The sequence below is a fragment of the Hylobates moloch genome, unplaced genomic scaffold (genome assembly GCF_009828535.3).
Source record: "Hylobates moloch isolate HMO894 unplaced genomic scaffold, HMol_V3 SCAFFOLD_23, whole genome shotgun sequence".
NCBI lineage: Eukaryota > Metazoa > Chordata > Mammalia > Primates > Hylobatidae > Hylobates > Hylobates moloch.
This window is the reverse complement of record NW_026652298.1, coordinates 30,998,480-31,067,147: the sequence shown is the minus strand read 5'-3', so window position 1 is coordinate 31,067,147 and position 68,668 is coordinate 30,998,480. Positions and strand designations below refer to the sequence as shown.

The 68,668-nt window shown below is 51.0% G+C and overlaps 5 protein-coding genes, 1 non-coding gene and 1 pseudogene across 8 annotated transcripts; 1 reads left to right on the top strand and 6 right to left on the bottom strand.

Moving 5' to 3' along the window:
* Window positions 1-12,027: 12,027 nt before the first annotated feature.
* SOCS1 (suppressor of cytokine signaling 1) lies at window positions 12,028-13,807 on the bottom strand. Its single transcript, XM_058434056.1, has 2 exons — window positions 13,692-13,807; window positions 12,028-13,140 (listed from the first exon to the last, which is right to left on the bottom strand). The coding sequence occupies exon 2, from the start codon at window positions 13,088-13,090 to the stop codon at window positions 12,464-12,466; it is 627 nt and encodes a 208-aa protein (XP_058290039.1). The 5' UTR covers window positions 13,091-13,140; window positions 13,692-13,807; the 3' UTR covers window positions 12,028-12,463.
* Window positions 13,808-26,493: 12,686 nt separating this feature from the next.
* Window positions 26,494-28,064, bottom strand: TNP2 (transition protein 2). Of its 2 annotated transcripts, none has more exons than XR_009211800.1 (2): window positions 27,458-28,064; window positions 26,494-26,665 (listed from the first exon to the last, which is right to left on the bottom strand). XR_009211800.1 is itself a non-coding variant. In XM_032144702.2 (2 exons), exons 1-2 carry the CDS (start codon window positions 27,976-27,978, stop codon window positions 26,649-26,651), a joined length of 432 nt encoding a protein of 143 aa, XP_032000593.1. In that variant the 5' UTR covers window positions 27,979-28,064; the 3' UTR covers window positions 26,494-26,648. The 2 variants fall into 2 exon arrangements, 1 of the variants encoding a protein (XP_032000593.1); XM_032144702.2 differs by having other exon boundaries at window positions 27,564-28,064.
* A 3,856-nt stretch (window positions 28,065-31,920) lies between these two features.
* On the bottom strand, window positions 31,921-32,511 carry PRM3 (protamine 3). Its single transcript, XM_032144701.2, has one exon. It carries the CDS (start codon window positions 32,327-32,329, stop codon window positions 32,006-32,008), a length of 324 nt encoding a protein of 107 aa, XP_032000592.1. The 5' UTR covers window positions 32,330-32,511; the 3' UTR covers window positions 31,921-32,005.
* A 646-nt stretch (window positions 32,512-33,157) lies between these two features.
* LOC116462823 (small nucleolar RNA SNORA48) lies at window positions 33,158-33,284 on the bottom strand (annotated as a pseudogene).
* Window positions 33,285-34,645: 1,361 nt separating this feature from the next.
* On the bottom strand, window positions 34,646-35,487 carry PRM2 (protamine 2). Of its 2 annotated transcripts, none has more exons than XM_032144697.2 (2): window positions 35,107-35,487; window positions 34,646-34,944 (listed from the first exon to the last, which is right to left on the bottom strand). In XM_032144697.2, exons 1-2 carry the CDS (start codon window positions 35,375-35,377, stop codon window positions 34,907-34,909), a joined length of 309 nt encoding a protein of 102 aa, XP_032000588.1. In that variant the 5' UTR covers window positions 35,378-35,487; the 3' UTR covers window positions 34,646-34,906. The 2 variants fall into 2 exon arrangements, with proteins under 2 accessions (XP_032000588.1, XP_032000586.1); XM_032144695.2 differs by having other exon boundaries at window positions 34,837-34,988; window positions 35,107-35,475.
* A 4,337-nt stretch (window positions 35,488-39,824) lies between these two features.
* PRM1 (protamine 1) lies at window positions 39,825-40,328 on the bottom strand. The gene is made up of 2 exons (XM_032144694.2): window positions 40,105-40,328; window positions 39,825-40,019 (listed from the first exon to the last, which is right to left on the bottom strand). The coding sequence occupies exons 1-2, from the start codon at window positions 40,214-40,216 to the stop codon at window positions 39,976-39,978; spliced, it is 156 nt and encodes a 51-aa protein (XP_032000585.1). The 5' UTR covers window positions 40,217-40,328; the 3' UTR covers window positions 39,825-39,975.
* An 11,985-nt stretch (window positions 40,329-52,313) lies between these two features.
* On the top strand, window positions 52,314-52,417 carry LOC116462833 (small nucleolar RNA U13). Its single transcript, XR_004246484.1, has one exon. It is a non-coding gene; the product is annotated as a small nucleolar RNA U13 (small nucleolar RNA).
* Window positions 52,418-68,668: the final 16,251 nt, after the last annotated feature.

Here is a 68,668-nt window from a genome sequence, read left to right as displayed (position 1 = left end):
GACTGAAATGAGATCCCGCAAAGTGCTTAGCAGAGTGATTGCATATAATAGGTGCCCAATAAACAATAGGCCTTATGTTATAATACTTTTTCAAATAAAAATAGTATTTTTTTGTAGAGACAGGGGTCTCACTAGGTTGCCTAGGCTGGTCTTGAACTCCCAGGCTCAAGCGATCCTCCTGCCTTGGCCTCCCAAAGTGCTGGGATTACAGATGTGAGCCACTGCACCCAGCCATAATAGAGATCTTATATCTCTTATATCTGCTATCTGCACCCAGCCATAATAGAGATCTTATATCTCTTATATCTGCTATCTAATGATATGTCACCAGTAATAATAATGACAGCGCCCCTAATTCTTTCACCCATCCTCTCCTTGTCAAACCCACAGACGCTTCCACTTATTGAGCACACTGTGCACCCAGGACAGATATAAACGTTCTCCATTCAGTTTTCACCACTTACTGTCACCCACAAGCGTGAGCCTGTGCAGGCATGGTGTCAGAGCTCAGGATTCATGTACACACAGCATATAAGCCAGCGCAGTCTCATTCTGTGTCCCTTCTCATTCTGGCCGTCTCACTCCAGAGTGAGACCCAGTCTCTCCTCGTTCGGTCCATGCTTGCTGGGGATGGCCCTACTGCTACATTAACTTGTGCAAGCCACACGGTGCTCATGGTTAATCTTGAGTTTATATCCTACTATAGTGTTAAGATCAGAAGTCATCCTCGGCCAGGCATGGTGGCTCAAGCCTGTAATCCTAGCACTTTGGGAGGCCAAGACGGGCAGGTCATTTGTGGTCAGGAGTTCAAGACCAGCCTGACCAACATGGCGAAACCCCGTCTCTACTAAAAACACAAAAAATTAGCTGGGCTTGGTGTAATCCCAGTTACAGATTGAGGCACGAGAATCACTTGAACCTGGGAGGCAGAGGTTGCAGTGAGCCGAGACGGTGCCACTGTACTCCAGCCTGGGCAACAGAGCGAGACTCTGTCTCAAAAAAAAAAAGTCACCTTCTATTGGAGCAATTGATTTTTTTAAGCCAAATGTAGGACATTTATGTCTTCAATTTCATCTTTGTACCCACTCAGTGTCCCAGTCCAGGGTTTGTTTGGGATCTGGCTCTGTTGACGAGTGAATTCACCGTCCTTGCAATAAGCAGGTTGTCTGGCTTCTAATGAAGGAATCCAGGAAGAAGGAAGGAAGAGCATTAGCTGAGGCCAGAGCCCTGTGGCATACTACATAAGACCACTCAGCCAGCTGTCACATGTGTGTGCAAGCGTGTGGTGTGTGTGTAGTTAATAATTTACAGAGTTGGCCACCAGGGGCAGTGGCTCATGCCTATAATCCCCACTTTGGGACACTGATGCAGGATCGCTTGAGGCCAGGCGTTTGAGACCAGCCTAGGAAACATACACTCCGTCTCTACAAAAACAAAACAAAACAAAATTAGCCAGGTGTGGTAGCACAGTCTATATAATCCCAGCTACTTGGGAGGCTGAGGCTGGAGGACTGCTTGAGTCCAGGAGTGTAAGGCTGCAGTGAGTTAGGATCACGCCACTGCACTACAGTCTTGGCAACAGAGCAAGACCCTGACTTAAAAAAAAGAAGAAAAAAAAAAGTAAAACACATTTATAAAGTTTCCAACCTGGATATTAATGCCTCTGTCTGGCTTTAAACCTCACTGAAGGGCCGGGTGCAGTAGCTCACACCTGTAAGCCCAGCACTTTGGGAGGCCGACGCAGGTGGATCACGAGGTCAGGAGTTCAAGACCAGCCTGACCAACATGGTGAAAACCCGTCTCTACTAAAAATACAAAAATTAGCTGGGCGTGGTGGCACACGCCTGTAATCCCAGCTACTTAGGAGGCTGAGGCAGGAGAATCACTTGAACCCAGGAGGCGGAGGTTGCAGCAGTGAGCCGAGATCACGCCACTGCACTCCAGCTTGGGGACAAGACTGAAACTCTGTCTCAAAAAAAAAAACAACAAAAAAAACACAACTCACTGAAGGCTAATTTTGGCCTTGCTCCATGTTAGCTGTGTGACCTTGAGCAAGTTCTTTCACCTCTCCGGGCCTCAGTTTTCTCATCTGAGAAATGGAGATTGTAACAGTTTTACCCCTATGGGGTGGTAGGAAGGATGACTGAGACGGTGTACATGGCGCTCCCAGCAGTGCCTGGCGTGCCATCACTGTTTGAGCCAGAGCCATGGAGCATCTCTGCACCAGATGGATCCTGAAAAGTTGAACAACAGCACGTCTCCAGGGCCAGCAATTTGGCAGAGGCAGGAGGGAGGCAAGGCTGTCCCTCAGGAATGGAGTGCCATGCCTCCATGCAGGCTCCCTAGGAGGCCAGTCTCCCTCCTTTCACAACACAGCCTCAAAGCCTTTGTTGTGTCTAGTTTCACAGGGACTGACCAGCAGCCCCTTCCCACTTAGCCCAGGGCTTTGGGGCTCCCAGCCAGAGTGACTTCCCCAGTCTAAGCCTCAGTTTTCCCATCCATGAAAAGGGAAAAAACCCACAGTGGACGGTTAGGAGCACTTGGTGAAGTAAAGCACATCCCAAGGTCAACACTGGGTCCGTTCCCCATTCTGGCTGGGCCTGGGCTTCCTTACTGCCCAGATGGGGATGACAGCTCCTCCCTAGCTAGTCAATGACCTAGAAGGATGCTCATGAAATGCTAAGTGGAAAAAAAGTGTGTTGCGATCTGGGTCATAAGGAATGGTGTGTTTTCTTTTCTAAAGACAGAATAGGCTGGGTGCAATGGCTGACTCCTGTAATCCCTACAATTTGGGAGGCCAACGCAGGAAGATCACTTGAGGTCAGGAGTTCGAGACCAACCTGGGCAACATACTGAGACCTCTGTATCCACAAAAAAATTTTTAAAAATTAGCCAGATGTGGTGGCACGTGCCTGTAGTCATAGCTACTCTGAGACTGAGGTGGGAGGATCACTTGAACCCAAGGAATTTGAGGCTGCAGTGAACCGTGATCACAACACTGCACTTCAACCTGGGTGACAGGGCAAGACCTTGTCTCAAAAAGAGAAAGAAAAAACTATATATATGTGTGTATCTGCAGAAATCAGGTTAGAAATACACACATTACACACACACACACACGTGTGTGTGTGTGTATATATATAATTTATTTAATAGTAACGTTATTGGTAGGTTCTTTAAACATTTTTTGAAACAAATATAGAAATTAAAAAATAATGTGGGCTGGTGGGGAATGTTAATGAGGGGTAGGCTGTGCACGTGGGGGCAGGGAGAACATGGGAACACTATGCACTTTCCACTCCATTTTGATGTGAACCTAAAACTGCTCTAATAAATACTAAGTTGTTAAAAGCAACCATGAGGCCAGGAGCTAAGTTATTAAAAGCAACCATGAGGCCAGGCTTGGTGGCTGATGCCTATAATCCCAGCACTTTGGGAGGCCAAGGCAGGCGTATCACTTGAGGTCAGGAGTTCGAGACCATCCTGGCCAACATGGTGAAACTCCGTTTCTACAAAAAATACAAAAATTAGCTGGACGTGGTGGTACACGCCTGTAATCCCAGTTCCTCGGGAGGCTGAGGCAGGAGAGTCACTTGAAGCTGGGAGGCGCAGGTTGCAGTGAGCCAAGATTGCGCCACAGCTCTCCAGCCTGGGCGACAGTGGGACTTCATTTGAAAACTAACTAAATAAAGCAACGACAAACCAGGGGGTGTGAAAGCGTAGACGCCCTGTGTTCCATTTGCTCTCCCTCAAGCTTTCCTTGACCACAGACATCAGCAAGTGATGGGGGCCATTGTCAGCCCCAGCTCCTGGCAAATCTGGTCTTGGCTCTTTCACACTGGAAGATCATTGTGTCTCTTATTTACGTGGCTCCATTTCACTTCATTCCAGCCATACTTGACCTCTGACCCATGCTGTTCTCCAGACTACAGTTACCCAGGACTCTGGGTTGTAAGTGACAGAAACATAACTCAGGCAGCACAAGTGAAAAAGGAAATGTGGTGCATGGAACAAGGACATCAAGGTGGACTTCAGGCATGGCTGGATGCAGGCACTCACACAATGCATCAGGGCTCTGTCTCATGTCTTTCTCATCAACTCTCTTGATACAGTGGGCACATTGGCTAAATTAGGGCCTGTTGGCCCTAATTTAGAGGACTTTCTGTTAGTTTCAGCTGAAAAGGGAGGTGTCTGATTGGTCCAGCTTAGGTCATGTCCCTACCCTGAACTGGGGCATGGGGAACTCTGATTGGCCAGGTCTGGTCCGCACCCATCTCTGGCCAGGGCGCTGTGATTGACAGCTCCTTCAGGACCATAGAGCATGCGGGACGGACAGTTCCCTGAGAGCAAAGCTCTGGCTCACAGTACGCCACACATGATTTCTGCTTTCCAGCCCTCCAGCACCTTAGAATGGGAGACAGAGACCGTTGGCTCAGGTCTGTGTTCCTAGGGCTGGGACGCCTCATATAGCAGGAGGAGGGACTTTGGGCTCCAACAGACCCGGGTGTGAATCCAAGCACTGCAGGTCACTTTACCTCTCTGAGCCTTATTTTCACACCCAAACATGTCTCCCTACAGGATGGTGCCAAGGATTTAAGTTAGTCCCTAAGGGTAGAGTGGGAACCTGGGCCTTGGTCCGGACCTGACAGCCATCATGGGGATCGGGGCACCGCCTGTATGTCACGTGAGAAAAGTTTGGATCTCCACTCAGGCTGTGCAGTCTTGGGCAGATAACACTTCTCTAAACCTCAGTTTCTTCCCTTGCAAAAATTAGAGAAACATGCTGTCTTAGTCCGTTTTCTTTCTTTCTTTCTTTCTTTTTGACGGAGTCTCCCTCTGTCACCCAGGCTGGAGTTCAGTGGCACGATCATGGCTCATAGCAACCTCCGCCTCCTGGGTTCAAGCAACTTTCTCGCCTCAGCCTCTTCAGTAGCTGGGGTTACAGGTGTCTGCCACCATGCCCTGCTAATTTTTGTATTTTTGTAGAGATGGGGGTTTCACCGTGTTGGCCAGGCTGGTCTTGAACTCCCGACCTCAGGTGGTCTGCCTGCTTCAGCCTCCCAAAGTGCTGGGATTACAGGCGTGAGCCACCGTGCCTGGCCTCTCCTTCTTCTTCTTTTTTTCTTTTCTTTCTTTTTTTTTTTTTTTTTTTTGTGAGACAGTCTCACTCTGTCTCCCATGCTGGAGTGCAGTGGCAGTGATCTCGGCTCACTGCAACCTCCACCTCCAAGGTTCAAGTGATTCTCCTGCCTCAGCCTCCCGAGTAGCTGGGATTACAGGTGTGCGCCACCATGCCTGGCTAATTTTTGTATTTTTAGTAGAGACAGGGTTTCACCATGTTGGCCAGGCTCGTCTCAAACTCCTGACCTCAGGTGATCTGCCCGCCTCAGCCTCCCAAAGTGCTGGGATTACAGGCGCAAGCCACTGTGCCCGGCCTCCTTCTTTCTTTTTCTGTCTCTCAACCAAACATGGAGCAGACCTTTTGTTCAGCACACAGCAGTATCTAGCTAGAACTTACATTTTTTGGATTTCATTGCATTGCTTAAGGGTTACCTCTTTGTTGCGAGTGATTCTACCTTCCATCTATGGTAATAAAACGTTTCCCTTGAAATAAAATTTACTTAAGGAAATCATGTAACTTAATTTGCAGGAAATATTAATTAAATAACAGAACAGCTGGGGACTTGGACAGATCTCGCAAAAAAAAAAAACCATACAAGTGAAGCTCCAGTGACTGGTGTGACAGCCTCAGCTTAGAGATGAAAATGAAGGCATGGCTATAAAATTAGGCTGCCCGAGATTAGAATCCACTCCCCCACCAGGGCTCTGCTACCTACCTGCAGTGTGACCCAAGCCCGTTATTTAACCCTGTGCCCCAGTTTCCTCATCTGCAAAATGAAGGTAGTAATAGTTATACCTGATTCATACAGTTCTTGTGAGGATTAATTGGGATACTACGCATGAATTACTTAGAATCATGCCTAGCGTCTAGCGACATGGGTGAGCTGGCAGCCACCGCTGTTATTAGCAAGAAGCAACCTGAGAATGGGACCAGGTGGGTCTGACTTCATGGCTATGCTGATTCAAATCCTCTGCACAGCTGGTGTGATGCAAAATAATAATTACTATTATAGTTCTGGCTGGGTGCAGTGGCTCATGCCTGTAATCTCAGCCCTTTGGAAGGCCAAGGTGGGAGAATCACTGAGGCCGGGATTTCGAGACCAGCCTGGGCAACATAGCAGGACCACCGTCTCAAGTAAAAAATAAAAAATAGCCAGGTGTGGTGTTGCACGCCTGTAGTCCCACCTACTTGGGAGGCTGAGGCAGGAGGATTGCTTGAGCCCAGGATTTTGAGGCTGCAGTGAGCTGTGATTGTGTCATTGCACTCACCCTGGGCGACAGTGAGACTGTTTTTTGTTTGTTTGTTTTTTTGTTTTCAGGCGGGGTCTTGCTCTGTCACCCAGGCTGGAGTGCAGTGGTGCAATCTCGGCTCACTGCAACCTCCGCCTCCCAGGTTTAAGCGAGTCTCCTGCCTCAGCATCCCTAGTCGCTGGGACTACAGGTGCACGCCACCACGCCCGGCTAATTTTTGTATTTTTAGTAGAGACGGGGTTTCACCATGTTGGCCAGGCTGGTGTTGAACTCCTGGTCTCAAGTGATCCACCCACCTCGGCCTCCCAAAGTGCTGGGATGACAGGCGTGAGCCACTGCGCCCACTCAATGAGACAGTGTTTCAAACAACAAACAAACAAACAAACAAAAAAACAGCAGCAATGAAAGAATCAAGCAGAGAGGGCTGATTCCAATAACTGGGCACACATCACGTATTAAGCACTTTTCGGACATCCTTTAATTGAACTTCACCCATGGAATGGGTAGTTCTTAACCTCACTTCCCGGTAGGAAAAGAGGTTCAAGACCTAAGGTCTATGTGAGCTTGGGTAGGCAGGGGTTGCTGTGGACCGGAATGGGGTGGGAGAACACGTTGGTCTCTGAGGACTACAGGGCGTGGGAGAGGGCTCGCTATTGTGGCCTTGACCTGGCATATCCTTGGGACATGCCCTCCCCGGGCCTGGGGTCTTCCAAGAGCCCTGAGATCCCGGCAGGCAGGACGTACCACGAGAACTGGGAACCACGTGAAGGCCAGAAGGGCTGCGGAGCCAACAGTGCTTCTGAGAGGCCGAGAGGAAGCCGAAGGAAGCCGAGCGCGGCCGAGCCACGCCGAGTGGGCCTGGGGCAGCGGTTGGTGGGGAGAGCGGCGCAATGACGTCACTGGCGCGGCAAGTGGTGCCCTCTCGAGAGTGCAGGCGCCGTGGGGCCTTAGCTGGACAAAAGCTGACCCAGCTTCATTTATCTGCCTCGGCCCCGACCGCGGCTGGTAGACAGCACCCCTGATGCACGGGACGGGACGAGGGAGCAGCACGAGCAAAGGCCCCGAAACAGGAGGGAGCGCGGTGAGTGTCTTGCCCAGACCCCTGGGCCGTGGTGGGACGTGGGCCTTCTGTGCGCTGGCTGCGGGGAGCCATGCGGGGCTGCGGCGTGGGATGCCGGACTTGCCCTGGGTGTCGGGGGAGGGAGGGGATGGGGGAGGTTGTACTGGGGCCGTACAGTCATTGTAGAGCCAGGAACCTGTTTCCCCTGAGGGCTGTCTGTCAGGTCCCAGAGCCAGGACCACGGTTGGGACAATTTGAGCGCCCACCTGGGCACCGTTGTCCCTGTGCGAATGTGCTTTGGTGAAAACTGTGCCTCCTTCTCTTGGGGAAACTAGATACCCCCTACCCCCAAATCAGGCCAAGCCCACCGTGTTATTCCTGGTAAGCTCCCAGCCCTGGGGAGGCTCTGAGTGATGGCAGTGGGAGGCCAGGTGAGAGGTACAAAGCTAGCATCCAGGTGGAACTGGCCACACCCACCTTGGCCCAGCATCCATCAGGCAGGTCCTGTGGCCTTCCCTTGCCGTTCGTCTGATTGGCTGGAGCCAAAGGGCCTGGCCAAGAATGAACCGTTCCCTTGTAAATATACACCATGAGGCAGGAAGCCGAAGCCCATCTCAGCAGGCCCTCTGCTTAGATCATCTCCACCCAGCAGCCAGGCCAGATCAGGTTACCTCCACTTCCCCATCAATCTTGAAAGCCACACTTTCCACCAAGGTCTACAGGGCCCCACGTGCCCGGGCCCCTGCCCATCCCTCCGGCTTCTTCACCCCTCCCACTCCGCCAGCCTTCTTGAATGGGTCTAACTCCTTCCTAACTGAGCACCTTTGCACTCGCTCTTCCCTCTGCCTGGACTGCTCATCTCATCTCCTGGCTTTGCCTGGCTGGCGCCTTTCTGTCACTCCAGGCACAATAATTTCAGTGTCACCTGCTGACCTTTCTAAAAGAGCCCCATGCACTGTCCAACCACCCTGTCGCGTTTTCATCTGACCACTGTCACTATGTACTTGGAATGTTCCTTTATTTCATGTTTAGTTATTTACTGTCCAAGGCCCTGAATGTAAACTCTGTAAGCAGGGTTCAGACCCCTCTATTTTGTTCATTCCTGTATCCTTTCGGCTTAGATTAATGCCTGGCTGGGCGCAGTGGCTCACACCTATAGTCCCAGCATCTTGGGAGGCTGAGGTGAGAGGATCACTTGAGCCCAGGAGTTCGAGACTGGCCTAGACAACATAAGTAGACCCCATCTTGGCAAAAATAAATTAGCCAGGCATGGTGGTGCGTGCCTGTAGTCCCAGCTGCTCAGGAGGCTCAGGTGGGAGGATCGCTTGAGCCCAGGAGGTCAAGGCTACAGGAGCAGTGATCACACCACTCCACTCCAGCCTGGGTAACAGAGTGAGACCCCATCTCTTAAAAAAAAAAAAAAGAGGAGGAAAAGGATAATGCCTGTAACATAGGAGGTGCTCAGTCAGTGTTTGTTATATTAACCTCAACTATCATTATTGGCACCTCATCATTCAGAGATGTGTTTAGTACCTACTACATGCTAAGTTGTGCGCTAAGCACTTTCTACCTATTATGTATTATGTCATAGAAGAGGCTCAGTTCGCCACTTCCTGGGATAATGACGTACCTACTCATAAGGTTGGGAGGATCAAGTAGGCGGAGTGAGGCCTAGGAATATGCATTTTCACCAGATTCCTCCCTTATCCCATCCCCTCTCCCACTATTTAAGACACCCATCCTGCGCTGGGCACAGTGATTCATACCTGTAATCCCAACACTCTGGGAAGCTGAGGTGGGAGGATCGCTTGAGCCCAGGAGTTTGAGATCAGCCTGGGCAACATAGTGACGCCCCATCTCTACCAAAAACAAGAAAACTAGATGGGTGTGGCGGCTCACACCTGTAGTCCCAGCTACTCAGTCCCTGGGCTGAAGCGGGAGGATTGCTTGAACCCAGGAGTTTGATTCTGCAGTGACCTGTGATCTTGCCACTGCATTCCAGCCTAGGTGACAGAGCAAGATTCTGTCTTAAAAAAAAAAAAGAAGAAACCTGTCTTGTTGTTTAGAGTGGGATGGATTTGGTTCAGGTCCTGGCCATCACTTTTGAGCTGTGTGACCTTGAGTAGGTGGCTGCACTTGTCTGCGCCTCCATTTCCTCATCTGGAAAACGGGGGCCAGAGTTTTCAGCTCAAGGGTGGCTTGGAGGCTGGTCACAGGCTGTCCCCGCACCCACACACAGTCCCCATCATTACAAAGAGTACCTCCTTTCTCATGGTGCCCGCCCCACACTACCCTGGCTCACCCGCTCAGTGGGGAGGACACCTCCACTGCACCTGGGCCCCGCACTCAGTCTCTTGCACACACAAACCCTCCTCTCACTTTTCATTCTTGTAAATTGACGTCAGCGCTGCTGAATCATGAAGCTGAGGTTTGAGAGAGACAGAATCTGCACCACCCGGGAAGCCACATGGCGCTGATGCGTGCGCGCGCGCGCGCACACACACACACACAGCCTTTTCCCCCTTCAGTGGTGCCTGCACACACTTTGTCACACGGGACGTGGGGTGCAGCTCCCAGGGCTTTAGGTCACTGTACCTATGTTAGTATGGATTTAAGTGACTCATAAAGGGAGGAAGGGGCCAGCTCTGGGAAGTGTGATCAGATGGGGCCTTTACTCTTAGCTGTTCTGCATCCAAAGGGGAATGGGTCCGGATACCCAGCACTTGTGTAAGGAAAGTATGTTTTTTATACTTTTTTCAAAGGAGGGAAAAAAAACTAACATATTGCAAGCTACCTGCTAGTTGACCCCTCTTTTGAGGAGGACCTGTTTTCCTATCTGTAAAATGGGGATGTTCACAGTACCTACATCGGAAGGCTGGGTGTGAGTTCAATGCTTTACATAGGTGATGCGGGACCTGGGAGCGGTTCCTGCACAGTCAATGCTACATAGAAATACGAGCAGCTGCTGCTATTATTATTGCAATGGTTAGGTCCTCGGGTTGCCTAGTGGTACCCAGCCTCTGAAAAAGTCCTGAGTGGGTTTGCAAAATCTGGCTCCACCCCTTGTTGTGGTCCTGCTTTGCCTCTCTGAGCCTGTTTTCCCATCTGTAAAATGGGGCCAGCACAGCCAGTGAGTGGTCACTAAGGGTCTGTGAGTATCACTGGTATTACGACCCGATCTCCAAGCACTGCCGTCTTGGATTTCTGTTTCTCCAGACACTGCCCACAGCAGGCAACAGACAGGAAAGAACAAGGACAGGACTTAATTAATCCACAGCAGAGAAGGAAGGGCAGGGGCGTGGCAAAAAAAAAAAAGAAAAGAAAAGAAAAAGCGAGATTCTTTGGAGGTAGAGACAAGACATCACCTCCTTCCCTCCCACTTCACCTTATTAAGGGATGAAATTGCAAAGCTCTCTGACATCCTAAATCTCTTCTGGCCATCCTTAAAGTCCTGGAGCCTACTTAATCCGCAATACAGGCCTGGGCTGCTCTGGCTCTCTGACCATCAAGTTAATTTTATGCTCTCCTTTCAAGTCTGAAAGGTATTATTAAGCATTAGAACACTATTATATGTGTGTCCAAGGCTGAAGAGGGCCACTCTAGCCTCTAAAGATGAAGTGTGACGTGTCCAGCAGGCTGCTTAACCCTAAACCTGAAAATGACTCAGTTCACCATGTGTTGAGTACAACCCTCAAGTTACCAGCATGGCCCATGTGTCAGGCTGGCCAAAGACACAGAAGTTGCCAGAAACCCAGGTCCTGGGCACTTTCTGGTGCTGTGGGCCAGCCCCACAAACGTCCTGGAGCCACCCTTCTCTTTCCTGGCTCCTGAGAACATCAACCTCCTCTATGATGCGCAGAAAGTTGCCCTTAGAAAGGTGGAGGCCCAGGGAGGCAAGGGGAATTGCCCTAGCCGCCAGCAGCACCCTCCCACCACAGACCACACAGCCTCCTTCTGGCTCCAAGTCGTGTGTTCACCAAAAAGTACACAAGACAGAACAGCGTAAGGAGGAGGAAGCTAGACCCAGCTCTGTATCCCCCATCTCATCTCAAATGAGTATCCCTTGATGCTGGTTCAGTATGTGCCACTACACTGTCCAAAAACTCACTAAGCCCCCACCCCCACCCCCCTCCTGGAAGCTGTTGTCATAGAACCAAAAAAGTTTCCTCTCTGTTATCCATTTCAAGCAGATGCTTAGTGGACAGCCAAAAAAAGGCCCAAGTGTTGTCTTTGACAGGAGTGGCCACGGGCAGATTTACTGTTTTCCCTTCTGTAGAATGGAAATAAGAGCCCGTGCCTCACAGGGTTGTGCCTCTCTATATAGGATTAAGTAAATTTAAGCATGGCAAGCACAGAATTGGGGCTGGCACACACAAACTGCTCAAACGCGAGCTGATGTCTTACCAGACACACGCCAAAACTAGACCAACCGTTTCTCTCTCTGGAGAGTTGTGGGTGGAACCGTGAGGGATGCCCAACCAACACAGCAGGCCCCGTACACCACCTGCAGCCCAGCAGGTCAGCCTTAGGACGCTCTCTCCCCTGGGCCTGTTCAGAACCAAGTTAAACTTTTGGCCAAAGCACACTCTCTAGAAACCTTTTTTTTTTTTTTTTTAAACTTTCATAATAAAGTTTATTACCTAAACTGGCTTTAAAAAATATAAAATAGGATTCTGCACAGCAGAAAAATAAAGCCAGAGACCCTCCCCCAACCCCTGGTTTGTGCAAAGATACTGGGTATATGTAAACATGAAGAGGTAGGAGGTGCGAGTTCAGGTCCTGGCCCCAGATACAGTTAAGTTAAGCTGCTACAACAACCAGGGGGACCCAGAGGAAACACCAGGAGGGGGAGGACCCCCTCAAGAGGTGAGAAGGGGTCTGAGGCCTCGTCTGCAGCCGAGGGCGGGAGGTGCCTCGCCCCTACACCCACCCGCTCCCTCCAACCCAAGCGCGGGAGGGTACCCACATGGTTCCAGGCAAGTAATAACACGGCACCCCAGTTAATGCTGCGTGCATGGCGGGCGCTGCCGGTCAAATCTGGAAGGGGAAGGAGGTCAGGTAGTCGCGGAGAACGGGGTTGAGGGGGATGCGAGCCAGGTTCTCGCGGCCCACGGTGGCCACGATGCGCTGGCGGCACAGCTCCTGCAGCGGCCGCACGCGGCGCTGGCGCAGCGGGGCCCCCAGCATGCGGCGCGGCGCCGCCACGTAGTGCTCCAGCAGCTCGAAGAGGCAGTCGAAGCTCTCGCGGCTGCCGTCCAGGTGAAAGCGGCCGGCCTGAAAGTGCACGCGGATGCTCGTGGGGCCCGAGGCCATCTTCACGCTAAGGGCGAAGAAGCAGTTCCGCTGGCGGCTGTCGCGCACCAGGAAGGTGCCCACGGGCTCGGCGCGCAGCCGCTCGTGCGCCCCGTGCACGCTCAGGGGCCCCCAGTAGAATCCGCAGGCGTCCAGGAGCGCGCTGGCGCGCGTGATGCGCCGGTAATCGGCGTGCGAACGGAACGTGCGGAAGTGCGTGTCGCCGGGGGCCGGGGCCGGGACCGCGGGGCACGGCCGCGGGCGCGCGGGGCCCGCGGGCGAGGAGGAGGAAGGCTCTGGCCGCCGTCGGGGCTCTGCTGCTGTGGAGACTGCATTGTCGGCTGCCACCTGGTTGTGTGCTACCATCCTACAGGAGGGGCCAGCCGGAGGGGTGGGCCATAGCGTCCGGGGGTGCGCTGCGGGGGAGACAAGGCGGTGAGCTGGGGCGCTGCGGGGCCGGGCAGGTGAGCGCCCGCAGGACAAGTCCAGAGGGCGGCGCTCCTGGCGGACCCGGCCCTAGCGGGGGTGAGCGCGGAGCACCAAATCCGCGCGGATCCATTCAGCCTCAGTGGGCACAGCTAGAAAATGGGCTCTGTATTCCGCGGAGCTCTTCCCGGCGGGTGGGGGCTCGGTGGAGGCGGAGTCCGGCCTCCGGGCAGCACCGAGAGGGGGGCGTGGAGAGCAGCCGGCTCTGGCTCCAGCCGTCCGGCCCCGGCTCGCCGCCCCGCGTCCGCCGCCTGCTGGCCAAGCTGGGATCCGCGCCTGGTCCGGGCGATTTGGGCTAGGGCCGGAGAAAGGCTGTTTTGCGGGAGCCCCGCGCGCGGGGGGCGGCCTGGGTGGGGCCGGCGGGGGCCGGGGCATGGCGGCCGCGACCCCATCCTGCAGCCCCCGAGGCCCGCCCGACTCTCGGCTGCCCTGGACTGCCCTCCCTCCTCCCTCTCGCCTCCTCGCCCAGGGCCCGGCTCACCTGGCGGCGGGGCGCGGGGCGCCGCGGGCGGGGCGGCGGGGGGCTCCGGGGCGGCTCTCGCGCATGCTCCGGGACCAGGAGCCGTGCAGCTGCCACGGCCGCAGCTCGCTCTGCTCGGCGCCCGCCCCTGCGCCAGTCTTTTAAACCGGCTCGGAGGCGGGGCTAGCGACGGCGGGAGGCCCCGCCCCCTGCCGGCCCCGCCCCCAGATCCACTTTCGGTTTCTCTTTCCGCGGTGGCGTCCGGCGAGGACGGCTTCGGCCCTGTTGCCCTCTCCTCCGGACCCTCCCGCGGGGCCCTCTGCCCTCCTGTTCGCACCTGCCCCAGCAGCCGCCCCTCGAGGGGCTCTGGCCCCGACCCTGCGCCTTCCGGCCACTTCTCGGACGCCTCCTTCGGACTTGGCGACCCCGCTTTTGACCCGCCACCTCAGGTTCCACTTTCTGCCGCTAGGCCCTCTTGGGACGCGCCCTGACACACCCTCCTCCGCCCCATGTGTCTCCACACCCGCCGGGGGCAGAGCCCTGTCCTCTCCTCCCCTGCAGCCAGATTCCCTCCAGAAGGCCACAGAAGGTGTCCCCAACCCTGAGCCTGACCCCACCCCTAGACCCCCTCCTAGCCCCTCTGCTCCACCCGTCGTCGACTCCCTCAGTCGCCCGCCCTCCTGTTCCGAAGCCCCGGCCGGCCGCGGTCTCTGGTCTTGGCTCGGGCTTCCAGGGAAGCGGCGGCCTGACCACAGGCTTCAGAGGAACCCCTGGCGGCGCGGGCGCCTCCACCCGGGCCCAGTTCCTCGGAAACTGGGCGGGGCCGGGCAAGGTCCCTGGTGGCCCCGACTGCCCTCCCTGCGCTCCCACTACCCGGCTGCGGAAGAAACTGAGGCCAGGGAGGGGCTGGGAATGGCAATGGCTTGCAGTTTGGGAGCTCTGGACCTGGATCCCGCCTTCCCCGTCTTCATTTTGGGGAGAGGAGCAGCTGGACGACATCAAATTGGAGCCCATTGAAAAAATGGTGCATTCTCAGACGTGATGAATTCCCAAACCTGGTTTCCTAGCCCTCCTCTCCCCGGACCCCTTCCTTATAGATTTCCCCCTCCTACTGCCCTGTCAAACATCTGCCCTTCAAAGACTGCCTTCCCACCACACACATGGCCGCGGCTTGGGATGGTGAGCGGTGGGTGGTCAGGGCTGTAATTTGCACACGTGTTTGTGATTTAGTGATTCCGATTGTCGTGCAAGGCCATGGAGTAGGTGCCTGGCTGCTCCGTGTATTTTGAATGAAGGCATGTGAGGAGCCTCAGCATCACAAGGGGCCACATAAAATCCTGGCTAGGCTGGGGACTTGGTGACTGGCCTCACACTGGGACACACTGCCCTCTACAGACAGCTCAGGCGGCAGCCCAGACGGCTTCTCCCCTGGAAGCCCTGGTGCCTGGTCCTTCCCGCCTCCCTGGCCCCACCATGCCTCCTTCCCCAGGCAGAGCGTAGGTCCTTATTCACCTCCTGAACACGGGGTGGCGCAGAATCAGCCCGGCTTAGCACCCCATCAGTGCCCTCAATCTGCATGTGGCCAGGGCTGGTGGTGGTCATTGGTGTAGTCTAGGTTGTGCGTGTGTGTGCGTGCGCATGCGTGACGGGGTGAGCGAAGATGCAGAACCTTGCCTGCACCAGAGGTCAGGTGTGTGGTCATTTGAGAGATGTCCACTGAACATCTGCTGGGGGCCACACTCTGTGGCGGCTGATGGAATACAAGGAGACCCAGTTCCAACTCTGCACCTTTCTATTCTTGTGACCTTGAGCATGTAGTTAACCTCTCTGCCATGGTTTCTTTATCTGTGAAATGGGGATAATAATAGTACCTCTAGCAGGGCACAGTAGCTCATGCCTGTATTCCCAGCACTTGGGAGGCCAAGACGGGAGGATTGCTTGAGCCCAGGAGTTTGAGAACAGCCTGGGCAACAAAGTGAGACCCCCCCCTACAAAAAAAAAAAAAAGAAAGAAAAAAGTACAAAAATCAGCCAGGTGTGGTGGATTGCACCTGTATTCCTAGCTACTTGGGAGGCTGAGGCAGGAGGATTGCTTGAGCCCAAGAGGTCGAGGCAACAGTGAGCCATGATTGCATCACTGCACTCCAGCCTGGGGAACAGAGTAAGACCCTGTCTCAAAAAGAAAAGTGAATAGTACCTCCATCCCGGGGTTGTATGGGAATTAAATGAGTGATTATGGGTCAGGTGCTTAAAACAGCCCGTAGTGTATAATAAGCAGTCGGTAGATGTTTGTTGTTGTTCATCTGAGGGTTCCTGTGGGTGTGGCAGTGTGTTGGAGCCCACAGACACATGGCTTCAAACCCTGTGTCCATTGTTTTTAAAGAGATGGAGTGTTGCTCTGTTGCTCAGGCTGGAGTGCAGTGATAGGATCGAGGAGACACTATATCCTGAGCCTCCTGGGCTCAAGAGATTCTCCCATCTCAGCCTCCTGAGTAGCTGAGACTACAGTCACATGCCACCACACCTGGCTAATTTTTTTAATTTTTTGTAGGGATGGGGTCTCACTACGTTGCGCAGGCTGGTCTCGAACTCCTGTCCTTCAGTGACCCTCCTGCCCTGGCTTCCCAAAGCACTGCCTTATATCTATGTTTGAAGCCCTAGTCCAGGGACCACAGGCCAGGGAAGGCACAGCAAGGGAGCAGGAAATCTTCTAAGGGTACACTCAGCACTCGTGGGTTCTCCTCACTGCCACCAGTGACAGACAGCTTTGGTTTCATTTTCTGAAGTCCGGTGTTCAAAATGAAACCAAATCCAGATGCCGAAAGACAAAAAGAAATCTGCTGGTTGACAAGCATCCGCCTTGTGGGCTGTTCTCCTGGAGGGCGGGGCACCAGGCTCGCAGGAAGCCAGGCAGCGTGAAACCCTGAGGGGCTCAGACTGCTCAGTAGGATGGGGCCAGGCTCCGACCCTAGACCTGCTGCGTGACCTTGGGCAAGTGACCTGCCCTCTTGGGACCTCATTTGCCCCAACTGCAAAGTGAGCTCTGGACGTCTCGTACCTCACAGAGCAGCCAGACATGCAGAGCCGAGGGCAAAATGCCAGGCATGGAGTCGGTGCTTGGCACAATGACCTCTTGTCACAGGGCGGATGGACCAGCCCTATATCCACAGCTTACTAAACCACAGCCAGAGCCAGATGTGTGGGAACATTCTCCTCCCTATCTTGGCAGATCCTCGTACCCCAAATGTGAGGGGCCCAGCCAGTATCTGGGGAAAGTCAAGATCCTGGTGGCTTATGGCACTTAGCTTTTCAGTTTCTCTTTCCGGTTTTGGTGGCGCCTTGCTGGGAAAAGTAGCTCCTGACCAGGGTGTGTAATCGTGAAACTGGCCTCTGCCCCGAAATTCCTCAGCCCTCCTTTTCCTCTAACCCATGTGTCAGGGAGGTTCCCATGGGATTCTGTGCCCCTGGGAGCCCCGAGCAGTAGGGCTCACAGTGTGGATTCTGCTGACCGCTGGTCTGAATTTAAATTCATTTCATAAACATGTGGCCTGGGGCCAGCTTCTTAGCTTTTCTGTGCCTCAGTTTCCATATTTGCAAGATGGGATAATAACATATCTATTTCACTTCTTCAGTATTTATTCAGCAGGTACTTACTGTATGCCAGACGCAGCGGACTCAGAGGTCTTCAGGCAGACCTAGGGGAGTCAGTGAATTGACACCATCAGCTCCCATCATACTGGGTGCTATGTGGGGAAGAAACAGAGAGAAAGGGGTGACTGGGTGTTTGTGGGGTGAGATAAGGAAGTTAGGGAAAGCCTCTTGGAGGTGGTGACATTAGCACTGAAGTCTTTCTAAAAGTAGGATGAAGACCCCAGGTGGAGAGAACAGCCAGTGCAAAGGCCCTGTGGTGGGGGTGCTTGAAGATAGGAAAGGAGAGTTGGTATAGCGAGCCAGGGGGTGGTGTAGGGGTGAGGCATAGGGGTTGGCAGGGTCTGATCCATCAGGCAGGGCCTTGCTGGGCTGTGGCAGGGCTTTGGATTTTGCCCTGAGTACATGGGCCAGCCATCCAGGCCCAGGAGACAGCATAGGACTGAGTGTGGAAAGAGCCTTCTAGCTGCTGACCTTCCCAACTGCTGGGCTTTAGCCACGATGAGCTGTAGTAGTGGCCTTGGGACACTTTCCCATGGTCCTGTGAATTGGAAATTATGTGTTTCCTTGATCAGATGAGGAGAGCACAACTCAGGGAACTGGTGGAACTTGGTGAAGGTGTTTTGGGGAGCCCAGGGGCTTGGCAGAACCTGGCCTGAAGTCCTCTGTCGGGAGAGGTTGCTTTGATGTATGAAGTAGATCCCTTCTGCTCCTACCGCAGGAACGATTGTGTGTCTCAGTAGCAGGTAGAGGGGTGTGAGCTCAGAGGACCCAAGTGCAAGGAGAAGATGTGAGAGGCCAGGGAGCGATGGCATGAGCCAGTGGCTGGACTCCAAAGTGGCGCCAGTCCTGGAGACTTCATGAGACTCTTCTAGCAGGCACAGGTGAAGAAAGGAGAGGCGAAGTCAGCCATTACTTGAAGTAGTCAGTAGTCATTGGCTTTCAGAAAGCAGTCAAGATTGTTACGTTAACAGCTGCAAAATAGGAGGGGCAGGAAAGTAGAATTCTGGGAATGCTGGTGGAGGGGTCCAGACACACCTGCTTCCAGTCCCAGCTCCCCTCCCCATCAGCTGTGTGGCTTCAGGCAAGTTGACTGAATCCAGTGGCCCAGAGAACTGTCACAAAGCCCAAGCCTGGGAAGCACGGTGCCTGTTCCTCAGTAATCCCTTGGGATCTTTGTCGTGGCCTATTCACTCCGTTTTTGCACCGTATTCCAACAAGCCTAACCAGTTTCTACCCACCCCACCCCATCCCATAAGTGACAAATTAGGTGTCAGCAGCTGACAGCAAGGACCAGCAGCAGTGACATAGGGGGCAAAGAACTTGCAGAAACTATGAAACTAGGCACAAGAGCTAGCACGCAGCAGGCTGGGGACGTTAGAGTGTGGGGCAGGAAGATTCCTCATGTCCATGGGCCCTCACTGTGGTGATGCTGTTGAGAATGTCGGGTATCGCAATGAGAGGTAGAATTGGGCCCAGTTCTCTCCGAGGAGGTGTCTGGTCTCAGGGCACACAGAGCAGCAGCAGTCTCCTCACATGCTACGACGTGGGAATCCCAGCGTCTACTGGCCCAGTTGGCAGTACCCTAAACAGGCTCAGGGAGGGATGACCCTCAACTGAGTTGTAAAGAGTGAGCATCACGGCCGGGCACGGTGGCTCACGCCTGTAATCCCAGCACTTTGGGAGGCCGAGGCAGGCGGATCACGAGGTCAGGAGATGGAGACCATCCTGGCTAACATGGTGAAACCCCGTCTCTACTAAAAATACAAAAAATTAGCTGGGCGTGGTGGCGGGCGCCTGTAGTGCCAGCTATTAGGGAGGCTGAGGCAGGAGAATGGCGTGAACCCAGGAGGCGGAGCTTGCAGTGAGCAGAGATGGCGCCACTGCACTCCAGCCTGGGCGACAGAGCGAGACTCCGTCTCAAAAAAAAAGAGTGAGCATCACTTGAGTTCAGGAGTTCAAGACCAGCCTGGGCAGCATGACAAAACCCCATCTCTACAAAAATACGAAAAAGTTAGCTGGGCATGGTGACACACAACTGTGGTCCCTGCTACTTGGGAGCCTGAGGTGGGAGGATCACTTGAGCTCAGAAGACAGAGATGGCAGTGAGCTGAGATCGCACCACTGCACTCCAGCCCGGGCGACACAGGGAGACCTGTCTTAAAAAAAAAAAAAAAATGAGATCTCACCAAGGGAACGGAGGGAGAACATATTCCGGGTAGAGCATGACAAGAATGTGAGGCCCTGGGCGGCACATGAGGCCAAAGGTAAGCCGGACACCCCAAGGCAGCCCTAGTGGCTTCTAGGAGGAGACTGGTCTGGAGGAAGGGAGAAGGCTGGGCTGGACCTCTGCCTGCCCTGGGGTGATGAGTCCCTCTGTGGGAGAGTGTTCTGGGTCACCTTGCCCAGACCAGCAAGCCTAGAGCAGGGGCTGATATTATATCCACATCTTTACTGCCTTTCCAGATTCAACAGAGCTTCGCTGAGCACCCATTAGACGCATTCACTGATGCTCATTCCTTTTTTATCCTCTTTTTCCTTCAGTTTTCCTCCCCAGAGGTAACCCAGGCACCAGCTTGGTCTGTTCTTTGGGATCTTTTATATTTTTATTTTTATTGTTTGAGACTGGGTCTCCCTCTGTCACTCAGGCTGGGGTGCAGTGGTGTGAACACAGCTCACTGCAGCCTTGACACCCCCACCCCCACCCCCACTGTGCTCAAGCAATCCTCCTGACTCAGCCTCCCATGTAGGTGGCACGCATTGCCATGCCCACCTACTTTTTTCATTTTTAGGGAGACAGAGTCTCACTTTGTTTCCTAGGCTGGTCTCAAACTCCTGATTTCAAGTGATCCTCCTGCCTGGTCCTGCCAAAGTGCTGAGATTATAGGCATAAGCCACTACTCCCACCCTGGGATCTTTTTCTATGCATCTACATGCTTGTATTTTGACCCATAAAAATGATGTTCCTTGGCCAGGTGTGGTGGCTCACACCTCTAATCCTAGTGCTTTGGGCGGTCGAGCTGGGAGGATCGCTTGTGGTCAGTTCGAGGCTGTGGTGAGCTATGATTGTGCCACTGCACTCCAGCCTGGGTGACAGAGCAAGACCCCAATTATTAAAAAAAAATAGTATTCCTTTGTGTAGGACTTTTCCCTCTATCAATGTCATGTCTTTCTCCATCTTGCACTTTCCACCCAACGATACTCTGGCAATCTGGCTAGATCACATATAGATCCACCCCGTGCTCCTTAAGAACTGCCTGATACTCCTCAGTGTCTGTTCATTTAGCCATCCCCGGTGGGTGGACACATAGGTTGTATTTTTGCTCTTGCAAACAGCATGGCCTGTGCCTCCCTGTACAGCCTCTTGGGACACATATGATAAACCGTTCTTACCGTTTGAATGTTCATAGGTGCCACCCAGTCACCTGCCAGCGTGCTGTGCACGTTTACCTTCTGGGCAAAAGCATTCAACAATGTTTCCCCATGCCTTCACCATTATCATACTTTTTCCATTTTTGCCTATTTGATGATTTGGTAAGTGGTGGCTTCTCATTGTTGCTTTAATGCCTGCTCCTTCTTTCATCTATTCAACAAATATTTACTGCACTCCTAATATGTGCCAGGCACTGTGCTAAGTCCTGGAGATGCAACAGTGAACAGCATGGCCTCCTCGGTTCTTTTTACAAAGTGTGAGATGCACCTGAGACTCAGATTAAGGAGTAGTCCTGGGGTCACCCAGTGAGGGAATGGGGGAGCTGAGATTTGAAGCTGGGTCTGTGTGGCTGCAGGGTTTGAGATGTTTTTCCTTTCAAATCATAGCTCCCATGGGCATCTCCACCAGGGTCTGCCCTCTCGTCTGACCACTCCATTCCCCACTCCTGCCCCAACCCAGGACCACTGCGTTTCCCCTTGGTGATCCCTCAGGCCCGTAGGAGTGATAGCCCTGCAGGTAAACCCACCCACAGGACAGGCTGTACCTCATTGTTCCCCAGACCTCACCTCACCCCCCGGTAGCCCACTGAAATTAAATCTCTGAGTATCAAGATAGATCATCTTCAGAACCCACGTACTCTCTTGCTGGCTGGATTTATTGTCTGTCTCTCTCTATTTCCTGAATTTGGGTCTCCAGCAGGCCTGTCCCCAACCTGCTGCCACCCACTCCAAGCCGAGTAAATGAAAGCATGAATCTGTGGTTGGATTTTTTTTTCCTGTCATCATTGTGCATCTGACTGTACAAGGGTGGCGTGTATTGTGAGTGCTTGCCTACATGTGTGTTTCCTGTGGGAAGGGTCGGGGGAGGTGACTGAGAGCCTGCATGCATGTGTAGGGGTGTGTATGTGTATTTGGGGTCCACGTGTGAATGTGGGTCTCTGTGTCTGAGTGGGTTTGAACAGCCGCTTCTTCGTACATGTGGCCAGGATTTCGAGGCTGTGGTGGGCTATGATTGTATATGTGACTATCCGTGTTTGTGCCAGTTTTGTGTTGGTTGTGTTGGTGTTGGTTTCAGGGAAATGTGGAGTTATAGGTAGGTTCATAAGCCACACGTGTGACCCAGTCCGTCGGCTTACAATAAAAGATCTGCCTTCGGTCCGGGAAGAAGTGAGGAGCGCCTCTGCCCAGCCGCCCTGTCCGGGAAGAAGTGAGGAGCGCCTCTGCCCGGCCGCCCCTCTGCCCGGCCACCCATCGTCTGGGAGGTGAGGAGCGCCTCTGCCGTCTGGGAGGTGAGGAGCGCCTCTGCCCGGCCACCCATCGTCTGGGAAGTGAGGAGCGCCTCTGCCCGGCCACCCGTCGTCTGGGAAGTGAGGAGCGCCTCTGCCCGGCCACCCGTCGTCTGGGAAGTGAGGAGCACCTCTGCCCGGCCACCCGTCGTCTGGGAAGTGAGGAGCCGCCCCGTCTGGGAAGAAGTGAGGAGCGCCTGTGCCCGGCCACCTATGTCTGGGAAGTGAGGAGCGCCTCTGCCCGGCTGCCCTGTCCGGGAGGGAATGAGCCGTCTGGGAAGTGAGGAGCGCCTCTGTCCGGCCGCCCCGTCCGGGAAGAAGTGAGGAGCGCCTCTGCCCGGCCGCCCCGTCTGGGAAGAAGTGAGGAGCGCCTCTGCCCGGCCGCTCCATCTGGGAGGTCTACCACGGAGGCCAGAAACAATGTGGGGGCTGGACGTGGTGGCTCACGCCTGTGGTCCCGGCACTCTGGGGGGCGAGGCGGGTTGATCACTTCGGGCTAGGAGTTCGAGACCAGTCTGGCCAACTTGGCGAAACATGAAAAATACAACAGACAAACTAACCAACCAACTCAGTGACAACAAAACAGGTCTACCCTGGAGTCATACTCTAATTTTTTCTATTTTCTTCCCTTTCTGATCCTTTATCCCACTTTGTTTTTCTTCCTCTTCCTTCTCCGTCTTCTTTGTCAAATAGAGGATTGAGTTATTATCACTGATCCATATAAAGTCCCTCTCTCATTTATTTTAACTCCCACCCCCCATTTCTATCCCCCGACTTCCCATGTGCAACCTTCCTAATATGTTTGATACGCATCTTTTTGTTTGTATGTATTTTTAGAAAATGTTTATTGTTTTTTGTGTGCAAAAAAAATTAATAAAGAAAAGAAAAGAAAAGGGCTGCAATAAACATCGGAGTACAGAAAAAAAAAAAAAAAAAAAAGATCTGCCTTCGGTAATCATATCATAAAAGGACACTGCCCAGGAAGTAGGGAGGTCCTTTGGTGAGTGGGGCTCAAAGTCCCTGACTTTATGTCTAACCCTGTCTCCACTTCCTTTTTCAAAATATGTTCCCCAGAAGGGCCTCCCAAGCTGTTTTGCACCAATGTGTCAGTGACTATCATGGCTTAATGTGGCTTTACATTTGGGAACCAGGAAGTTTTGGGCAAAACACGAATCTCTCATCTCAGACCTGCCTGCCAGGAGTCCTTGACCAAGTTATTTCACCTCTGAGTCTCAGTTTCTTCATCTGTACAGTGGGACCAATAATGTCTCTTGTTGAGGAGTGTGGATTCCGTGGAAACATTTATGTCAAAACATCTGGCATCTAGTAGGTGCTCAATAAATGGAATTCCCGAGCGTGCTTAGGTGCTTCCCCACACCCTCTCCTAATAGAAACAACCAGGAACATTTCCCTGCTGTGAGAGGAGGATAAAGGGACCCAAGGAAAGGAGACTGACAGTGACATTGAGTGACATTGATCGGTTGGACCAGGCCCTCTCTTGGATGCTTGCAGGTGCATTATCTCAATGAACCTCCACTGGGAGCCCTCCAGGCAGGCACCGTTAGCCTCCCATTTTACAGAAAAGACCAGGATGCAGACAGGGGACATGACTTGCTCAAGGCCACACAGCTGAGATCTGAAAGAGGACCTTCCATGTCATGCCACTGCCTGGGACAGGCTCAGCAAAGCTCGGAGTCCTGCAAGGCCTTCCCCAAGACACCTGGGTCCATTTCCCTTCCCTGCAGACAGCCCATCACCACTCATTTCTACTCCTGCCCCACCTCCCTTCCCCTGTTCACCCTGTTCCTTCAGCCCAAATGTCAAATGTAGCACAAAATAAAACAGAGTGACCCTGTGTCTGGCGCTGTGCTGGGCACCTTATCACACACCAGGCTGCTGGGTACCCCGCTCCCCCCAGCATGTCAGAATGATGAGCCCATTAGACAGAGGAGGAGAGTGAGGCTCAGAGTGGTCTAGTACCAGCCCCCTCAGCTAGGATAGTGAGAACCAGGGCAAACTTGAGTCTGACCCTAAAACCAAGGCTGGTGGGTATGAAGGTCAGAAGCCAATTTACACAAGACCCTGACCATTCCCCAGTCCTTTTGTCTGGCAGCCGGCGTTCCTTCACGAAAATCTGCCTGGTACTTTTTATGCCATATTAATAGCAGAGGTTTACTGAGTGCCAAGCACTGAGCCCAGACATCATGTCACGCATGACACACTGACCTCTCCCAGCCCCCCAGCAAGGGTGCCCATTTTGCAGATGAGAGCAGGTTTCCTACTTGGAAGCAGGGTTCTCTCTGGTTCACTCTTATCTTCCCTCCTTGGCCTTAGCCCAAAGCCCACACAAGTGGGTGCTCAGTAAACGTTTGCGGAAGAGGAATGAGGAAGGCAGGACTCTGGGCATTATCTTGAGAGGAACCTCCGGCCCATCTGTTGTGGAAAATCTCCCTGCTAGACCGGGCTGCCATTCTGCCAATTGCTGTACCCCATACCATCCCCTGCAATCCAGTTTCCACATAGCAGCCAGCACCACTTTGCAAACACACAGCAGGCGGCTGGGCGCTGTGGCTCACGCCTGTAATCTCAGCACTTTGGGAGGCCGAGGCAGGCGGATCACGAGGTCAGGAGATCGAGACCATCCTGGCTAACATGGTGAAACCCCGTCTCTACTAAAAATACAAAAAAGTTAGCTAGGCGTGGCGGTGTGCACCTTTAGTCCCAGCTACTTGGGACGCTGAGGCAGGAGAATGGTGTGAACCCGGGAGGCAGAGCTTGCAGTGAGACGAGATTGCGCCACTGCACTCCAGCCTGGGCGACAGAGCGAGACTCCGTCTCAAAAAAAAAAAAAGAAAAAAGAAAACACACACCAGGCTTGGTGCAGTGGTTCACGCCTGTAATCCTAAAACTCTGGGAGGCCGAGGTGGGAGGATTGCTTGAGCTCAGGGTTTTTAAGGCCTGGGCAACATAGTGAGACCCCATCTCTACAAAAAGTAAAAAATAGGCCAGGCACAGTGGCTCATGCTTGTAATTCCAGCACTTTGGGAGGCCAAGGCGGGTGGATCACTTGAGGTGAGGAGTTTGAGACCAGCCTGACCAACATGGTGAAACCTCATCTCTACTAAAAAAATACAAAAATTGAGGTGTCGGGGGAAAGGGGAGGGAGAGCATTAGGACAAATACCTAATGCATGAAGGGCTTAAAACCTAGATGACGGGTTGATGGGTGCAGCAAACCACCATGACACATGTACACCTATGTAACAAACCTGCATGTTCTGCACATGTATCCCAGAACTTAAAGCAAAATGAAATAAAAATAAAAAGCAGTGACAGAACGCCTGCACAATGGGGGAAAAAAATAGAAAAATTAGCCAGGTGTGGTGGGCACCTATAATCCTGGCTACTCGGGAGGCTGAGGCAGGAGAATTGCTTGAACCCGGGAGGCAGAGGTTGCAGTGCGCTGAGATGGTGCCACTGCCCTCCAGCCTGGGCGACAGAGTGAGAAGTCAAAAATAGCTAAGCGTGGTGGTGCATGTCTTGCTACTCGGGAACCTGAGGCGGGCGGATGGCTTGAGCCTGGGAGATCAAGGCTACAGTGAGCCATGATTGCCTCACCAAACGCCAGCCTGGGTGACAGAGTGAGATGGTCTCGAAAAAAAAAGCACACACCAGACTCTATGAACTCACCCAGTTGAGACCCTCCCCTGACTTCTCACACCAAGAATAACGTCCAAGCTCCTTCCTGCAGAGCTTGGTACAACCCCGGCATGGTCTGGCCCCCGCCTGGTGCCCCCAGCTCATGTCCCAGCACCTTCAGATTCTATGCCAGCTCCTCTGGAACACAGGTTCTAACCCAGGCTCATTCCCTCACAGGGACATGACATCACCCTGCTCCCTTGATACAGGTCATTGTGACAAGTCTTGTCTGTTTGGACTGTAAGTTCCATGAGGGCAGGGCCTTGTGTGTTCTCTAGTTCTGTTCCCAGAGCTCAGCACAGCCCCTGAACAGACTTTAGTCCTTTAGTAAAAGTTTGTTGAAATGGCTACTTTGAGGAACTTGAGGTTGATACTATATTACAGAATCAACAAGTGAGGCTCAGAGGTTGATCACAGTCCAAGGTCACACAGCGAGTACGAAAGATGAGCCAGGATTCAAACTCAGGATGCTCTGGATTGGAAAAGGTACATTCTGAACCCCTCTTCCTGTCTCCTGTCATGTTCTTGGGCTACATACATGTGGATCACGTGAATAGGGTGTGGACCTGTGCGCATCTTGTGTGTCCACATATGTACACACCCATGTGGGAGCATACAGGGCAAAAGATTGTTATCCAAGCAGAGTGAACTCTGCAGGCTTCTTGGCATCCCACCCCCATTCATTTCTGCCCCTGTGCAGGCCCCCAAAACACATAACACCTTTATTAGTGCAATCAAAATGACTATGACTACTCAGGGATAGTCTTCCAGGTACAAGCTTTAATTAGTGTTGCGTAGAAATCACCATAGTAGCATGTTCCTGCAAGAAGATTGACCTCATCCTAGCATTTTCTCATCCTAGCATTTTCTCATTTGGGTGGAACACACCGGAACAAGCCAAGGAGTGTGGTCTCATTAGTTGGATTTCCGTCCTAAGGGATAAGAGTGGGAAAGGAACCTTTAATAGCTGAGCACTTCATGAAGTCACTGACCTCCTGTAGGTCTTACAACTACTCATTTCTGATTGAATATGGGGCATAGGTAGAGTTTAGACTACCGTCAGTGTTCTTTTGACCTATGTGAATCCATCTATCCATCCATGTATCCCTTCCATTTGTCATCCATTCATTCATTAGTCATTCATTAGTTCACTCATTCCATTCATTTATTCAACATTTCTTTCCCATTCTATCCCATTAGTCTAGATATCTATTCTAGAGTATATAGATGTAGAATATAGAGTATAGACTATATAGATATAGAATATACAGTAATTATTCAATTACTCTATATTACTCTATTAAGATAGTATTTAACCAGTCAAACCAACCCATCAAAGCTTTTACAACTATTTAACTCTGTGTCTAACCAGTTCATCCACCAACCACAATCTTCCAACTAATTGTCTACCTAACCAACCAATAACTAGCCAGCCAGTGCATTCATCCATTTATTCATCCATCCAGCTAATCATATCCAAACTTCCTATCATTCAACTAATGCATTCTTCCAACTATCGTTTCTATTACTTATTTGTTATTTGCCCACCCAGTCATCCACCCAACCTCTCAACCCCATTCATGCTTCCGTCTAGCTTATGTGCTATCTGTCCATCTTTCCATCCTCCTAATCAACCCATCCAATTTCAAAGAGCCTGTCCATCAACATATCATACATTCAACTAGCCAACTGCCATTGTTTCTCTTCTCCCTCTTCATCCTTGCCTGTGGTTCCTGTGTGACCTGGCTGCAGTCTTCCTCTCACTGCCGCCAAGTCTGCTCCCCATCATCTGTGGGCTCAGTGGCCCTTCCCCACCTCCTTAAAGGGTACCTGAGCTCCGCTTCTTGGTTTTGTACACCTGCTGGATCCTCTTGGCCATTTTTTTCTTGTTCAGCTTGCCTCCCAAGTTCTTTCTGTTCTTGGGGCAGCTGCAGCGCAGGATGGTGGGCCGCATGGGAGAGTGGTGGGAGTTCATAGTCTTTTTGTGGCACTTTGGTGGTGGACTGGCGTTGGTACTCTGCCTCTGGCAGCCAGATGAGCTGTGGGCTCCAGTTAGGTTATGGTGGCTGGCTGGGCTCTGGCTGGAGCTCCTGCTCCGGCTGCCACGCTGGCTCTGTCTGCAACTCTGGCTGAAGGTCTGGCAGTGGCGGGTACAGGTGCATGGGCTGCAGGTGCGGCTTTGGGGCCGAGAGTTGCTATGGAGCTGGGTGTGGGTGATAGGAAGGCTGTGAGTCTTAGTGTCCATAGGAGGCCACGTTTGGAGGGGCAGGGCCTCCTCCTTGTCCTCTCCCAGCAGGCTTAGCTTTACGGAGGCCCTGGCAGCCCCCCTGGTTATATAGTTGGGGCTGATTATGATGGCACAGGCCACAGGGATGTGACAGATGTGGCCCAGCCAAGACAAAGCCCCCTACCCCTTACCCTCACCCCCAGGCTAGGGCAGCTCTCAGGGGTACCCTGGAGGTAGTCCCAGCTGCTGGTTCAGGGTAGGAGCCCTTGGGTCAGATTAAGCTGAGTCTGCATCCCAGATCTGCTTTTTCCACATGGTCAGCCCTTGGGATTCACCTGAACAAGTCCCAGTTTCCCCATCTCTGCAGAATAGGGACAATAATTGTACTGACCTCATTTGGACATTAGAAGAATTATTAATAAGGGAGAGAATTTATATCAAGCAGTTAGCTCAGGCCCAGCCCACAATAAGAGCTTAGTAAACATCACTGACCAGCATCGTCAGGTGTTTTTCTTAACGCCCTGGGCAGCTTGGGTGCCAAGAGTGCAGCTCTGACCCTGGTGATGGCAGCTGAATGGTGGGCAGTTGTTAAGACAGATGATTAGTGCCCAGATGATGGGGAGGTGATGATTTGGCCAGATGGCTTGGTGGATGGATGAAAGATGAGTAACCACATGGACCAAGGGGTGGTCCTGGGGCTTGCCTGGCAAGCCTACCTCCCCAGCCAGATCTAAAGTTGGGAGATTCACAGCCAGGTTGAAATCCTTGTTTGCACTGATGTCCAATCTTGCGTAGACCATTGTGGTTTCTGAGGCTTAGTTGTCTTATGTGACAAAGGGGTATCTTTCCCTGTTTCCTGGTATTCTCGTGGGCCTGAGATGCCTGTCAAGCTACAGGAGGCCCTTGGAAACCCGTCTCTCTCCTTCAGTTTCTGCCTCTTGATTCTCCTCCCCTCTCTGCTAACAAAGCCTTGCCATACTGTTTGAATCACGCCGTCCCTGCTCAGACACCCCAGTACCTCGAGAAGAAAGCCCAGACTTATGTTTGAACACCAGGCCATTTGATCTTCTCGTTTTTGGGTTTCCATCCAGAGCCTTCCACCCCTCCCCGTCTTGGCCGATGCCTTTGGGCTTAGCCCTTGGCCCTGTACTTTCCCACTTCTCTCTGCATGGAACTGCCTGTCTCTGTCTGTCCTCCCGGAGCAGGCCCCTGGCCCAAGCCAACCTCTCACTCTGCCCATGTCCAACTTTGCCTCTTGCTATGAGGATTTGCAATCATCTGCTTTTATGGAAGTTTTTTTCTTTTTCTTTTTCTTTTGAGAAAGGATCTTGCTGTGTTGCCTAGGCTAGAGTGCAGTGGCACGATTATAGTTCACTGCAGCCTCCACCTCCTGGACTCAAACGATCCTCCCACCTCAGCCCCCCAAGTAGCTGTGACTATAGGTGCATGCCACCACAACTGTCTAATTTTTTTATTTTTATTTTTTGTAGAGATGGGGTCTCACTTTGTTGCTTAGGTGGGTCTTGAACTCATGAGATGAAGATGTTCTCCTGCTTTGGCCTCCCAAAGTGCTGGAACTACAGGCATGAGCCAATATGCCCAGCCTTTGCAGTTTATTTCTTAATAAACATGTCAAATTTCTTACAGTGAGAACTGCTTTCATTTACTGAATGCTTTCTACATGGCTGGGCTCTGGACCTTACCCTCTCCAGGCAGCTTTGCCATCAAACCTTACTGTGACCCTTTGTAGTGGAATGAATGGCAACCCCCAAAAATCTATGTCCACGTTATAACTCCTAGAACCTGTCAATGTGATATTTGGAAAAGGGGTCTTTGCAGATGTAATTAAGCTAAGAATCTTGAGATAAGCGTGTTGGCTTAGCTGGTGGGCCCTAAATCCAATGATAAATGTCCTTATGAGAGACAGAAGAGGTGTCACACAGGGAGAAGAGGAAACCATGGGAAGATGGAGACGAACTTGGAGTTCTGTGAGCTAGAGGAGGCAAGGAAGGATTCTCTGCTAAGGCCTCCGGAGGGAGATCAGCCCAGCTGGCACCTTGACTTCAGACTTCTGGCCTCCAGAACTGCAGAGTATACATTTCTGTTGTTTTAGCCACCAAGTTTGTGGTCATTTGGTATGGCAGCCCCAGGAAACTAATGCACCCCATAAGGCAGATATAATGATTACATTTAGCAAAGAGGGAACAGGCTCAGAGAGGTGGAGTAACCAGCCCAGAGTCCCTTAGCCGATCAGGGGCAGAGCCAGTCATATTCAGGTCCAGCCTCCTCTCGAGGTCACTAAGGGATTCTCAGTGATTAGAGGGACACCTGCGGCAGGGTTCTCGGGGCCCTGCCTTGGGTGGGCTCAGCAGGTCCGGTTGTGGGGTGTATGCTAGACCAAGCCGTGAAGACTTTCTTGGTCTCTGGACCCCCCTTCCCATGGCCTCCTGCTCCTCCACTGCCAACGCCCCACTTTCCCACCCTCAAGCACATAGCCTGGAATGGAGATTGTGGCCTGCCATCAACCAGCCTCTCCTCCACACAGCTTTCCAGTCCTTCCAGGGAGGGCTGACCTCTCCCAGCAGCAGGTGTGTGGCACGTCACATACCTGCCCCTGCACCCATGACAGTGAACTCTCTCCCAGGACAGCAGGGACTGTGTTTTATTACCAGGGCCCCTGGTGACTAGCACCATGTGGGGCATGCAGCGGGGGCTCAGCTCATGTTTCCTGGGCAAATGAATGGGTGGGCGGACCTTTGGGCCTTGGATAAAAGGACAAAACTGACCAACCGAGTCATTTGTGGGTCTGGAAGTAGTGGGATAACGGGGCCTCCCTTGCCCTAGGCTATTGCAGGGCAGGGCAGTGGCCTACCCTCAGGGTAGCCCAAGGCCCCTTCCTGCCCTCAAACATGGCCCCCAGAGAAACCGAGGCTTCCCTGAAAATTCCCCATCCGCCAGCCCCACTGCCACGGTACCAGCTAGGATCCCCTCGGGGACAGGGGATCAGCTGATCAGGAGAATTAGCTCAAGGTGGCTGGTGCTTGGAGGACTGTGAGGGAATGTGGTGGAGATCGTATTTGTTGCTTCTTTGGGATGGAAGGAGTGAGGGAGGAGCCGGCGGTAGGGTGGGCAGCAGACGCATTCCGAAGCTCCTTGAGGAAGGCGCACCGAGCCCAGAGCAAGAGGATGGGGCCTAGGTTCTGCATCTGTACCCAGTCGCCTCCCTGGGCCTCTTTTGCCTACTGCTCTCATGGGGCACTCTCTCTGCCCCCAGGGCTAGACCCCTCGAAGAAGGCAGGAGTGAGCTTCCAGGCAGGGGTTGCAGATGGTTGCCAGCAGCATAGACTGGCAGTGGAAGAGTCTGCAGACAAGAAGGACCCAGAGGGAACCACCATGATCCCAGCAACAATCCCTGTCCTAGCTCAGCACTGACTGGTGCCAGGCCTGGTCCCAGCCATCACTTGAGCTAATTCTCCTGATCAGCTGACCCATGAGTAGCTATTAGCTTCCCCTGAACGCCGGGAGGGGCAGCCTGAGGCTCAAAGACACGCAGTGACTTGCTCAAGGGCACTCAGCTAGCAGAAAATAAGTTTGAACCCAGGTCTGCTGAACTCCCAAGCCAGTATTCTTAAAAGACTGTCCATAGTTGGGGTGGCACAGTGGGGCCTGCGATGAAGGCAGTTACCCTGTCCCTCTGGGTGTACTCAGCTAGGGTGTGCTGGGACTCGGAGAGGAATTTCCCCTGTCCCAGAGATGGGAAGATTTGGCTGAGATGATTTCCCCCTCCCAAAGCCCCTGAACCTCTGGCTAGGGCTTGGGAACAAGGTCACCGAGCCCTGCTGTTCAGCCTTTCTTGGCAGCTGGCCTCCCTCCACGTGTACCCACACACACATGCCTTCACACATGTGCACACATGGGACCAGAAGGGATAGGGTGAGGGGAAACCAGAGACAGGGAGGATTCCTCAGAGACTTTTTATTGACTCTTCTCTGAACACTGTCACCGGAGCAGCAGTGGGCGTCCCTTCCTGGGCCTTCGTTGTGGGTCAGGAGTGTGTTTGCTTGGGCTCGGGGTTCTGCTGGGCCTCGGCATTGTCCTTCTGGCCCTCCTCCTGCCGCTCACGCTCCAGCAGCAGCAGCTTGCCCTGCACCGGCAGCTCCTCTTTCTCCTCCTCTGCCCCCTCCTCCTCCTCTTCCTCCTCTTCCTCGCCCTCTGATGACAAGGAGAAGTTATCCTGACTCACACAGGCCATGAGCTTCTTCATGGAGGATTCGTGGCCCCGGCCATGGCCCATGCTGTGGCCCATGCTGCGGCCCGTGCTGTGGCCTGGGCTGTGGCCTGTGTTGAGCTTGGCACAGCGGGAACCCATGATCCACGTTGCCTGTCTCTCTGGACAAGGAGGTGAGGCGGTGGGTGAAGGGGCTGCGAGTGGGGGCAGGATGCTGACATCACAAAGGGAGCCCACCCCTACTTGGGAACCTGGGTCTGAGCCAACAGCTAACTCAGACCTCAGCCACTGGCAGCTCCCAGCCCCCACAGGGGAGGTCTGCAAGGCTGAGCATTGGGGCCAGTTCAGATGCCGACATCATAGTCCTCATTTGCCCTGGAGAAAGTTTCTCTTGTAGCTGGGATGGGAGTTAGGGATTGAATTTCTAGAAGCAGGAGGGGCACACACCGACTCCTCCCCACATCCCAGAAATCGCCAGCCAGAGAGAGCTGTCTCTGTTGAGTTTCTTGACTGTTAACCCTTGGAAATAAATCATCAAGTTGTGTGCTTAAAATGTATGCACTCTGGCCAGGCGCGGTGGCTCACGCTTGTAATCCCAGCACTTTGGGAGGACGAGGCGGGCGGATCACGAGGTCAGGAGATCGAGACCATGGTGAAACCCCGTCTCTACTAAAAATACAAAAAATTAGCCGGGCGTGGTGGTGGGCGCCTGTAGTCCCAGCTACTCGGAGAGGCTGAGGCAGGAGAATGGCGTGAACCTGGAAGGCGGAGCTTGCAGTGAGCCGAGATTGCGCCACTGCACTCTAGGCCGGGGGACAGGGAGGGACCCCCTCCCTCAAAAAAAAAAAAAAAAAAGGTATGCACTCTGTAAGCTCTACCTTCATAAAACTCAGGAACGCTTGGAACGCTTCCTTCGGGGGGCCTGAAAGTGTAAAATCTTCTTGAAAAGCCATGGCTCCTAAGCATTGTTTGTTTGTCCAAGGCATGGGAACAGGCCAGAAACCAAGCAAGCTAGGATGAACAAGGGGTTAATTGCCCCTGACTGATGCAAGATGGACATCACCAACCGGATGCCACTCTACGCAGGTCAGGGTGGAGTGACATCCTCTTAAGTGTTTTGGGGCCACAGGAAGACATCATGGAGCTGCCCCTTGGCAAGGTTCTCCATCTGTGCAGCACAATTTCAGCATGGGGGGAGGGGGTTTAGGACTTTGTCTTTTATATATTGAAATGAGTCTTTTGTACACTGCAATGGTATTTTTTAAATATAAATTTTTTGAGGCCAGGCATGGTGGCTCACACCTGTAATCCCAGCACTTTGGGAGGCAAGGCAGGCGGATCATCTAAGGTCAGAAGTTCGAGACCAGCCTGACCAATATCGTGAAACCCTGTCTTTACTAAAAATACCAAAAAAAAAAAAAAAAAAAAATTGTTTACCTCCTCCAGGTACTCAGGAGGTTAGGCAGGAGAATCACTTAAACACAGGAGGTGCAGTTTGCAGTGAGCCAAGATCACACCACTGCACACTGCCTGGGTGACAAGAGCGAAACTCCATCTCTGTTTTTTTCAGAAACCCGTTGCTTCCTAAAGATTGGTCATTTCTGAGCACCAGGAATCCATTTTCCAACTTATGGATTGGATCTTGCCAGTCTTATCCCCCCAGTCGTCAGTGGCTGTGGTTGGCTAAATGCCTCTCCAAAATGCCCCCATCCTGATCCTGGAATCTATGATGTAAGGATTGTGAGATGGGGAGGTTATCCTGAGTTGTCCAGAGTCCCTCAGTGCAATCACAAGGGTCCTTGATTTCAGACAGGAGGTAGGAGTGATGCAGCAACAGGCCGAGGAGAGCAGGCAGCAAGGATCAGATTCTCCTTGGGTCTCCAGAGGCTTCAGCCAGCACAGGCCTCACACAGCCCAGCCCATTACTCTGCATTCATCTACTCCTTGCCTTTTGCCCCCTCTGTGCTGACCAAGTTGTTGCTGGAGCATGCCAGACCTGCTTCCCACCTCAAAGCTGTGGCCTGCACTGCTCCTCTGCCCCCACCGTTTACACTTCCTTACACTTCCAACCACCCAACACTCAAGATGGGTTGTGTTTTTAAACTGTGGCACACTGTAGGCCTTTAAATATGGCCACAAGGTGCCTTGATATCTTTGTGACTTAATTAGGACTCAATCTGTCCTAACCATTTCCTCCTTTCATGAGGTAGGATCAGGTTCTTCACTGGAGGGGGATCCAGACAGACCTTTGACACCACGGAAGGATGCGCAATAGACAAGACAGCGTCAGGGTGGCCTCCCAGGCACAGTAACCCTCTCCTAGGTGTCCTCAGAGCATCAGAGGTCCCGCCCTACCCGCCTCGGAGGAAGGGCTGCAGAGAAGCCTCTACCCGCCCTGGGCATGAGGGAAGCCAGGGTTGTGTGATTCGTGGAAAGAAAACCCGACAGGCCAGCGAGTGTCTTGTCAAGCTTTATTGGGCAGGTGACTTTTGCTCATTTCACTCAGATCTTGCGGGCTTCTCAGCGGCAACTCAGGGCTTGAGCATTTGATGTAGGGGAGTTGCTATGGCCTCACTCGGTGTTTCTTGGGCAGGTGACTTTCTCTTAACTTCCAGCTGGGGGCTTGAGCATTTGATGTAGGAGAATTGCTATGGCCTCACTTGGTGTTTCGGGCGACTTTTTCTTAATTTCCAGCTGGGAGTGAGGGGTGCAGGAAGCTTAGTGCCTTCTGCATCTTCTCCTCCTGGTTCTGCAGCCTTTTGGGAAAGAAAGTTCTGGTTGAGGGGGGCACCTAGGGACTCTGGGTGGGGATGGGGGTTGGGGGGCTGGAGCCTTTGTCAGGTGGGGTGGGTCCCTGCCTCCCTCCTGTGCCTGGGGTGGTCAGGGACATGCAGGGCAAGGCCGGGGCGCAGGCAGACCTCTGCGATGCCTCCTCCGCTGCCTGCAGGAGCGTCTTCTGCGCCTTCCGCAGGAGCGATGCTGCTGTCTGTGGATCCGGTGCAGCCTCCTTCGAGAGCAGTGCCTGCGCCTATAGCGAGAATGGCCGTGGGTCCTCTCATAGACCTCGACGTCCTCCGGGCTCAGCCCTTGCTCCTCTTGGCCGTGGTGTCCTTGCTCTTGCCCACGCAACTGCTGCCCGTACACCTCGTGCGAGCGTTCGCTCAGGCTCCTCACGCAGTATCGGACCATGGTGTTGGGAGATCTGGTGGCTCCTGGGCTGAGGCTGCAGTGGGCCCTGGGGTGGGGGAGGAGGACTGAGGCCTGCCCACCTGCCCTTGGTGTTACTGTTGGTCTGGTCTGCTAGGCTCCCCGGGAGCTTATATATAAAGGGGGCGCCCACTATGACTCAGCGGCCCCGCCCCGTCCCCACCCTGCCCCGCCTCCTCTGTGAGGGCAGCACAGGGCCAGGGGTGACAATTAGCAGGGCCCTGGCACCCAAGCTGCAGGGCTGGAAGGGCGAGAGACCCCCTTGCTTTGCCTGTAAAGCGTGTCCTCTGTCTCTTGCAGCAGGTGAACCATACAGATGGCAGGTGTTTTATTGTCTAATCCAAGCCCTCATCTCCTGAAGCCAGTGGGCACGCACATTGTCACTTGGAAGCTTCCTTGCCAACTCGCTGCTGTGCCACAGCCACCATGTGGAAGGGACTTCCATGCTTGGCTGTCTGTGCACACAGCTTACTGTTAAGATGGCAACAGCAGCAGACAGTTCCCTAATAGCTCCTGTGTGCCAAGCATTGATTCATTTATTTCCCATGCATTCACTCATTTTTTTTCCTTCTCTCTCTTTTTTTTTTTTTTTTTTGTTTTTTTTTGTTTTGAGACAGTATCTGTCGCCCAGGCTGGAGTGCAGCTGTGCAATCATGGATCACTGCAGCCTCTACCCCTCCGGCTCAGATGATCCTCCCACCTCAGCCTCCCGAGTAGCTGGGACTATAGGCGTGTGCTGCCACTCCCAGCTAATTATTTGTATTTTTTGTAGAGATAGATAGGGTTTCACCATGTTACCCTGGCTGGTCTCACACTCCTGGCCTCAGTGAGTCTCCTGTGTCAGCCTCCCAGAGTGCAGGGATTACAGGTGTGAGCCACCACCGTGGCATTCCTCGCTCTTAGAATCCCCATTTTCTGTGGGGCAAACAGGCATGAAGAAGTTGAGTTGCTCAAGGCCACTCTACTGAGAAGGCCAGGCCGGGCCAGCATTCAGACGGAGGCAGCCTGATTTTAGTCATACCCTTGGCTGTCCACCTACTCCCTAGCCCAGGGGATGCTCCCCTCCCTGCCTCTAAAATATGCATCTTCTCCCCTCCCGCTCAGCCTTGCCGGGCCTCTCATTGAACTTTGACGATCCCATTAAGTCCAGGATCAGGATCATAGAAACTGCAAAACCAGTTTCCCTTTCATAGAGGGCAGGGAGAATGTGGGAATGTGGCAGATACACAAATTTAAGGACCTGAAGATGTAGAGATCATCCCGGATGATCTGGGTTGGCCCAGTGCAGTCACGAGAGCCCTTAGAAGAGAGAATAGGGAGGCAGGAGTCTCACAGGAAGAGAAATTGGGAGACACCACACTGCTGGCTTTGAAGATGGAGGGAGAGGCTACAAGCCAAGGGATGCAGGCGGCCTCTAGAAGCTGGGATGGACAAGGAAACGGGTTATCCTCCCCTTGTGCATCCAGGAGGAGCACAGCCCTGCTGACCCCTTGATTTTAGCCCCATGAGATTTCTTTCAGAATTCTGACTTGCAGACTGTAAGGTAATACATTTGTGTTGTTTAAAGCTACAAAATTTGTGATGATCTGTCACAGTGGCAATAGGAAACAAATTCAGAAGGCTTAATCTTCAGAACCTTTGCAGGAGGTGATGGGTGATATTGCCATGCCCTTGGTGTTTCTATGCTGCCTCTCTGTGGGGATAAGAAGGTGCTTTATGATGGCCCTCAAGCTCTCTGAGGGCATGTGTTTAAAATATGAATGCTGAGGCCTTACCCTACATCCTGCTAAGTCAAATCTCCATGGCCAGGACTTGCAGATGAAAATAAGAAGGGGCGGGGCAGGGCTCGGTGGCTCATGCCTGTAATCCTAGCACTTTGGGAGGCTGAGGCAGGTAGATCACCTGAGGTCAGAAGTTCAAGACCAGCCTAGTCAACATGGCAAAACCCTGTCTCTACTAAATATACGAAAATTAGCCGGGAGTGGTGGCGGGCGCCTGTAATCCCAGCTACTCAGGAGGCTGAGGCAGAGGCAGAGGTTCATGACTGAGATGGCACCATTGCACTCACCTGGCAAAAACAATTCAAAAAAAAAAAAAAAAAATAAAATAAAATAAATGGAAGGGGCTGGGTGTGGTGGCTCACACCTGTAATCCCAGCACTTTGAGAGGCCGAGGTGGGAGGATCGCTTGAGCCCAGGAGTTTGAGACCAGCCAACATAGTGAGGATCCTGTCAACAAAAAATAAAAAAAATAGCCTGGGTCCATGGTGGCATGTGCCTGCAGTTCCTGCTACTCAGGAGGCTGAGATGGGAGGGTTGCTTGAGCACAGGAGGTCAAGGCTGCAGTGAGCCACGTTCACACCACTACACTCCAGCCTGGGTGACAGAGCAAGACCCTTATCTCAAAAAAAAAAAAAAAAAAAAAAAGGGAAGGCACACCCAGGGGTCTGCCTGTCCAGCCAAGCTGCTGTCATGATCCGACTGTGTTATGGGGAGTCATTACTAAAGTGATCAGGGTCATGGTAGTGCCAGGGCTAGCACTGAACTCTCATGTGCTCACTTGAAAGAACATGGTTGTTGATACCCACCGTAGGTGAGTGCAGTGGCTCATGCCTATAATCACAGCACTCTGGGAGGCCAAGGCAGGAGAATCACTTGGGCCCAGGAGTTTGAGACCAGCCTGGGCGACATAGTGAGATCTCATCTCTACAAAAAAATTAGAAAAATTAGCCAGGCATGGTGGTGCATGTCTGTGGTCCCAGCTACTCAGGACACCAGGAGGCTGAGGTAAGGAAATCTCTTGAGCTCAGGAGATTGAGGCTGCAGTGAACTGTGTTTGTGCCACTGCACTCTATTCTAGCCTGGGTGACAGAGAGAGAGATCTTGTCTCAAAAAAAAAAAAAAAAAAAAAGGAAGTGATGTATGCAGAATACCAGGCACACAGTTGGTGCCCCATAAACAGAAGTCATACTGTGACATTTCTGAGGTGCTTGGTGGGCCCTGTCACTTCAGGGAACTGTGGTCTCTGCCGAAATGCTCTGGGTTTGCTCTACCATCATGAAATGAGTGTGACCCAGGGCCTGTGTCAAGGAACCAGAGAGGTGGGCTTTCTTAGGCTGTGAGTGAGCCAAGTAGACCAGTGCCCGGTAGCACTTCTTGTGTCCTTCCCCATATCTCACTGGGGTCTTAAACTCTTGCCTTAGAAATTTTAGTATAGGTAGTCTATCATGCGGCTTGAGTGTGGACTTAGATCCGACCAGATGGACAAGTTAACCTTTGTTTCTTCGAGTGGACATAATGTTGTGAAACCGTGCCCCAAAGAGTAAAGAAACCAGTGGTTCACAAAAATGTTTGAGTTTATAGGATGGCAGATAAGAAACTTCCTTAATGGCGCTTGATTAAATGTGAAAAGTTCAGCTCCACTGCTACCTGGACAAGTTATCTCTGTACCCAAATGGGGATGAAAACTTCTGGCATGGAGTGAGGAATAAGCAGTTTTGAATTTAGTTTTCCTGATGGTGACTGGCTTAATCTATTTAAGTTATAACCTAAGAGTTCCTTTGTTGAAGAATGGAAATTTCAGCTTTGGGCTAAAATAAACCCGGGTGGGCAGCTAGGGGACAGGTCAGATAGGATGAGCTGCTTCAATCTTGAGCTCCAGCTGGTAAATGTTTAACTGGCTTTGGGGTTCCTGGGATGGAGGGAACCCAGATTTGTAGCATTTACTAATTTCTGTAAATACTCCATGGTCCATTTCAAGCTGCCAAGGTGAGGTCACAAAGCAGAGTGGGAAACGTACACAGTGGGTCCTCAAACTCGAGAGACCTGGCTACAGCACCCCACTGGGTAGGGATCTGTTAAGAGGGTTTGGGAGGCAGGTTCTGGTTGTGACTTAGGGAGGCAAGTTTGGGTTGTGACTTGGGCAGGTTTTGGTTGTGACTTGTTGGTACTACTAAGAGTTTGGAACAATGGCCAGGTGCAGTGGCTCATGCCTGTAATCCCAGCACTTTGAGAGGCAGAGGCGGGCGCATTATGAGGTCAGGAGATCGAGACCATCCTGGCTAACACAGTGAAACCCCATCTCTACTAAAAATACAAAAAATTAGTCAAGTGTGGTGGCGGATGCCTGTAGTCCCAGCTACTCAGGAGGCTGAGGCAGGAGAGTGGTGTGAACCTTGGAGGCAGAGCTTGCAGTGAGCCGAGATGGCACCACTGCACTCCAGCCTGGGCGACGGAGCAAGACTCTGTCTCAAAAAAAAAAAAAAAAAAAAAGAGTTTGGAACAAAACCCAGCGTGACAACTGTCTTTCATGTCCCCCCCACCAACATCTTTCTCCCGTTGCATGCCCAGGCCCTCTCCCCCTCCGCTCATCCCCGAGCGCTCCTCCCAGCTGAGCCTCCCCTCTCAAGGACAAGCAGACAAGAGTGGGATGACTTTTCAACATTTATTGACAGGCGGCATTGTTCCTTAGCAGGCTCCTGATTTTCACTGGATGGTGGCATTTTCAAGATGTGGCAAGAGAGTCTTGAAGTCTGGTAAAATTCTCAGGCAGGAGTTTGGTGGATGTGCTATTTTGTGCAATTAGTGTCTTCTACGTCTCAGCCTGTACCTGGGGCGGCAGCACCCTGGTGAGACCAAGAAAAGCGGTGAGAGGAAGGCTGGGCCCTGAGACGCCCCAGCCCCAGCCCACCTTCAGCCGGGCCCACTTACTCATGGCTCTCCTGCGTGTCTGGCAGCTCCGCCTCCTTCGTCTGCGACTTCTTTGTCCCCGGCGGTAACATCTGCTCCGGCTCTGGCTGCGACAGCATCTGTACCTGGCCATGGTGCAGGATGGGCTTGGCCTGAATGCTCAGAGCAGGGCACCACCTTGGCTGAGCCAGCCAACCTGTGAGCAGGTGGAACTCTGTGGGCTGTGAGTCAGGGGCCAGCTCTGCGGCCTCTTATAGACGCCAGGGGGCCGTTGGTCATTGTGAGGGCAAAGGGGCTGGGACCTCATAAACCATGGCCAGGTGGCCTACGTCATGTCCATATATGGGCATGTGAGGGGCGGGTGGGCCCCCGAGTGTAGGGTGGGCCCCCGAGTGTAGGGTGGGCCAGTGTAGGGTGGGTGGGCCCCCGAGTGTAGGGCGGGTGGGCCCCCGAGTGTAGGGCGGGTGGGCCCCCGAGTGTAGGGCGGGTGGGCCCCCGAGTGTAGGGCGGGTGGGCCCCCGGGGGTAGGGGCTGCCTATGTCACAGCCAGGGCGATACAAGATGACTCCTCCATGGGAGCAATCATCTAGTTATTCAATAAACAAAATATTACTTTTAATATTTTGGCCTGCTCCATGCCAGATTTTGGCCGAGGCCCTGGTATATAGTGATAAACAAGACAGACATGTGCTTGTTAAGGAGTATTATTATTTTTTGTTTTTTTAATTTTTTAATTATTTATTTTATTTATTTATTTTTTTGAGACAGAGTCTCATTCTGTCACCCAGTCTGGAGTGCAGTAGCACAATCTTGACTCACTGCAGCCTCTGCCTCCTGGGTTCAAGCAAACCTCTGGCCACAGCCTCCCGAGTAGTCGGCACTACAGACATGCACCACCACACTCAGCTAATTTTTGTATTTTTAGTAGAGATGGGGTTTCGCCATGTTGGCCAGGCTTGGTCTCGAACTCCTGACCTCAGGTGATCTGCCCGTCTCAGCCTCCCAAAGTGCTGGGATTACAGGCGTGAGCCACCGTGCCTGGCTATTATTATTATTATTTGTAGAGACGGGCTCTCCCTATGTTGCCCAGGCTGGTCTCCAACTCTTGACCTCAAGCAAACCTCCTACCTCTGCCTCCCAAAGCACTGGGATTACAGGTATGAGCCACCACACCCTGCCCCTAATAGACTTTATAATCTAACTACAGAAGGCATGAATGAAATAGCCCTGAAGAATAATTGTAACAGTGACAAATGCTGATAATGGAAACCTCGGGTTTCTGAGGATATGTGCGGGAGAACTTGCCCTCAGGTGAGGCTCTAGGGAGAGCCCCAAAGGGGTGCTGGCGAAGTGAACTCTGAAGGATGGCAGAGTTAAGAGGAGGGAGGAGCCCCTGGGAAGAAAGAGCTGCTCCTGCAACTGTTCTGAGGTGGTGCAGGATGTGCAGTTCTGTTTCTATGCAGGACCAGGCAGCAGGGGATCCGTGCAGACAGAAAGTGATCGGGGTGACCAGGGCGGGTGGAGCAGGGAGCAGCTGTGCCATGGGTTGGGGGCTTCCTTCTGGGCTGATGCTTTGGAACTTGATAGAGGCGGTGGTTACACAACATTGTAACTGTACTAAATGCCACTGAATTATACCCTTTATTTATTTATTTATTTATTTTTGAATGAATGAATGACAGGGTCTCACTCTGTCGCTCAGGCTGGAGTGCAACGGCGCAATCTCGGTTCACTGCAAACTCCACCTCCTGCTTCAAGCGATTCTCCTGCCTCAGTCTCCCAGGTAGCTGGGATTACAGACGCCTGCCACCACACCCGGCCAATTTTTGTATTTTTAGTAAAGATGGGGTTTCACCATGTTGGTCAGGCTGGTCTTGAACTCCTGACCTCAAGTGATCTGCCCGCCTCAGCCTCCCAAAGTGTTGGGATTACAGGCATGAGCCACCACGCCCGGCCTTGAATTACACACTTTAAAATGATGAATTTTATGTTACATGACTTTCAGCTCAATTGCAAACACGAAAAGCTCTGAGGCCAAAGGTACTAACAGGTGTGAGGGATTGGAGCAGAGCGTGGTGCGGGGCCCTGGGCATGGTGTGGTCTCTTCCACAGCCCCATGGATTTTAGGGGTAAAGAGGGGAGCAGTTAGAATTGGTTTGGCTACTTAAACAGAAAACCAAAATGAGTGAGTTGGGTGGAAGTTTTCTGTTTTTCTTAAGGAGTCAGAGGTGATTTGGGAGGTCATTAGATTGTCCCTGTTTGGGGGATACACATGCTGGAGGATTTAGGGGTGATGACATATGTTTGCCAACTACTCTCAAGGATTTACCCATAGAGAAAGAGGGAGAAGAAGGGAGAGAGAGAAGAGAGAGATGGGGGGGAGCTGAACAGATGTGATAGAACATTCACAACTGGCCATGCCAGGTGCGGTGCCTCACACCTGTAATCCAGCTCTTTGGAAAGATCGGCTGAGCCCAGGAGTTCAAGACCAGCCTCGGCAACATAGAGCCCATCTCTACAAAATTAAAAAAATATATAAAAAAGATTTTTTTAAAAAAACAATTGGCCAATCTGTGTAAAGGGGAGGTGTTTGTCAGGGATTCTTGCAAGTTTTCTGAAATTTTGAAATTATTTCAAAATAGATTATTAAATTTTTTTAAAAAGAACAAAAGAAAACCCAGGGAGGTCAGCCAGGGCTGGTGTGAGGCTCCATCCTTTTCAAGGGTCCAGGCTTTTGTCTTTCAGCTCTGCCTTCAGCAAGTCCTTTCCATCCTCAAAGTTGCCTCATAGTCCAAGATCAGGGCTGCCACGGACGGTTGTGCAGTTTGTGTCCTGCTCCAAGCTCTCTGCCAAAGGGATTGAGTGGGGACTGAAATCCAGCCTGTGGTCTATTTGCCACTCCAGGCCCTGTACTCACAGGGAATGTTTCAGCCCACAGGAGCTGTCTTTTTCCTAATTTGCCTGCTCACAGCAGAAGTCTTTTCCAAATTTGAACAAAGGCACACTAAGAGCTAAACTTGGTCCTGCTGGGGTCCCACCCGTATCCACCGTGCAAGCAGGAAGGAGAAACAGGAGGGGTGGCAAAGGGAGTTCTTGTCTCTTTTTTAGAGACAAGGTCTAGCTCTTTTGCCCAGGCTGGAGTGCAGTGGCGCAATCATAGCTCACAGCAGCCTCGATGGAATTCTCATGGTATAAAGAGCTTCCCCAGATGCCCTGTCCAGCAACTTCCCCTTCTGATCACTGGCCTCCCTGCAAAAGCACACTGCCCCCTGGGGTAAAGCAGGGCTCCTAGGAAGGAGAAGGGGCTGATGGATACCAGGTAGACAGTTAGTACTCTCTTCCCCAAAGGGGATGGAGCCCACCCCTGACCCCAGCAAGATGGGGAAACCATGAATTTGAAGCTAAAGTCTGCTATCACTAAGAAGGATACAGTAGCACATAGTAGGTTAGCAGTAACTTTTCATTAATTAATTCAGATCTGGATTGAGGTAAAATTGTTACCCCCAATCGTCTAACACTTAATACTTTTTTTTTTTTTTTTTTTTTAAGATGGAGTTTTGCTATTGTTGCCCAGGCTGGACTGCAATGACACCATCTTGGCTCACTGCAACCTCTGCCTCCCAGGTTCAAGCGATTCTCCTGCCTCAGCCTCCTGAGTAGCTGGGATTATAGGCATATGTCACCACGCCTGGCTAATTTTTGTATTTTTAGTAGAGACGGGGTTTCACCATTTTGGCCAGGCTGGTCTCAATCTCTTCACCTCAAGTGATCCACCTGCCTCAACCTACCAAAGTGCTAGGATGACAGGCGTGAGCCACCACACCCAGTCCAGGGACATGTCTCACGTTCATCTGAGACCATGTGGCTTACCCTGTCTCTACTAAAAAGACAAAAATTAGCTGGGATGGTGGCACTCGCCTATAGTCCCAGCTACTCAGGAGGCTGAGGCAGGAGAATCACTTGCTGGGATTACAGGCATGAGCCACTTTGCCCAGCCACAGAGATTAGTTCTAAATTGTGGGAAGAGGATGCCCTGGAGCTAGGCGGTGGGGACATTTGGCCTCATCTGGGGTCTTAAAGCCTTCAGTGCTCATCGGAAATTTTGGGTTTGTCACAGCAGCTGGCTGTTACTCTAATACAGCACTTGCCACTCACTGATACTGTGTTTATAATCCGTCTCCCCAAGCGGGGTGGAAGTTCAGTGAGACTTTTCTTTTGTTCGGGTGTGACAGTCCTAATACTGAGAATAACCTGAACTAAAAGGAACTGAAATATTTGTTGAATGAATAAGTGAATGGCAAATGGATGCTTTGTATAATAGGATTCTTTTCTTGGCTTTTTCCAAATCTAAAATCGTGTTATCATGATTCTTAAAATGACATTTAGCCTCTCCCTGCCAGCCACCCCACTTCTGTTGGGTATGGTCCTTGGCACTGGCGATTAGAAATCACCAAGACTCCTGCCAGTTAAACACACGCTGAGTCTCAGAAGGGGACGTCCAATACTGTTCCCTGAGGTCCTAATTGGGCAGCCACATGGCTTGTCCCTCTGCTGACCCCCACATCTGTGTTGTCACAATGGCCTTTCACCCCCGCCCTGTTCAAGGAGAGATGTCACTGAAGGAGGAAGGCAGGGGTAGGGGATGTGTGCCCTGCTCTGCCACTAGGAGGGGTGAATGCAGGCAGTTCATTCCCAGAACAATGAAAGGATAATTTAGCAGTAAGATGACACTGTTTTAAATGTGCCATCATACCCACAATTCCATAGTCAGGGATTTATCCCAAAGAAATTCTCCTGCATGTTCATAGAGGTGTGAGATGGAGGGTGTTCATTAAAGCATTGTTTGTGAGGGAAAATTAGAAATCGTTTAATGTTCATCTTAAGAAAATGGTAAATTAGTTGTTTCACCCATGTTGTGGAATACCTCATAGACATTCAGAACCCTGGAGAGTGATGCGATGTGGACTGATATGGAAGGAGGTCTATGCTATATCGAAACTGAGTGAGTTGCTAAATGTAGGGTGTCATCCCATGTTTGTAAAAAGATTAGAAATAAACACTCACATACACAGAGGAAAAAGTCTAGAATGTGATATATTGACCTGACAGTGGGAGGTGGAATAATGGAAGGCTTCACTTTCTACTTTATTCATTTCTGTATTTTGGGGGGATTTTTCACTGTAAGGGTATGTTGAGTGAGTTATTTCCATGAACAGAAAGAAAAGAATGTCTGTAATCCTAGCACTTTAGGAGGCCAAAGTGGGTGGATCGCTTGAGCCCAGGAGTTCAAGACCACCTCGGGCAACATGGTGAAATTCCGTCTCTACAAAATATACAAAAATTAGCTGGATATGGTGATACGCACCTGTAGTTCCAGCTATGCCAGTGGGAGGACCACCTGAGCCCACGGAGGCTGAGGCTGCAGTGAGCCGTCATCCCGTCACTGCATTCCAGCCTGGGCAACAGAGTAAGACCGTGTCTCAAAAAAAGAAAAGAAAAGAGGCCAGGCGTGGTGGCTCACACCTGTAATCCCAGCACTTTGGGAGGCCAAGGCAGGCAGATCACGAGATCAGGAGATTGAAACCATGGTGAAAACCCGTCTCTACTAAAAATACAAAAAATTAGCTGGGCGTGGTGGCAGGCACCTGTAGTCCCAGCTACTCGGGAGGCTGAGGCAGGAGAATGGCATGAACCCGGGAGGCACAGGTTGCAGTGAGCCGAGATCGCGCCACTGCACTCCAGCCTGGGCGACAGAGCGAGACTCCATCTCAAAAGAAAAAAAAAAAGTTGCAGAGTTATTAAGGGGATTGCCATATACCTCTGACCCAGTCTCCCAGTCTCCCCCATTGTTAACATTTTACATCACTGGGGCACATTTGTCACAATTAAAACACCAACTTTGGCACATTAGTACTTACCAAGCAAGCTCTAGATTTTATTTGAATTTCACCAGCTTTTCTAATAATGCTCATTTTCTGTTCCAAGACCCAGTTCAGGGTGCCATACCCAATTTCTGCTGCTATTAACATCTTATGTGAGGATAGTGCATTTCACAATTTTTTAACAGTAGCGGTGAATTATTATTAACCAAAGTCTATATTTTCTTCAGATTGCCTTAGTTTTTCCTCACTGTTTTTCTGTTCCAGGATCCCATCTCCCTTTAGGCTCCTCTGGGCTGTGACATTCCTTTGTCTTTGATCATGTTGACAGTTTTTTTGTTTTGTTTTGTTTTGTTTCGTTTGAGACGGAGTTTTGTTCTTGTTGCCCAGGCTGGAGTGCAGTGGCGTGATCTTGGCTCACTGCAACCTCCGCCTCCCAGGTTCAAGCGATTCTCCTACGTCAGCCTCCCGAGTAGCTGGGATTACAGGCATGCGCCACCACGCCCAGCTAATTTTGTGTTTTTAGTAGAGATGGTGTTTCCCCATGTTGGCCAGGCTGGTTTCGAACTCCTGACCTCAGGTGATCCACTCGCCTCGGCCTCCCAAAGTGCTGGGATTGCAGGCATGAGCCACCGCACCCAGCCAGTCACCCTGACAATGTTAAGGAGTACTGGTCAGATATTTTGTGAATATTCCCTCTTCCTCTATTTTTTGGAATAGTTTGATTGAATAGGATTGGTAGTTTTTCTTTAGGTGTTTGGTAGAATTCAGCAGTGAAGCCACCAGGTCTTGGGCTTTTCTTTCCTGGGAGACTTTTTATTAAGGCTTCGATCTCATTGCTTGTTATTGGTCTGTTCGCGTTTTGGATTTCTTCATGATTCAATTTTAGTAGGTTGTCTGTGTCCATGAATTGATCCATTTCTCCTAGATTTTCCTGTTTATTGGCATATAGTTGCTCATAGTAGCCACTAATGGTGGTTTGAATTTCTGCAGTATCTGTTGTAATGCCTTCTTTTTCTTTTCTTTTCTTTTTTTTTTTTTTTTTGAGATGGAGTCTCACTCTGTAGCCCAGGCTGGAGTGCAGTGGCGCGATCTCAGCTCACTGCAAGCTCCGCCTTCCAGGTTCATGCCATTCTCCTGCCTCAGCCTCCCGAGTAGCTGCGACTACAGGCACCCGCCACCACGCCCGGCTAATTTTTTGTATTTTTAGTAGAGACGGGGTTTCACCGTGTTAGCCAGGATGGTCTCGAACTCCTGATCTCGTGATCTGCCCACCTCAGCCTTCCAAAGTGCTGGGATTACAGGCGTGAGCCACTGCACCCGGCCTTTTTCATCTCTGATTTTATATTTTGGGTCTTCTCTCTTTTTTTCTTAGTTAGTCTGGCTAAAGGTTTGTCAATTTTATCTTTTCAAAAAACCAACTTTTTGTTTCATTGATCTGTTGTATTATTTTGTTTCAATTTCATTAATTTCTGTTTTGATCTTTATTTCTTTTTTTCTACTAATTTTGGATTTGGATTGCCCTTTTGTAGTTCTTTAGGATGCATCGTTAGGTTGTTGATTTGGTCAGGTATTTTGTAGAGTGTCACTCAATTGTTTTTTGTTTTTTTTTTTGAGATGGAGTCCCGCTCTGTAGCCCAGGCTAGAATGCAATGGCACGATCTCAGCTCACTGCAGCCTCCCCCTCCCGGGTTCAGGTGATTCTCCTGCCTCAGCCTCCTGAGTAGCTTAGATTACAGGCAAGCACCACCACGCCTGGCTAATTTTTGTATTTTTAGTAGAGACGGGGTTTCACCATGTTGGCCAGGCTGGTCTCGAGCTCCTGACCTTGTGATCTGCCTACCTCGGCCTCCAAAGTATTGGGATTACAGGCATGAGCCGCTGTCCCCGGCTTCCATTGGGATTTGACTGATACTTTTGTCATGATTAGACTGGGGTTACGTGTTCTGGGAGGAAGAGCCAGGAGGTGAGTGCCCTTCTCCTCACTTCCTACAAAGGGGACGTGCTCTCAGGAGGACTAATTTGATGCCTGGCTGAGGCAGTGCCTGTCAGGTTTCTTTACAGCAGAGCTACTGTTTTTCTCTGCATTTGATACTGTGCTCTTTGGAAGGAGGTCAGTCTGTGCAGCCCATGCCTAAGGAATGGGGAGTTAAGCTCCACCTCCTTCAGGGCAGGGCATCTTCATCACTTATTGGAATTTTTCTGCCCTGGAGATTTGTCTCTTCTCCATTTATTTGTTCATTCATTTATATCAGTATGGATCCATGGATCCTGTATACTTTGGGTGTAATCCAATTCTACTTTATTTTGTTGCTCAAATTGTTCCAGTATTGGCCACTGGATGTCTTTCAGTTGTCTCCCATGTCCCTGTGACACACTCCATCATTGTGAGATTTTGAGCACTTCCTTAACTTTCTGGCACCACAAGATGCTCCAGGCTCATCTTGTCTGTTTCCTGCCTTAGACCTAGAATCAGCTGTTTCTCCAAGGAGCCCTGGTTCCTTTCATTGGTGAATGGTATTATACACCAAGATCAGGGTGCAAGATGTGCTCAGGGCTGTAGGGTGCTATTGCTTCTTGGCCGTCTTAGCGGACAGAGCAAGGAACTCTGTGTGTGTGCTAACCTGTATGTACACAAATCTATATTTCTATGTGTAACCATCCATGGTACTGTTTTAGCTAAACCTGTTCATACTAACATCTCCAACTCTAATCCATGGTCATCACATGGATCATTCTAAATACCTCTCCTTGCTCATCTGTAACAGTGGGAAGCCTGGCTCCTTCCATCCTTCATCCATTTATTTGGTTGTTCCCTTTCACTCTGCATGTATGGTGGCTTTAGAATTGTTAACCTTTCTAAAGGCTGGGTACGGTGCCTCACACCTGTAGTCCCAGCACTTTGAGAGGCTCAAGCAGGAGGATCACTTGAGCTCAGGAATTCGAGACCAGCCTGGGCAACATGGTGAAACCCTATCTCTACAAAAAATACAAAAATTAGGTGGGCGTGGTGGCTCAGGCTTCTAGTCTCAGCTACTCAGGACTGAGGCAAGAGGATTGCTTGAATATGAGAAGTCGAGGCTGCAGTGAGCCATGATCATGCCACTGCACTCCAGCCTGGGTGACAGAGCTAGACCCTGTCCCCCCAGCCAAAACAAAAAACAACAACAAAAAACCCCACCTCACCCCTGATACCTTTCCAGTCATTCATTTATTTATTGAATGCTCTCTATGCTGGGCACTATTTTCAACACCATGAACAAAACAAAGATCCCTGCCCTCACGGAGTTATGTTCTAGTGCAGGAGATGAGCAAAACAATAAGAATGATAGATGGATAAATGATACTGTGTATTGAAAGGAAAACAGAAAAAGTAGGGCACAGTGAGAACCATTGGGCCTGATGCAGGTAACTGGGACAAGTGGCAGTTCAGGGTGCTCAGGGCAGGCCTTGCCGAGAAGGTGACATTTAAGCAGATTCTGAAGGCAGTGAGGGAGTTAGTCATGAGGACATCAGGGAAGAGTGCTCCAGGCAAGGGGAACATCATGTGCAAAGGCCCTGGGGTGAGGGTGTACAGCCCTTCTGCTGTGCCCAGGGAACAGCAAGGCCAGCATGGCTGGAACAGACAGAGGTGGGGGTGGGTAGGAGATGAAGTCACAGAGGTGGGAGGAGCACCACATTATAGGTGGCCTTGGCAGCCTCCCTAAGGATTCGACTTTTACACCAAATGAAATGGGGATCGTAAGAGTGACACTCTTTGTCTTAAGGACCCCTGTGCTCCTGTGCTGAGAAGAATGTAGCGGCGGAGGTGGAGGCAGGGAGGCTGTGCTGTCACACAGGCCCAAGGCTGTGGAGGCTTACACTGGGGTGGTAGAGGAGGATGGTGAGGAGTGGTCGGAATCTGGCTGTGTGTTAAAGGTGGCTCCAGCAGGACTCACCAGCAGCCTGGATGAGGGGAGTGATAGGGACAGAAGAGTTAAGGCTGGTTCCGAGACTTTGGGCTCAGGCACCTCAAAGGAGAGCATTGCCACCAACTCTAGTACGTGGAGAAGCCTTGGGAGGAGGGTCCAGAATTCAGACATCTCAGTAGAGGTGTCCAGTAAGTCGGCAGCTGAGTATCTGAGTGTGATATTGTGCGTTGTCAGTGTTTACAATCAGGAGACTGGCCAGGACCACTGATTTAGTTTTTTGCTCCTGCTGTAACAAAGTGCCATAAACTTCGTAACTTAAAACAACACGAGTTCATTATGGTTTTTTCCCCCTCACTCTGTCACCTAGGCTGGAGTGCAGTGGCATGATCACGGCTCATTGCACCCTTTACTTCCGAGGCTCAAGTGATCCTACCTCCTCAGCCTCCTTGAGTAGCTGGAATGGAAGCCTGGCTCCGTGTCCAGCTACTTTTTTTCTTACTTTTTGTAGAGACAGGTCTCCCTGTATTGCCTAGGCTGGTCTCGAATTCCTAGGCTCAAGCGATCCTCCCACCTCGGCCTCTCCAAGTGCTGGGATTACTGGCATGAGCTGCTATGCCTGTCCTATTATCTCACAGTTCTGCAGGTCAGAATTTCAAAATGGTCTTAAGGGGCTAAAATCAAAGTACCAGCAGGATGGCATTCCTTTCCGGAGCCTCTGGGGGAGAATCTGTTCTCCGCCTTTTGTTTTTTCCTCATGTTTCTAGAGGCCTCCTGCATTCCTTGGCTCATGGCCCCTTCCCTTGTCTTCAAAGCCAGCAGTATAGCCTCTTCCAGTCTCTCTCTGACTCTGACTCTCCTGCCTCTGTCTTTCCCTTATGAGGTTTCTTGTGATTACACTGGAGCTACCCAGGTAATTCAGGACAATCTCCCCATCTGAGGGTCATTCATTTAATCATATCTGGATAGTCCCTTTTGCTACATAAGGCAGCTTATTGACAGGTTCCAGGGATTCACACATGAGCATCTTTGGGGCCATTATTTTGCCTACCTCAAGCACAAAGGGGGCGATGGAGAGGAAGAGAGTGCCCAGGACCAAGCATTAAGAAGTCAGGAGCTGGCTGGGTGCAGTGGCTCATGTCTGTAATCCCAGCACTTTGGGAAGCTGATTTGGGCGGATCACTTGAGGTCAGGAGTTCAAGACCAGCCTGGCTAACATGGTGAAACCCCGTCTCTATTAAAAATACAGAAATTAGCCAGGCATGGTGGTGCGTGCCTGTAGTCCCAGCTACTCAGGAGGCTGAGGCATGAGAATCGCTTGAACCCAGGAGACAGAAGTTGCAGTGGGCTGAAATCATACACTGAACTCCAGCCTGGATGACAGAGTGAAACTCCATCTCAAAAAAAAAAAAAAAAAAATGTCGAGAACTCAAGAGTTTGAGACCAGCCTGGCCAACATGGCAAGACCCCATCTCTACAGAAAATGCAGAAATTAGCCAGACGTGGTGCTGCACAACTGTCGTCCCAGCTACTCAGGAGGCTGAGTCAGGGAATCACTTGAGCCCAGGAGACTGAGGCTGCAGTGAGCTGAGGTCGTGCCACTGCACTCCATCCTGGGTGACAGAGCAAGACCCTGTATCCAAAACAAAAAAAAAAAAGTCAAGAGCTGAGGGGGAGCAGCTAGGGAGGTAGGAGGAACCAAGAGACCTGGGTCCAGGAAGCCCGGTGGATAAAGGGCATTGGGAGGGGGTAAGCAGCGGCTGTGTCAATCATATCAGAGGTCGACTCAGAGGTCACCCATGGACGTGGCAATGTGGCAGTCACTGGCGACCTTCAGAAGAACGGTTTGTGTGTAGCAGTGGGGGCCAGGCAGGCCCAGTGGGAGTGGGATTTATTTATTTAATTTTAATTATTATTATTATTATTTTTTTTTTTTTGAGATGGAGTCTCGCTCTTCGCCCAGGCTGGAGAGCAGTGGCGCAATCTTGGCTCACTGCCATCTCCGCCTCCCGGGTTCAAGTGATTCACCTGCCTCAGCCTCTAGAGTAGCTGGAACTACAGGCACCCGCCACCGTGCCTGGCTAATTTTTGTGTGTTTAGTAGAGACAGGGTTTCACCGTGTTGTCCAGGCTGGTCTCCAACTCCTGACCTCAGCGATCCACCTTCTTTGGCCTCCCAAAGGGCTGGGATTACAGGCGTGAGCCACTGCGCCAAGCCTGGGGGTGGGATTTAGAAGGAACACAAGGAGACAAGTTGGAGAGAGCCAGGACTGGCCACTCTTTCAAGGACTTTCACTGCCAAAGAGAACAGAAAAACGGGAATGTGGCTGGCAGCATAACTGGGCTGGGAGAAGATTTGGTTTAGTTGGGGTTTGGTTTCCAATGGGACGGCAGAGCAGGATTGTTTGCTGGTGGGAATGTGCAACGAGAGAGTGACAGATGAGGTGCTTTTGTGGCTCCCAAGCACGATGGTCTGGTGTTCACAAGCGTGTGTGAGATGCACCTCCCTCAAACCTTGTTACAAGGTTGGCATGTTCCCCGCCTGTTGTGAAAAAAACAAAAAACAAAAAACAAACAAAAAAAAAAACAAAGAAAAATAGATGAGACTGAGGAGGGAGTTGTTTGATAAATAAATGGATCACACCACACTTCTGCAACTTACTTTTGTTCACTTAACGACATATCTCAGCAACATCTCCATGGGTAGTATTGCTCCGAGCACTTCTGCTTGATTCCGCTTGCATTAATCTATCCTGTCGATCAGGGTCAGTAAATAGAAAGCTAATGCAAGCCAGCCGGGTAAGGTGGCTCATGCCTGTAATCCCAGTGCTGTGGAAGGCCAGGGCAGAGGATTGCTTGAGGCTAGGAATTTGAGACCAGCCTGGGCAAAATAGTGAGACCCCATCTCTACCCTTCTCCCCCCACCAAAAAAAGCCAGGTGGGGTGTCATGCTCCTGCAGTCCCAGCTACTTGGGAGGCTGAGGTGGGAGGATCACTTCAGCCCAGGAGTTCGAGGCTGCAATGTGTTATAATTGCACCACTACACTCCAACCTGGGCAACAGAGTGAGACTGTATCTCAAGAAAGAAAGAGAAAGAGTAGAGAAAGAAAGAAATATAATGCAAGGCACAAATGTGGGCTCTATGTCATTTAAATGGTGTTTTAATGTTTTATTTAACTCAGTATATCCAAAATATCATCACTTCAACTTATCAATTGGAATGATTGGGATACTTTACATACTTCTCTTCATACCTAGTCTTCCAAATCCAGGGTGCATTTCATCCTTACAGTGCATCTCAGTTCAAACAAGCCACGTTTTAAGTCAGTGGCCACGTGTGACTCGAGGCTCTATTGTGGTCAGCACAGCCCAAAAAAACTCACATAGCTTTGGGAGGCCGAGGCGGGTGGATCACAAGGTCAGGAGTTCGAGACCAGCCTGGCCAATATGGTGAAACCCTGTCTCTACTAAAAATACAAACATGAGCCAGGCGTGGTGGTGGGGGCCTGTAGTTCCAGCTACTCGGGAGGCTGAGGCAGGAGAATCACTTGAATCCGGGAGGTGGAGGTTACAGTGAGCTGAAATTGCGCCACTGTGCTCCAGCCTGGGTGATAGAGTGAGACTCTGTTAAAAAAAAAAAAAAGAAAAAGAAAGAAAGAAAGAAAGAAAAAGAAAAAGATCTCACATAGATGAGCAGAGGCTACATACGAGACAGGTGATCACAGTGCTGCTGGTGTAACCACAAAGCTAGAGCCAGCCTCGCTGTACCCTGGTATGGGGCTAACCTATACATTGTGGCTTTTTGCTTTTAAAAACATTAAAAGGAAATGTTCATTTTGGTTTAATTCGTTTATTTAAATAATTTTTTTTTTGAGACCAGATCTCACTCTGCTGCCCAGGCTGGAGTGCAGTGGTGCGATCTCAGCTCACTGCAACCTCTGCCTCCGGGTTCAAGCAGTCCTCCCGCTGGGACTACAGGCGTGCAACACCACACCCAGCTAATTTTGTTTATTTTTTGTAGAGATAGGGTTTCATCATGTTGCCCAGGCTGGTCTCAAACTCCTGGGCTCCAACGATCCACCCACCTCAGCCTCCCAAAGTGCTAGGATGACAAGTGTGAGTCACTGCACCCAGCCTGAATCATTTTTTAAAGAGCATGAGTCCATTAAAAATTATTTTAATGAAGCTTCTCAGGTATTCAAAGTATCTCATCTCCAATCCCTGGCTTAAATCAGAAGACATTCGCGGCAGATTTGAAGCCCTCATTTACCCCTTCCTTCTGTCATTCCCATCCCTCCTCTCCCTGGACACTGGTGTTTATCGATTGCAAGTCCATCTTTATATGTGTAAGTATGTGTCCCCAAACGATCAGAATACCGTTTTGAGGTGTTGAAAGCTTTATGTCCCTGAACAGTGAGAACAGTTTTGGGGTGTTGAAATCTTGGTCTGGCATCACACTCTATGTCTCACATAATAACTTGCTTTGTTGCTGAGGGGTACCTGAGTGAGATTCATCATAGATGCGTGGATGAAGATTGCGCTTCTATTTGCCTTGTTACATAGTGGTAAGTTACATATTATGTTACATAGTAATCCTTATGTGCCTACCTTGTAACTGTCTTAATTGCCTCTTGTTTTTTTGTGGGGTTTTTTTGAGACAGAGTCTCACTCTGTTGCCCAGGCTGTGGTGCAGTGGCACAATCTCGGCTCTCTGAAACCTCCGCCTCCCAGGCTCAAGTGGTTCTCATGCCTCAGCCTCCCAAATTGCTGGGACTGCAGACATGCACCACTACACCTGGCTAATTTTTGTATTTTTAGTAGAGATGGAGTTTCGCCATGTTGACCAGGTTGGTCTCAAACTCCTGACCTCAAGTGATCCACCCACATCAGCTTCTCAAAGTGCTGGGATTATAGATGTGAGCCACCGCGCCTGGCCTTCGTTCCCTCTTGATGGACACTTGGGCTGTTTCCAATTTTCTGTCACTATAAACAGTGCTGCTGTGGCTAGAATTTCTCTGGAATATATTCAGTGGACTAGCAGTTCTCACATTTTAGCATGCAGCAGAATCACCTAGAGGGCTGGTAAAGACACAAAGTTCAATCTGGAATCCCATGTTGCATTTATGCTATTACTTTTTCTGTTTTTTCTCTTAAAAATTAAAAAACAAAAAATAGAAACGGGTTCTCACCATGTTTTCCAGGCTGGTCTGAAACTCCTGGGCTCAAGCAATCCTTCCACCTCAGCCTCCCAAAGTGCTGGGATTATAGGCGTGGGCCACCATGACCAGCCCTACTCCTTTTTAAATTAATAATAATAACAAGCAAACCTGGAAAAGACCCCACATGTCCAGAGGTGTTCAGGTGAGGAGCCAGGGGAAGGATCATGAGACAGGATCAGCGTATTGACCCAGCCTTGCTTGGGCCCTGCAAGGACCTGTGGGACCTCTGGGCCCCTCTCACCTCCAGACAGGGCAGCTCCTCCCCACACCCAGCTGGGTGGAGTGGGTGACCTATCTATACTGCTGGCCCTGTGGGCCCTGTAATTAGAGAGATCAACTGGAGTTCAGCATCTCTATGACCTAGGAGAGTCCCTACAAAGAGTCTCAGGCTTCCCCTCTGTGGAGGAGTCTGGGGTGGGGATGAGAGGCTCTGAGGGGCTGCACTCAGAACCTGGGGTCTTTCATTTATTTGGCAAATCTTAAATGTCCCAAGTATTCAGCAGGCCTTGTGCTGGTGCTGGGGGGACAGCAGAAAGCCTGACACTCCCAGGGGGCTCCTCATCAAAGGGGAGGCCTACAGTAAACAAATAATTACACAAATAAATATAGAAAATGAACTGTCACTTGGAGAGGTGTGGGCCTTGGAGTGGAGTTTTGAGGGATGAATAGGAGTTCACAAAGCCTCAGAGGAAGGGGAAGGACTACGTTATTCATAAAAATCTCACTGGAAATGAAAAACACTTTGGGGGTTCCGCTGTCTGTTGTCAGACTACCCAAATATCATTGCCAGGAAATTCCAGCAGGCCCACACAGCAGAGCGGTCACTCAGGGCCAAATAACTTCAAAAAGTAAAATTAGAAAAGCCTCTCTGAAAAGTAGTTGTACACCTAAAGTCTATGTTTAACGTGGCCCATAGATGTGTTTTGTAGGTTTGCTCTGATGTGGATTGGGGCCCCCCAGGCAGTTGTACCACTCACACCTCTGAGCTCCTAAAACAGCTCTGGCAGCCAGGCAGGAAAACCATGGGCAGTTTCTTATAAAGTTGAACATTCACCTACGCTGAGACCCAGCAGTCCCACTCTCAGGTGTTTACCCAAGAGCAAAGAAGGCATGTGCCCATCAAGATCTGTGCACAGATACTCATAGGAGCTCTGCTGCTAATAATCCCAAACTGGGAAACATCCCAAATATCCATCAACAGTGAGAATGGATAAACAAATTGAGGTACCTCCATACCATGGGACACTGCTCCCCAATAAAACATTGCAAACCATTGCACACACCACGTCATGCACAGCTCTCGCACATGTTTTGTTGTATGAAACAAACCAGACAAGAAGGGACGCATCCCAAGTGACTGATTGGTTTATGTACAGTTTAAGAACAGGCAAATCGCACTGCTATTTATAGACGGCACAGCTGTGGTTGCCTCTGCTAGTGGGGCGGGGGTTCATTTGTGGACTGGGAAGGGGCCCCAGGGAACCTTCTGGAGGCTGAGGGTGCCCTTGATCCCGATTTGAGTGGTGACTATATAGGTATAAAAAGTGATCAAGCTGGACACGTAAAGTCAACATAGTTTATGCACTTTCACATGTAAACATTATTCCTCAAGAAAATAAAAACAGCCCCAGTGGCTCCCCCCTTCCCCGCAGACTCCCCCGACACCACCACCTCCTTCTTTGCCTTGCATCGGTACGATAAGGCACTTGCTTGACGGGAAAGAGAAACTCAGCTGCCAGCTGGGGTTCATTTGCACTTTCCCCGCCTGGTCTGCGGTCTGGCTGTGCAGCTAGCCGCTCTGACGGGGAGGAGGGGCCCAAAGCCACTGCCTGCCGCCTGGGCAGGGGAGAAGGGCACGTGAGGCTCATGGCAGAGGCACAGCCAGCTTCTTGCATGTGCCTTCCCCGGAGAATGGCTGCAGAGCCCAAGACTGCCACGCCGTGGGCAGAGAGCCCTGGCAACAAACAGCCACTTGCCCAGTCACTACGCTCTGCTTCTCAGCTGCAGCCCCACTGCCTGGACTCACTTGCCCAGGCCCCCCAGCCACAAATCCTGGGCCCCTCCCTGAAACCTCCAAACACAAACTCACTTCAGGCTGGGGCCTTGGGTTCCCCATCTGGAAAAGGGGTGAAAAGCCCCATCTTTCCAGTGTAGCAGTTGAGGCATTTGCAGCACGTGTTTGTGCTCAGTGTATCGACGTAGGAGGCTCTCAAAAAGATGCAGAAAACATGAATAGTTATGAGTCCTGTTTTAATAAAATTAGAATAAAAAATAAAAGCCAGGCGAGGTGTTGTGCGCCTGTAATCCCAGCTACTCATGAGGCTGAGGCAGGAGGATCACTTGAGCCCAGTTCAAGCCCAGCTTGGGTAACATGATGAAACCCAATCTCTACACAAAATACGAAACATAGCTGAGCGCACTCCCTAGCTACTGGGGAAGCTGAGTTGGGAGGATCGCTTGAGCCCATAAGTTTGAGGCTGCAGTAAGCTTTGATCACACAAGTACACTCTAGCTGGGGTTACAAAAAATAAAATACGCCAGGCACAGCGGCTCACAGCTATAATCCCAGCCCTTTGTGAGGCTGAGGTGGGAGGATCACTTAAGCTCAGGAGTTTGAGACCAGTCTGGGCAACACAGCAAGACCCCATCTCTACAAAAAATTTAAAAAAAAATTAGCCAGGCATGGTGGCATGTGCCTGTAGTCCCAGATACTCAGGAGCTTGAGGTGGAAGGATCACTGGAGCCCAGGAGTTCAAGGCTGCAGTGAGCTGTGATTGCACCACTGCACTCCAGCCTGGGTGACAGAAAGACCCTGTCTTTAAAAAACAAACAAACAAAAAGAGTGAAAGATAAACAAATAATTAAATTTAAAAATAAAACTAGAAGAGGAAGCCCAAACTATGTTTGAATGTGTTCATCTGAGAAGAGGGCAAAATGTAAAATACACACCAATTGTTTCACCATTGTTTTTCCCCGAAGGTCGGATTAAAGAAAGGGAGGGGGGATTAGCGCTTGAACACACCTCCCTTTGTCCTGGGTGTCGTGCTTCAGCATGTGTGGATGGTAGCTTTGTGGTTAAAAAAAAAAAAAAAGAAGAAATGAGAGCAAAAAGTACTTTGAGAACTCTTTGTAGCTGTCATGTCCCCAGACCCTGTGGTGAGAACCTCCAGGGACACCTGTGAACATGCATGTTCCCAGGCCCAGCCTCAGGGGTCTGCATGTTTAAGAAATGGTTGCACTTGTCTAATGATGAGGGCAATGGTGTCGGACACTGCCCACATGTCTCCAGGACAAGCGCTTGAGACAAGCATCATTATCCCCAGTTTAAAGATGAGGAAACTGGCAGGGTGCGGTGGCTCACTCCTGTAATCCCAGCACTTTGGGAGGCCGAGGCAGGTGGATCACCTGAGGTCAGGAGTTCAAGACCAGACTGGCCAACATGGTGAAACCTTGTCTCTACTAAAAATACAAAGATTAGCCAGGCGTGGTGGCACACACCTGTAATTCCAGCTACTCAGGAGGCTGAGGCGGGAGAATCGCTTGAACCCAGGAGGTGGAGGTTGCAGTGAGCCGAGATTGCGCCACTGCACTCCAGCCTGGGCCACAGCATGACTCCGTCTCAAAAAATAATAATAAAAAAATAACAAAAAATAATAAAGGTGAGGAGACTGAGGCCAGCATGGCTTTGATTCTGGCGTGAGGGTCCACAGTCAGGAAGTATCCGATTTGGCACTCCTATCCCCGAAGGCCCCACTTTACAGGTGGACCAACCGAAGCTGAGGGAGATGACCAGACTTATCCAAGGTCAGAGCCAATGAGGGGCACTCAGGTCTGAGGTTCCCTTCATTTCCCCCAGGGGAACCTGGTGAAAGTAAGCCGTGGATTCACCCCCAGACTCTTCTCTTGTGCCCTGAAACCTGATTTCCCTAAGACCCACAGCCTAGGAAGGCTGGGCCAGGGTGAGCCTGGACAGCTGCTTTCCCCACCACTCCCCCACCACTCCCCCACCCTCCCCAGGCCAGCAGGCAGTCATTTCTTGTTTTCTGCCACTGCTGGGTGTTCTGCTCTGACGAGGAGGCCCCAGGTAAACACTAAGGCTGTCTGGACATGGACTGCTGGCTCAACCTTCCCCAGGCCCCCCAGCCACAAATCCTGGGCCACTCCCTGAAACCTCCAAACACAAACCCCAGTTTTGCATCAAATGAGTCTGCAGAGGAAGGGAAAGGAAGCTGCCTGTGGAGTCAGGTGGAACCTGGTCAGGTGTATTTGTGTCTCTGAGCCTCAGTTTCCTCATTTGGACACAGAGCTGGTAAGATCAGCCTTGTAGATTCTGTGTAAGGATTAGAAACATCACCAGGGTAGGGCCTGGCACATATGCTGAGAGGCCGGAGGGTGGTGGTTCTAGCAGGGGGTCTGGAGCCCAGTGCTTTGTTTTGAGTCCCAGCACAGGACTTAACTTCCCTCTATCCACCCAGGTCACACTCAGAGGATATCTACTGAGCACCTATGGTATACCAGGCACTGTGCAGGGGCGCTCTTGGCCTCAGTTTCCCCATCTGTCCAATGACAACTCTCACAGCCATTGCCTAATAGGGCTGTTGGGAGGATTAAATACCTTAGCAGTGCCTGTCACAGCAAGCAACTGAGTTTGCTGCTTCGGGGGCAGTGCCCCTCACGGGATGATGGTGACTTGATGACAAGTAGGGCAGAGAGTGCAGGCTGGGCCAGGACTGCTTTCCAAATTGGGCCTCTCTGTTCCCTTGCTGGCCTGAATTTTGAAATGCCTTGCTCAGGCTGGCCAAGCGTTCTTGGTCCTCAGCATCCGTCTTTCTCCTGGTGGCCTGTCCAGGGATGCATGATGGTTTCCGTGGACACCTTCTTCTATAAAAAAGAGAAAATGAAATTATACTTACGACCACATTGGTATAATGACAAACGTAATGCAGGATGGATTTGTTATTACATTGTCATCATGATCCCATGTGTTCTCCTCCTTTCTTTTAAAAGAACTTTAAATGAAAACATTTCTGTGGGTCCCTGAAGTGTCATAGCCCCAGGAGCTGTGCCTGCTGAGCCCACAAGGGGCCCACCCTGTTTGGGCTTTTTCAGATTGTAAATCCCCCCATTACCTCTTCTTAGAAGGTTACCCTTGGCCGGGCACAGTGGCTGACGCCTGTAATCCCAGCACTTTGAGAGCCCGAGATGGAAGGATCACTTGAGCCCAGGAGTTTAAGACCAGCCTGGGCAATGTAGTGAGACTCCATCTCTAATTTTAAAAACAAAAAAACAAGCTAAGTTCATGTGCAGGTGTGTTTTAAAAATAACAAAAAATTGTTCAGGCACGATGGCTTACACCTGTAATCCTAGCACTTTGGGAGGCTGAGGCAGGCAGATCACGAGGTCAAGAGTTCGAGACCAAGCTGGTCAAAATGGTGAAACCCTGCCTCTACTAAAAAAATACAAAAAAGTAGCCAGGCATGGTGGTGTGCACCTGTAGTCCCAGCTACTCGGGAGGCTGAGGAAGAAGAATCGCTTGAACCCGGGAGGCAGAAGTTGCAGTGAGCCGAGATCATGCCACTGTACTCCAGCCTGGGTGACAGAGTGAGACTCCATCTCAAAAAACTAATAAATAAATGAGTAAATAACAAAAAATAAGCAAAAAAAAAAAGCCACCTTGTTGTGTTAGAAACTTGGAACTTTCCAAGGAACAACGTTCCCCATCTAGACCTCACTGTCCTGAAACCTACTCCTCCTGCCCCTTTCCTTTCCTACTTTCCCATTTAAAGTAGGGTGCAGAGGACCCTGCCTGCCAAAGCATTTGACTGACTATGAGACTATAGCCATGACCATGGAAATGACAGCTGCTGGCAGGGGTGGAGTATTTCACATATTTCACGTAAACCACTGGTCTCCCCAGTAGACAGAAGCCCAGGGAAGCCACAGAACGTGTCCAGAGTTATGCAGTAAGTGATAGAATCAAGATCAGCCAGGGATCCCCTGAAGTGTCTGATCTTCCCCGCAATATCATATAAAATATCAGCAAGACCCTCAGTGGTGGATGTGAACTTATTAATTATATACATTGTATTCATTTCCCAACATTGTGGTAACAAATTCCCACAGACTGGGTGGCTTAAAACAATAGAAATGTATTCTCTCATGGTTCTGGAGGCCAGAAATTCAAAGTCAAGGTGTTGGCAGGCAGGGGGCGTTCCTCCCAGAGGCTCTAGGGGAGAATCTGTTCCATGCCTCTCCCTAGCTTCTGGGAGCTGCTGGCGACCCCCAGTGCTCCTGGGTGTGGAGACGCATTAGTCACTCCAGTCTCTGCCTCCCTCTTCACAAGGCCTCCTTTCCATTGTCTTCTACCCTTCTAAGTATACTTGTCATTGGATTCAGGGCCTACCCTAATCCAGAGTGATCTCATCTCTAGATCCTTCACTTAATCATGTTTGCAAAGATCCTATTTCCAAACAAAGTCACCTTCATAAGGCTTTGAAAGGGGTTAAGATGTGAACTTATCTTTCTGAGGCCACTACACATGGGACACAGATAAGTGCCAAAAGGAATCCCAGGAAGCTGTCGAAAGCAACAATAAGGATGTGAATAAAAGTAATATCTTAGGCTGGGTATGGTGGCTCACACCTGTAATTCCAGCGCTTTAGGAGGCCGAGGCAGGAGGATCACTTGGGCCCAGGAATTTGAGACCAGCCTGGGCAACATAGTGAGACCCCATCTGTACAAAAAAGTTTTAAAATTAGCCAGAGGTGGTGGCACAAGCCTGTAATCCTAGCTACTTGGGAGGCTGAGGCAGGAAGATCATCTGAGGCCGGAAGTTCGAGACCTGCCTGGGCAACATAGCAAGACCCCATCTCCACAAAAAATAAAACATAAAAATTAAATAGTAATATATTGGCATATGGCCCAGCACCTGGCATATGACAAGTACATATATATGTATATATGTATGTGTATATATGTATGTATACATATACACACACACACACATACTTTTCTTATATCTATAAAGTTTTCAATCTCAGAGAAAATTTTTGGATGCACTGGTTTTGCCCAGTTTCAATGTTTTCCCAAACACTAGCAGGTCTCCTCCATTTCTCTTGACTTCGTTGAAACACCTTTAGTCTCGTTTTCTGTTTGGCAGATGGCCAGTGTTCCTGCAGCTACTTCAGGTCTGTACAAGCCGCACTTGTGACACTTTATTTGCAAAGGGGGCCCTTGATTTTTCCAGCCTCAGGCCTTTCCTCCTGCCTCCCTTAGCCCAAGATGCCTCCACCCTCCCCCTTTCACCTGTTGAGATGCATTTTGTAAAATAAGTTTGCCCTCTGTCTGCCCTTGTTATAGTAGTCAGTCAGACATGAGCAGGGCAGGAGAGGGCGCCCCCCCACCCAGGAATGTCAGGCCACCATCAGGTGATGGTCAGGTGATTAACTGTCTCTCCAAAATAGTAATCGGTTGTAGCTAGCACCGGGGAAAGGCAGGCTCCCAAAAGATTAAAAAAACATCAGAAATGTGATCAGCAGCTTTGCGATAAGATCTCACGAGTTGGTTCAAGCATGCATACTAAGAGGCAAAATGGCAGTTTGGTCTGTGACCTGCTTCTAGGAACACCGGGACTGGTAAGGGAAAAACGCCTCAAGTGAGCATGCGCACAACTTCAGTAAACACACTGCGCATGCTCCCCTCCCAAGTGCGGGCAGGCCACGGCAAAGGGGAGAGGCAACCCCAAGGGAAGAATCGGGAGAAGTAGTGCAACCTTGGAAGCGTGCCAGCATATAAGACCTCAAGTCAAATGGCAAACTGGGCACTTGACTCTTTCTTTTTTTTTTTTTTTTTTGAGACGGAGTCTCGCTGTCGCCTAGGCTGGAGTGCAGTGGCGCCATCTCGGCTCACTGCGGGCTCTGCCCCTCGGGGTTCACGCCATTCTCCTGCCTCAGCCTCCCAAGTAGCTGGGATTACAGGTGCCCGCCACCTCGCCCGGCTAATATTTTTTGTATTTTTAGTAGAGACGGGGTTTCACCTTCTTAGCCAGGGTGGTCTCGATCTCCTGACCTCATGATGCGCCCGCCTCGGCCTCCCAAAGTGCTGGGATTACAGGCGTGAGCCACTGCGCCCGGCCACTTGACTCTTTCAAGTCGCCCGCCTGGCACTCTTCCAAGTAAACTTGACTTCCTTTCATTCCTGCCCTTAAACTTTTTAACAAATGTTCACTCCTGCTCTAGAACTTGCCTCCCTCTGCCTTATGCCCCCTTGGTCGAATTCTTTCTTCGGAGGAGGCAAGAATTGAGGTTGCTGCAGACTCGTATGGACTCACTGCCTCTAACACACTCTGGTGCCCTGTGACTCAGATATGTTCCCTAGTGCTAACACTCCCAGATCCAAAAGAACTGGGTCAAATCTGTCCTGTTTACATTGCTGGGTCCTTGTGCTGGAAAAGGAGTCCTCACCCGCCCCCACTCCACAAAACCATTTCCAATAGCCTTGAGACTTCTCACCCTGCCCCGACCCACCTTTCTGACTCCATCTCCCCCACCCCTCCTCATCCATTATGTTTCAGTTCCCGGAATTGAAATCACGTTGCCATTCCCTCTGCCTGGAATGCTCTTCTGCATTAGGGCATGGCTGATGCCTTCCTAGCTTCCAGATCTCAGGAAAGTGTCCTGGGGCTGCTGTGCCTGGGAGGGACACATTTTGGGTGCCTCTTTACATTATCCGCCCATACCACTGGATAATCGGGTGCTCTGTCTTGTCTCTGTGTGCTAGCTGCTTCTCTCCACCAGATCACAATATCCTTAAGAACGAGGATGTTGTTTTGCTCATGGCTTCAGTCTCAGCACCTAGCAAGTCATAAGCACTTAGAAAATAATGTGTTCAGAGGCCAGGCGCGGTGGCTCACACCTGTAATCCCAGCACTTTGGGAGGCCGAGGCGGGCGGATCATGAGGTCAGGAGATCAGAACCATCCTGGCTAACACGGTGAAACCCTGTCTGTACTAAAAATACAAAAAATTAGCCGGGCATGGTGGCGGGCGCCTGTAATCCCAGCTACTTGGGAGGCTGAGGCAGGAGAATGGCATGAATCCAGGAGGCGGAGCTTGCAGTGAGCCAAGATTGCGCCATTGCACTCCAGCCTGGGTGGCAGAGACAGACCTTGTCTCAAAATAATAATAACAATAATAATAATAGTGTTCAATATATGAATTACATCATTCTCTCTCCCTGAAACAAGGGCTTCGACCTATGGGTCCTGGGTAGATTTCATGGCAGAGAATCCCCTAAAGTTGTAGGCAAAATGTGGTCCATGTGGAAGCATTCTTCTCACTGTGTCCATTTTAGGGGTCAGCATTCCCCAAAGACAGAACCTTTGCTTTACTTAAGTAATACTGCCTACGCCTGCAGTCGTCCTCTCCTTCCATTCTCATTTCATTCTACTTGTTATTAAACATACACCAGGCCTCCCATGCCAGTAGTTAAGGACACCAAACCATATGAGGGAAAGTCTCTATCTTGGTCATTTGGGTCTCACAGTGCCATGTGTACAGTCAGCATCTCATTCGTGCTGCCAAATGGAGGAAGGAAGTCAGATTCCACTTCAGCTGCGGAACCCCGGGCTGAAATGTTGCCGGTAATATCTCCCCTGGAATCCCCAAGCAGAGAAAGCAGCATGAGTCTCAGCCCTGGAAGCAGATGGAACCACCTGGAGGTTCTACAGACTGTGGTGCCCCACCTCAGGCTACTTGGATCAGTGTGTCTCAGTTGGGGCACCAGCATCAGTATGTTTTAAAAGCTCCCGAGGCATGGCTGGGCACGGTGGCTCACGCCTGTAGCCCCAGCACTTTGGGAGGCCGAGGCAGGCAGATTACAAGGTCAGGAGACCGACACCATCCTGGTTAACATGGTGAAACCCCATCTCTACTAAAAACACAAAACATTAGCCAGGTGTGGTGGCAGGTGCCTGTAGTCCCAGCTACTTGGGAGGCTGACGCAGGACAACGGTGTGAACCCGGGAGGTGGAGCTTACAGTGAGCCAAGATCGCACCACTGCACCCTAGCCTGGGCGACAGAGCGAGACTCTGTCTCAAAACATAAAAATAAAAAAAAGTTCCCCAGGCATGCGATGGAATATTATTCAACAAAAAAAAGGAACGAAGTTCTGAGAATTGATTTTAAACCACGATACTACATTCAAACTACAGCATGAGTGAACGTGGAAAACATGCTTTGTGGAAGAAGGCAGACAACAGAAGACCACTTATTGTATGGTTCCATCTATAGGAAATGTCCAGAATAGGCAAATTCGTGGAGACAAAATTAGATTAAGCCTGGGCAGCATAGCAAAACCCCATCTCCATAAAAAACAAAAAAATCTGGCCAGGCGCAGTGGCTCACACCTGTAATCCCAGCGATTTGGGAGGCCGAGGCGGGCAGATCACTTGAGGTCAGGAGTTGGAAACCAGCCTGGTCAACATGGCAAACGCTGTCTTTACTAAAAATACAAAAATTAGCCACGTGTGGTGGCACATGCCTGTCATCCCAGCTACCCAGGAGGCTGAAGCAGGAGAATCGTTTGAATCCAGGAGGTGGAGGCTACAGTGAGCTGAGATCACACCACTACACTCCAGCCTGAGTGACAGAGTGAGACTATCTCAAAAAAAAAAAGAAAAAAAAAATCCTTTTGTACACCCATGTTCATAGCAGCACTATTCACAATAGCCAAAATGTGGAAGCAACCCAAATGCCCATCAACGGGTGAATGGATGAACATGATGTGGTTTATATTAGGTTGGTGCAAAAGCAATTGCAGTGTTTGCCGTTGAAAGTAATGACAAAAACCGCAATTAATTTTGCACCAACCTAATACACATGCTGTGATCTGAATGCTTGGGCCCTCCGGCAATGCATGTAATGAAATTCTAAGCCCCACTGTGATGGTGCATTAGGAGGCGGGGCCTTTGGAAGATGATTAGGTCATAGGGCAGAGCCCTCACGAATGGGATTAGCACTCTTTTAAAGCAATCCCATGAGAATGGGTTCACACCTTTCGCCATTAAAGATCCAACAAGAATCCTCCTTTCCGGTCTGTGAACCAAGAAACAGGCCCCGAGCAGACATTGGATCTGCCAGCACCTTCATCTTAGACTTCTCAGCCTCCAGAACTGTAAGAAATAAATTTTTGGGTGGGCGCAGTGGCTCATGCCTCTAATCCCAGCACTTTGGGAGATCTAAGGCAGACAGATCTCCTGAGGGAAGGAGTTCAAGACCAGCCTGGCCAACATGATGAAACTCCATCTCTCCTAAGAGTACAAACATTGCCCAGGTGTGGTGGTGGGCACCTATAATCCCAGCCACTTGGGAGGCTGAGGCAGGAGAATCACTTGAACCCAGAGTCGGAGGTTGTAGTGAGCTGAGATTGCACTACTGTACTCCAGCCTGGACAATAGGGTGAGACTCATTCTTAAAAAAAAAAAAAAGAAGAAGAAAAAGAAAGAAATTTCTGTTGTTGATAAACTCCCTAGTTTATGGTAGTTTGTTGTAATAGCCTCCATGGACTAAGATAACATGTAGTGGAATATAATTCAGCCCTAAAGAGGAAGTGAACTCTGACACATGCCACAGCATGGATGTGCCTCAAGGACATTATGCAAAGTGAAAGAAGCCAGTCATAAAAGGACACAGGCCCTTTGATTCCACTCACAGGAGGTACCCGGAGAAGTCAGATTCAGAGAAACAGAAAGTGGAACAGTGGTTGCTGGGGCAGGAGGGAGGGGAAATGGGAGTTGCTTAACGGGTGGAAAGGTTCAATTTTGTAACATGAAAAGAGTTCTGGAGCTGCATGGCGGTTATGGTTGCACAACAATGTAAAAATGTACTTAACACTCCTGAACTGTGCCCTTCAAATGGTTCAGGTGGTAAGTCATATGTGTATTTTATTACAATTAAAAATTTTCTTAGGCTGGGCATGGTGGCTCACACCTGTAATCTTGTTGCATGGTCCTTGGGGTGTTGCTTTTATGGCCAGAAACCTCTGTGGCTGGTGGCATCTTTTGCCCAAGTTTTGCTTGGGCCCACTGGGCTACTTCTGCCCACTCAGCCTGGCAGGCTGTGCTCAGCTCACACTACCAGCCTGGATCCCACACTTGCTTGGGCAAGCCAGGTGTGGCACAGTGAGGGGCGTGTGAGCAAATGTGCATGGGATCTGGCCATTGTGCATAGTCAGGCACACTAGCTGCTACAACGGGGCAGGGACCAGGTGCCGGCACAGGCGCCACCTGTCTGCGAGGCTGTGGCGGGACCAGGTGCACCACAGACAGCCTCCATGGCTGCCACTGGGGAATGCAGTGGTGCCTGGAAGCTTGGAGGCTGCAGGAACCACAGGGCCCCAAAGAGGGAGTCCCAGCCCTGACTTGGGCTCCCAGGTCTGGGCTCCCTGAAGGGCCACAGCTCTTTTCTCCTTCTCCTCACCCACAATATGGCAAGCAAGGGGCGTGTTTCAGCCCTGTTTGTGTTACAGTTCCTTCAGCCCTGCCATTTGGCAGTTCCCGAGTTCTTGTCCTGCTTCCAAGAAGAATGAGGTATGCAGACAAGTGTAGGGCGAGCAAGGTGAAGAGGAGCTTTATTGAGTGACAGAACAGCTCAGAGGAGGTCTTGGAGTGGGTAGCTCCTCTCTGCAACTGGTTGACCTGACGACTGCTCAGCTCTGGCTGAGTCCAGTGCTTTTATGGGTCTCAGAGAGGAGGAAATGCATGCCAAACGGTCCTTGGGTAGCCATGAGTGGGCCCAGAAAAGGCACCACAAGTTCCCACTCTGGTCTGTGGGACTGGCAGCCCAGCCCACTGCCTTCAGACCCTCCCTGGCCTGAAGGCGGGGCCTCACTGGGGACCCACCCCCCTCCACCAAGGAACCTGTCTGCCTCTTGCTGCCATTCATGGGCCCAGGCTCTAGGTACCAAGGGGTGCCTGCAGGTCAGCACCAAGCTGCCCTCAGCTCCCCCTCAGCTTCCCTTCTATGCTTGTCGGTGCCCAGAGTCCAGAGGGGGCTGAGGCAGCAGGGGACTGGCATGTCAGCACTGCCCTGGGTGTTCACACCCGGCCGGGCTTTGCTTTGCTCCAAGATCAGAGTGGGCACCGACAGCAGGGAGAAGCCAGGCAGTGGGAGCAGGCACTTCTGAGCCTGTGAGCGGAGGGGGGCCTTCCTGGGCTGCCAAGAGGGCAGGGATGCCTGGGTCCACAGCTGCAATTTGGGCAGCTGCAGGTATGCTGGAGACAGGGAGTGCAAGGCTTCAGCCTGCTCTATGGGATGGGAGGCCTGAGTCTGCAGCTGTGGTTTGGGTGGCTGCAGCTGTACCCAGGAGGGGGCAGGGCTCCTGCCTGCTCCATGGAGCAGGACGCCCAGGTCTGCAGGCACAACTTGGGCAGTCGTGGCTGCATCTGGGAAGCTCGCACCCCACTAACTCAAAAGGGGCGGGGCTCCCACTTGTCCCCAGCTCCTGCCACCTCCAGAGAATGTGCAGCCGCAGCCATGCCTCCTTGCTGCAGCTGGCGTGACGGCAGAGGCTACTCCAGATGA

Excerpts from the sequence above, each read along its gene's own strand:
- SOCS1 (XM_058434056.1), bottom strand. The coding sequence starts at position 13,090 with ATGGTAGCACACAACCAGGTGGCAGCCGACAATGCAGTCTCCACAGCA.
- TNP2 (XM_032144702.2), bottom strand. The coding sequence starts at position 27,978 with ATGGACACTAAGACTCACAGCCTTCCTATCACCCACACCCAGCTCCAT.
- PRM3 (XM_032144701.2), bottom strand. The coding sequence starts at position 32,329 with ATGGGTTCCCGCTGTGCCAAGCTCAACACAGGCCACAGCCCAGGCCAC.
- PRM2 (XM_032144695.2), bottom strand. The coding sequence starts at position 35,377 with ATGGTCCGATACTGCGTGAGGAGCCTGAGCGAACGCTCGCACGAGGTG. Across the intron at positions 34,989-35,106 it reads GCGGAGGAGGCATCGCAGAG|AGTCCCTAGGTGCCCCCCTC; the intron begins GTCTGCCTGCGC and ends ATCCCCACCCAG.
- PRM1 (XM_032144694.2), bottom strand. The coding sequence starts at position 40,216 with ATGGCCAGGTACAGATGCTGTCGCAGCCAGAGCCGGAGCAGATGTTAC. Across the intron at positions 40,020-40,104 it reads GACACGCAGGAGAGCCATGA|GGTGCTGCCGCCCCAGGTAC; the intron begins GTAAGTGGGCCC and ends TGGTCTCACCAG.